The sequence below is a fragment of the Lolium perenne genome, chromosome 3 (assembly GCF_019359855.2).
Source record: "Lolium perenne isolate Kyuss_39 chromosome 3, Kyuss_2.0, whole genome shotgun sequence".
In the NCBI taxonomy this organism is placed as follows: domain Eukaryota; kingdom Viridiplantae; phylum Streptophyta; class Magnoliopsida; order Poales; family Poaceae; genus Lolium; species Lolium perenne.
The window spans coordinates 101,822,412-101,894,500 of NC_067246.2; the positions used below are offsets into that span (position 1 = coordinate 101,822,412).

The 72,089-nt window shown below is 41.8% G+C and overlaps 1 protein-coding gene and 1 pseudogene across 1 annotated transcript; both read left to right on the top strand.

The window, feature by feature from the left end:
- The first annotated feature begins 17,324 nt into the window (after positions 1–17,324).
- On the top strand, positions 17,325–21,085 carry LOC127342011 (bark storage protein A). The gene is made up of 3 exons (XM_051367951.2): positions 17,325–17,693; positions 19,682–19,749; positions 19,935–21,085. The coding sequence occupies exons 1-3, from the start codon at positions 17,459–17,461 to the stop codon at positions 20,688–20,690; spliced, it is 1,059 nt and encodes a 352-aa protein (XP_051223911.1). The 5' UTR covers positions 17,325–17,458; the 3' UTR covers positions 20,691–21,085.
- A 282-nt stretch (positions 21,086–21,367) lies between these two features.
- LOC127339509 (bark storage protein A-like) lies at positions 21,368–32,965 on the top strand (annotated as a pseudogene).
- The last annotated feature ends 39,124 nt before the right edge of the window (positions 32,966–72,089 follow it).

Here is a 72,089-nt window from a genome sequence, read left to right on the forward strand (position 1 = left end):
AGCAAGTATGTAGGAATCAATGTACACAGTTGACACAATTGTTTTCTTCTAAGATAGAAAGAAGTAGGTAAACTGACTCAACATAAAGTAAAAGAAAAGCCCTTCGCAGAGGGAAGCAGGGATTACTATTTTTGTGCTAGAGCTTTTATTTTGAAATCATAGAAACAATTTTGTCAACGGTAGTAATAATTCATATGTGTTATGCATAAGACATCCTATAAGTTGCAAGCCTCATGCATAGAATACCAATAGTGCTCGCACCTTGTCCTAATTAGCTTGGATTTACATGGATTATCATTGCATTACATATGTTTCAACCAAGTATCACAAAGGGGTACCTCTATGCCGCCTGTACAAAGGTCCAAGGAGATAGATCACATTTGATTTCTCGTTTTTGATAGATCTCAACTTAAGGACATTCATACCGGGACAACATAGAAAACCGATAATGGACTCCTCTTTAATGCATAAGCATTCAACAACAGATAATATTCTCATAAGAGATTGAGGATTAATGTCTAAACTGAAACTTCCACCATGATACATGGCTTTAGTTAGCGGCCCAATGTTCTTCTCTAACAATATGCATACTCAAACCATTTGATCATGATAAATCACCCTTACTTCAGACAAGACGAACATGCATAGCAACTCACATGATATTCAACAAAGGTGTAATAGTTGATGGCGTCCCCAGAAACATGGTTACCGCTCAACAAGCAACTTATAAGAAATAAGATACATAAGCTACATATTCTTTACCACAATAGTTTTTAAGCTATTTTCCCATGAGCTATATATTGCAAAGACAAAGAATGAAATTTTAAAGATAGCACTCAAGCAATTTACTTTGGAATGGCAGAGAAATACCACATAGTAGGTAGGTATGGTGGACACAAATGGCATAGGTTTTGGCTCAAGGATTTGGATGCACGAGAAGTGTTCCCTCTCAGTACAAGGCTTTGGGCTAGCAAGTTTGTTTGAAGCAAACACAAGTATGAACCGGTACAGCAAAACTTACATAAGAACATATTGCAAGCATTATAAGACTCTACACTGTCTTCCTTGTTGTTCAAACACTTCACCAGAAAATATCTTGACTTTAGAGAGACCAATCATGCAAACCAAATTTCAACAAGCTCTATGGTAGTTCTTCATTAATAGGTGCAAAGTACATGATGCAAGAGCTTAAACATGATCTATTGAGCAAAACAATTGCCAAGTATCAAATTATTCAAGACCATATACCAATTACCACATGAAGCATTTTCTGTTTCCAACCAAATAACAATGAAAGAGGCAGTTTCAACCTTTGCCATGAACATTAAAAGTAAAGCTAAGAACACCAGTGTTCATATGAACAAGCGGAGCGTGTCTTTCTCCCACACAAGGATTACTAGGATCCGATTTTATTCAAAAACACACAAAAATAAAAACATACAGACGCTCCAAGTAAAGCACATAAGATGTGACGGAATAAAAATATAGTTTCACTAGAGGTGACCTGATAAGTTGTTGATGAAGAAGGGGATCCCTTGGGCATCCCCAAGCTTAGATGCTTGAGTCTTCTTGAAATATGCGGGGATGAACCACGGGGGCATCCCCAAGCTTAGACTTTTCACTCTTCTTGATCATATATCATCCTCCTCTCTTGACCCTTGAAAACTTCTCCTCTCTTGACCCTTGAAAACTTCTGCCACACCAAACTTCTCATAAACTTCATTAGAGGGGTTAGTACTCAAAAAACTTTAATCCACTTTAGTCCTGTAGTGACACATTGCAAGAACTCAATAAAACATTAGCTACAGCTCTCCACGTCTAGAAAGCCTCACTTAAAGTCCACAAGAGACAATGCAAAAAACAGAGACATGATCTGTCAAAACAGAACAGCCAGTAAAGACGAATTTTTTAGAGGTACTTCCGTTGCTCAAATCAGAAAACTCAAAACTAATGAAAGTTGCGTACATATCTGAGGAACACGCATGAAAATTTTCAGAATTTTTAGGTTCTCCTACAGAGTGACCTACTCAAATTCGTGACAGCTAAAAATCTGTTTCTGCGCAGAAATCCAAATCTAGTATCAACTTTCTATTAGAGACTTTACTTGGCACAACAATGCAATAAAATAACGATAAGGAGAGGTTGCTACAGTAGTAACAACTTCTAAGACACAACAAAACAGTAGCAAAATAAAAACATGGGTTATCTCCCAAGAAGTGTTTTCTTTATAGCCATTAAGATGGGCTCAGTAAATTTAATGATGCACTCGCAAGAAATAAGAGTTGAAGAAAAGAGAGCATCAAAAAGCAAGTAAGAAACACTTTTAAGTCTAACCCACTTCCTATTAAAAGGAATCTTGTAAATAAACAAGTCATGTAAGCATAACGCAACAAGCATAGAAAGGCAACACAAGCGCAACTTCAAGATTCTCAACATAAAGAGGGGAAACTTAATATTATTAAGATGCATATACCCATGTTTCACTCTCTCATAATAACTTTCATCAGCATCATGAACAAACTCAACAATATAACTATCACATAAAGCATTCTTATTCACATGCATAAAAGTATCATTACTCTCCACATAAGCATAATCAATTTTATTAGTAATAGTGGGAGTAAAACTATCACAACCATCATTGTAATCATCATAAATTGCAGGCATGGTATAATCATAATAAGCTTTATCCTCCATAGTAGGTGGCACCAAAATACCACTATCATTATAATCATCATAAATGGGAGGCAAAGTATCATCAAAGAAAATTTTCTCCTCAAAACTTGGGGGACTAAAAATATCACAACCAGCTTCCCTAAGCTTAAATTCTTCCATAGCATTAGCAATAATAGTGTTCAAAGAGTTCATGCTAATAACATTGCTACAACTATTTTGCAAACAAAGTTCCATGGGTTTTTTAATTCTCTCTTCAAACACATCATGTCCTAATTCAATATAAATTTCATAAAGATCTCTAATTTTTTTTTGTTTTCCATTAAGCCTAACTAGTGAAAATAAAAACAAGAAATAAAAAGATATAATTGCAGAATCTAAAGGAAATAGCTTCGAGCACTCACACACCGGCAACAGTGCTAGGAAATAGCTTAGTAGTCGGAGGATGTGAATACCTTTTACCTTACCTCCCCGGCAACGACGCCAAAAAATAGCTTGATGTCTACGCACGCTTCTATTCCTATAGACAGTGTTGGAGATATGCCCAAGAGGCAATAATAAAATGGTTATTATAATATATCTTTGTGTTTATGATAATGTTTACATACCATGCTATAATTGTATTAACCGAAACATTGATACATGTGTGTTATGTGAACAACAAGGAGTCCCTAGTAAGCCTCTTGTATACCTAGCTTGTTGATTAATAGATGATCATGGTTTCGTGATCATGTACATTGGATGTTATTAATAACAAGGTTATGTAATTATATGAATGATGCAATGGATACACCCAATTAAGCGTAGCATAAGATCACATCATTAAGTTATTTGCTATAAGCTTTCGATACATAGTTACCTAGTCCTTTCGACCATGAGATCATGTAAATCACTTATACCGGAAAGGTACTTTGATTACATCAAACGCCACTGCGTAAATGAGTGGTTATAAAGGTGGGATTAAGTATCCGGAAAGTATGAGTTGAGGCATATGGATCAACAGTGGGATTTGTCCATCCCGATGACGGATTGATATACTCTGGGCCCTCTCGGTGGAATGTCGTCTAACAGCTTGCAAGCATATGAATGGTTCATAAGAGATAACATACCACGGTACGAGTAAAGAGTACTTGTCATGAGACGAGGTTGAACGAGGTATAAAGATACCGATGATCAAACCTCGGACAAGTAAAATATCGCGTGACAAAGGGAATCGGTATCGTATGTAAATGGTTCAGTCGATCACTAAAGTCATCGTTGAATATGTGGGAGCCATTATGGATCTCCAGATCCCACTATTGGTTATTGGTCGGAGAGAGATCTCAACCATGTCTACATAGTTCGCGAACCATAGGGTGACACACTTAAGGTTTGATGTCGTTTAAGTAGATATGGAATATGGAATGGAGTTCGAAGTTTTGTTCGGAGTCTCGGATGGGATCCAGGATATCACAAGGAGGTCCGGAATGGTCCGGAAAATAAGATTCATATATAGGAAGTCATTTTCTAGGTTTGAAAATGATCCGATATTTTTTCTAGAAGGTTCTAGAAGGTTCTAGAAGAGTCCGGAAGAAATCAACATGGAAGGTGGAATCCCTCTTGGCCGGCCAGCCTAAGGGAGGAGGAGTCCCAAGTGGACTCCTCCCCATGGTGGCCGGCCACCCCACCAAAGGAAAGGGGGGAGTCCCACTCCCCCTAGGTTTGGTCATATGGAAGGTTTTATGTTGGGGTCTTATTCGGAGACTTTTGACCTAATCCTTGGGGCTTCCACCTATATAAAGAGGGGAGGGGAGGGGCTGGCCGGCCACACCAAGACCACCATGGCCGCACCCCCCAAGAGCCCCCTTTCCCAGAAACCCTAGCGGTTCCCTCCTCCCTCTCTCCCCCACATAGCTTAGGCGAAGCTCTGTCGGAGATCTCCACCACCACCGCCACCACGCCGTCGTGCTGCCGAGATTCGAGGAGGATCTACTACTTCCGCTGCCCGCTGGAACGGGGAGAAGGACGTTGTCTTCATCAACACCGAACGTGTGACCGAGTACGGAGGTGCTGCCCGATTGTGGCACCGTCAAGATCTTCTACGCGCTTTTGAAAGTGGCAAGTGATCGTCTACCGCAGCAACGAGAGCCTCCTCTTGTAGGCTTTGGAAATCTTCAAGGGTTAGTATCGTTCATCCTCTCGTTGCTCCATCTTCTAGATTGCATCTTGGCTTGGATTGCGTTCTCGCGGTAGGAAATTTTTTGTTTTCTATGCTACGAATCCCATCAGTGGTATCAGAGCCGTGTCTATGCATATATGGTTGCACGAGTAGAACACAATTGTTTTTTGGGCGTTGATGCTTTGTTGTCTTTAGTTCGAGTACTTTGCATCTTTGTGGCATGGTGGGATGAAGCGGCTCGGGCTAACTTTACATGACCGCGTTCATGAGACTTGCTCCACGTTCGACATGCAACTTGTATTGCATAAGTGGCTTTGCGGGTGTCTGTCTCTCCCACCATAGTGAAGATTCAATTTACTCTTTCTATTGACAACATTAGTATCACCGTTGTGGTTCATGTTCGTAGGTAGATTGGATCTTACTCGAAAACCCTAAACCACATAAAATATGCAAACCAAATTAGAGACGTCTAACTTGTTTTTGCAGGGTTTGGTGATGTGATATGGCCATGATGTGATGATGAATATGTATGAGATGATCATTATTGTATTGTGGCAACCGGAAGGAGCCTTATGGTTGTCTTTAAATTTCATGTTGAGTAGTATTTCAAAGTAGTTGTAATAGTTGCTACATGAGGTGAACAACCATGAAGACGGCGCCATGGACCTTGACGCTACACCGACGATGATGGAGATCATGCCCGTTGATGATGAAGATCATGTCTGTGCTTTGGAGATGAAGATCGAAGGCGCAAAGACTAAAGGGCCATATCATATCACATATGAATTGCATGTGATGTTAATCCTTTATGCATCTTATTTTGCTTAGAACGCGACGGTAGCATTATAAGATGATCCCTCACATTAAAATCAAGATAATAAAGTGTTCTCCCCTCGTATGCACCGTTGATATAGTTCGTCGTTTCGAAGCATCTCGTGATGATCGGATGTGATAGACTCAACGTTCACATACAACGGGTGTAAGCCATGTTGCACACGCGGAATACTTGGGTTTGCTTGACGAGCCTAGCATGTACAGACATGGCCTCGGGACAACGGAGATCCGAAAAGTTGAACATGAGTCATATGGATGATATGATCACCATGTTGATGTTCACCATTGAAGCTACATCATCTCACATGATGATCGGTTTTGGTGTAGTGGATATGGATCGTGTACCACTTAACAACTATGAGGGATGTTGTATTAAGTGGGAGTTCATTAGTAATTAGATTAAACCATGAACTAATTATCATGAACTTAGTCTGAGTAGTATTTTGAATTAATTTTGTAGTGTTGGCATCCGTTTTTTCTACCATGTGCTAGTCTTGTAATTGAGATAGAAATATTGTTAAGTCTGACAAGAAACTTTACGGATTGGTACGTATTGTTAAAGAATCAAGAATTGATTAAGTCCTATTGCAAACTTTTAGTAAACCTCACATTGTTGATTCAAAGAGCTATGGTTTCAATTAGTACTTAAAGTTATCTTGTCTCCGTGAAACTTGAATTCAAATCTGTTTGAAAAGTAAGGAGCTGAAAATTTAGTTTTCAGAAATAATCAAGGTATGAGATATATGTGATATCTAAGACCTTATTGCAAGATGATAGAATATAATTTGGTGAGACTACATAAACTCATAAGTTTTATGGGAATGTATGAAGGTTGAAGACGCCAGGCGTCACAATCCTCCAACTATTGGGGCACTAACGATATTCGCATATCCAAGAAGTTATCGTCCTTAGTATGCAGCGTTGCTAAGACTCGTCGTTTCGAAGCATCACGTGATGATCGGGTGTGATAGATTCTACGTGTGCATACAACGGGTGCAAGCCAGATTTGCACATGCGAATACCAAGGTTAAAACTTTACGAGCCTAGCATGTACAGACATGGTCTCGGAAAGTCGTCATGATGGATAAAATTATGAGTGAAATTGTTCATCATATTACAAAGTTACTAATAGTGAAATCTGAAATACTTGTCATATGATGATCAACTTCAAAGTAAGAACCTCAAGGTTATTGATATTTGACCAACAAACCTAGAAGTTAATGATGTTAAAGTGTTTTAATGAATAATGAGGAAAGCTAAAAGAGAAACTGCAAAAGATATTTTGGCAGAAAGAAAAGAAAAGACTAGAAAGTCTAGCTCAGCTGTATATAAATGATATACATGTTATGGTTGTATTCCTAGTTGGGTCACACAATGAAATTCTTGGGTATTAGTATCATATTGGTTGGTATGAAGTGTCATACAAAAACAACGCAATACAAGAATACAATGGCCTAAGTGACTGACAAGGAATATGATAGGAATGCACGTCTGGAACAAAAATAAAGTGTTATTATGTTCGTCGTTGGCATTCTATCTAGCCCTTAGAATTTATAATAAATAACTTAATAATTGTTATTTTGCTCTGGTCAAATGAAAACAATGAGTTGTTCAAATTATGACATTACTCCATGTACGATGGATAAGTTATTATAAATCTTAATGGTGAAACACACATACATAACATTGACGCTAAAATACCATAAGGCAAATGATTTGAATTCCACTTATTTGTGGAACCGCCATTTAGGTCATGTTGGAAGGGAACGCATGAAGGAACTCCATGCAAATGGATTTTTGGAGTCATTTGATTTTTGAATCGTCTGGCGCTTGCAAAATCTTTTCTAAAAGTAATGACTGAAATACCGTTCATAGGCCAAGAGTTGAACGGGCAACTAACTTAGTGGAAAAATACATGATGATGTATGTGGTTCACCGGGCATAGTTGTGTGCGGGAGATTCTTCTACTTCATGAAAACTTTCAACAATGAATTTAGTATATATATGTGGATATATTCAATAATGAAGAAGTTTGAAACATTTGAATGGATTCAAATAAATTTCAGCATGAAGTGGAAATCATCGTAATAGAAAAGTCAAATATCTATGATTGGATCATGGTGGAAATATTTGAATTACGAGTTTTAGCGAACATCTAAGAGAGTTATGAAATTGTTCTACAACTCACGTTTCTTGGAGTATCATAGTGATGATGAAGTATCCAAGAGATGTATCCAAACCTTGTTGGGTCAATGATGAGATAAAATATTGATGCCATTATATTTTTGTGGATTATGCTTTAGTGACTACCGCTTTTACACTGAATAGAGCATCATCATGATCCGTTGAAACGACACCATACGAGTTATGGCATGGGTATGAACCTTAATAGTCCTTTCTTAAATTTTGGTATGCATAGCATATGTAAATAAGTTTACAACCAAAATCGGATAAATGTCTTTGTTGGTTATCCCAAAGAATTGATTGGGAATTCTTTCCACTATGAAGTAAAAGACAAAAGTGTTTGTTAATATTACTTGCTTATTTCCAAGAAATTGTTTTCTAGCGAAGTATTTGAGTGGGAGGACAATAGAACTTGATAAGGTTTGTGAACCTGAGCATAATGATCAGAGTAGCGGAGCATCGGAAATTGGTTCCGGAAGCGGCCACGACGATCATGGCTCCCATGACTACAAAGTGTTTTAGACATGGAGATCGAAGTACTTATTAAACCTTGTAGGTATGATTTACTTTGTGATCAAATAAATGATTTGTGGACAAAGGATTGATTTTGAACAATAATAAACCAACTACAAACAAAGAAGTTATGATGGGCCCTGACTCCATTAAAACGGCTTTACGCCATGAAATCCAAGATAGATGAATACTTTTTGAAAGTAAATGGATATATAAAATTGATGGACTTGGATGGAATATCCTTGAAGAAGCTTGACTTGTTGAAAAGTTGTTTACGACAAAGTTCAAAGAGTTGACTACGATAAGATTAGATCTTCCGTAGCAATGCTTATAGTTTATGTGGATTATTCTAGTAATCGCTACATATTTCTTTTATGAGATATACTAGTAGGATGGCAAAATACATTACTTAACAGAAGTGCGTATTGAAGGTGTATACAAGATACAACCAATTGTTTTGCTAGTCCATGGAATACTAGATAGGTATACGAACTTCAATTGGATAAAGTGAGTATCACGGAGTTGGAATCTTCACCAGATGAAATAGTCAAAGAGTTTTGATTTCATCAGAAACGATAAAGAGGCTTACATTTGCAAGAAATTAAGTGGGAGCGCTGAGACATATTTATAATACTTTATGTAGATGACATATAGTTGGTTATAAATGATGTAATTATATACTTGATTAAAAGGTTTCATTGAAAATTAACTTCAATGAAAGGATATGGACTGAAACATATTTAGTGTCAAGATCTATGAAGATAGATTGAAACACATAATAAGTTTATGTCAAAGTACATAGAATGGATATTGAAGCAGTTCAATATAAAAATATTAAGAAAATATTCTTGTCATGTGAAGGTTTAACAAGACTTGAGTGTATCTGACACTCGATGAGTAAAAACACATGAGTGATTTTAGATCACGAATAATATGTACAAAATCAGATATCATGTGCTCTAAAAAGTTACGAGCATATACCAGAATGATTCATGTGATGATCAATGAACGAAAGTAAGAATATCCTTGAGTACTTTAGAAGAACCAAGGATATATATATATATATAGTTTTATATGGAGAAATTACAAACAAATCGCTGTAAGATGTTGCACCAATATTGGTTTTGTCACATATAAAATTTCAATCTCAAATTAGGCTAAGTGTTGTTTTAAAAAGGTATCACAATGAGCTAGAAGTTGTCTATGCTAGATTTAGATGAATTCTAAATATTGTGACGGATTCTACAAATGAAGGCAGAGTATGTCATTGTTTTGACAATGACTAAGGATGTTAAGTCAAGAGGTTCTTTGAGAACTTGGTGTAGTTCCGATAGTGTCAGAACTTTGAAGCTATATTGTGTGTGAAAATATTAGTGACATATTTCAGATCGCGGAATTAAGGTTCCACCGAAAGACCAAACATATTTAATGCCGACTCATTTAGAAAATGAGTGATGCGTTGAGACGCAAATGAATTGCAAAATACATACGTTTCTGAGCATGTCAGATCCGTTGACTAAAACTTCTCCCATGAGCAAAACATGATAAAGCACCGGAAGGCCAAGGTGTTATATTTTTACATATGCAAACTAGATTATTAACTCTAGTGCAAGTGGGAGACTATTGGAGATATGCCCAAGAGGAAATAATAAAATGGTTATTATAATATATCTTTGTTTTTATGATAATGTTTACATACCATGCTATAATTATATTAACCGAAACATTGATACATGTGTGTTATGTGAACAACAAGGAGTTCCTAGTAAGCCTCTTGTATAACTAGCTTGTTGATTAATAGATGATCATGGTTTCGTGATCATGAACATTGGATGTTATTAATAACAAGGTTATGTAATTATATGAATGATGCAATGGATACACCCAATTAAGCGTAGCATAAGATCACGTCATTAAGTTATTTGCTATAAGCTTTCGATACATAGTTACCTAGTCCTTTCGACCATGAGATCATGTAAATCACTTATACCGGAAAGGTACTTTGATTACATCAAACGCCACTGCGTAAATGAGTGGTTATAAAGGTGGGATTAAGTATCCGGAAAGTATGAGTTGAGGAATATGGATCAACAGTGGGATTTGTCCATCCCGATGACGGATAGATATACTCTGGGCCCTCTTGGTGGAATGTCGTCTAATAGCTTGCAAGCATATGAATGGTTCATAAGAGACCACATACCACGGTAGGAGTAAAGAGTACTTTTCATGATACGAGGTTGAACGAGGTATAAAGATACCGATGATCAAACCTCGGACAAGTAAAATATCGCGTGACAAAGGGAATCGGTATCGTATGTAAATGGTTCAGTCGATCACTAAAGTCATCGTTGAATATGTGGGAGCCATTATGGATCTCCAGATCCCACTATTGGTTATTGGTCGGAGAGAGATCTCAACTATGTCTACATAGTTCGCGAACCGTAGGGTGACACACTTAAGGTTTGATGTCGTTTAAGTAGATATGGAATATGGAATGGAGTTCGAAGTTTTGTTCGGAGTCTCGGATGGGATCCAGGACATCACAAGGAGGTCCGGAATGGTCCAGAGAATAAGATTCATATATAGGAAGTCATTTTCTAGGTTTGAAAATGATCCGGTATTTTTCTGCAAGGTTCTAGAAGGTTCTAGAAGAGTCCGGAAGAAATCAGCATGGAAGGTGGAGTCCCTCTTGGCCGGCCAGCCTAAGGGAGGAGGAGTCCCAAGTGGACTCCTCCCCATGGTGGCCGGCCACCCCACCAAAGGAAAGGGGGGAGTCCCACTCCCCCTAGGTTTGGTCATATGGAAGGTTTTATGTTGGGGGCTTATTCGGAGACTTTTGACCTAATCCTTGGGGCTTCCACCTATATAAAGAGGGGAGGGGAGGGGCTGGCCGGCCACACCAAGACCACCATGGCCGCACCCCCCAAGAGCCCCCTCTCCCAGAAACCATAGCGGTTCCCTCCTCCCTCTCTCTCCCACATAGCTTAGGCGAAGCTCTGTCGGAGATCTCCACCACCACCGCCACCACGCCGTCGTGCTGCTGGGATTCCGAGGAGGATCTACTACTTCCGCTGCCCGCTGGAACGGGGAGAAGAATGTCGTCTTCATCAACACCGAACGTGTGACCGAGTACGGAGGTGCTGACCGATTGTGGCACCGTCAAGATCTTCTACGCGCTTTTGAAAGCGGCAAGTGATCGTCTACCGCAGCAACGAGAGCCTCCTCTTGTAGGCTTTGGAAATCTTCAAGGGTTAGTATCGTTCATCCTCTCGTTGCTCCCATCTTCTAGATTGCATCTTGGCTTGGATTGCGTTCTCGCGGTAGGAAATTTTTTGTTTTCTATGCTACGAATCCCATCAGACAGTGTTGGGCCTCTAAGAGCAGAGGTTTGTAAAACAGCAGCAAGTTTCCCTTAAGTGAATCACCCAAGGTTTATCGAACTCAGGGAGGTAGAGGTCAAAGATATCCCTCTCAAGCAACCCTGCAATTACGATACAAGAAGTCTCTTGTGTCCCCAACACACCTAATACACTTGTCAGATGTATAGGTGCACTAGTTCGGCGAAGAGATAGTGAAATACAAGTAATATGGGTGATTATAAGTAGTAATTGCAATCTGAAATAAAGATTGCAGCAAGCAAACATGTAGCAGAACTTGTTGGAAACGGGGTTTCAATGCTTAGAAACAAGGCCTAGGGATCATACTTTCACTAGTGGACAGTCTCAACATTGATCACATAATTGAATAAATAAATGCTACTTTCTACACTCTCTTGTTGGATAACAAACACCATTCATTGTTTAGGGCTATAAAAGCACACCTCAAGCCGGAGTAAACAAGCTCCACAACATCCGGAGTTCATATTTAAGTAACCTCTAGAGTGCATAATAGACCGTTGCAATTTAGACCGAGTACTAACATAGCATACACACTGTCAACAATAGCTATGAAAGGGGGAATAGATCGCATCAATACTATCATAGTAATAGTTAACTTCATAATCTACAAGAGATTACAATCATAACCTACGCCAAGTACTACATGATGCACACACTGTCAACATTACATCATGGAGGAGGAATAGACTACTTTAATAACATCACTAGAGTAGCACATAGATTAATAGTGATACAAAGCTCATGATCACATAAAGATCACACCATGGGAGACAGAGATGAACCACATAGCTACCGGTAGAGCCCTCAGCCTCGGGGGAGAACTACTCCCTCCTCATCATGGGAGACAACAACGGCGATGAAGATGGCGGTGGTGTCGATGGAGATGACTCCCGCGGCCAGGGTTGGGCCCGCGCCCCCCTATGGTGTGGGGCCCCCTTGGCCCCCCTCCGGCCCTTCTCTGGCTCTCCGGGTTCGCCTCGGCAAAATATTGACTTCCGTCTTCGTGGGGTCCAATTCCGAGAATATTTCCTGTGTAGAATTTCTGAAACCAAAAACAGCAGAAAATAGGAACTGACACTTCGGCATCTTGTTAATAGGTTAGTTCCGAAAAATGCATAAAAACGATATAAAGTGTATATAAAAGTATAAAACATATGAGTATTGTCATAAAACTAGCATGGAACATAAGAAATTATAGATACGTTTGAGACGTATCATGCCGCGCTTGGGGGATGTCGCTCCCAAGCCGCGCCCCCAAAACTTTAAAATAATATATTTTATTTTAATAGATATAAGAAATGTGTAGGTAACGCTGTAATAATATTGCTGCTAATATTCAAAGCGATGCAACACACAAAAAATTTACATATAAAAATTTCGAAAAATATAAACAAATTACATATAAAAATTTAAACTACTTCTTCTTTGATGGCCCCGCCTCATCGTCCTCGCGGTGGCGCTTTCTGCTTGTCACGTCTTCCGAAGAGGCCGTGGTGTTCGACGCATCGGAGGAACTTGTGTCCTCCTCGTCGTCGATGGTGCTCGCCGGCTTCGCCTTCGCTTTCACATCCACCTCCGCCATCGCTCGGGCCGCCACCGCCTCCTCCTCCCGGCCTCCCATTCCTCGCCGCCATCCGGCGGTGGGGAATCATCGCTGCTAGGCGTCGCAGCTTTGTCCCACCAGTCGCACCATTCCAGTGGCTTACCCTCGCTGTCGGTGTTTGATGGTAGCTAAGAGATGTCGCTCATTGTGAGAGACGAGAGCTTTCGATGAATGGCGACCGGTTGTAGATCGGGGAAAGCGTATACGTAGGGGTCTTATTGAGCGCGGATGAACGTCGGCGCAGATATCGAAGAGAACGGTGGTTGCTCTTCCCCGGAGTTCACGCTTCATTTCGACGATTCGCGCGTCAGTCGACACGGTTGCCAATGCGACGGTTCTCCTTCCCGGCAACTGCACCATCACTAGGTAGGAAGCGGTTGAGCGTCCGTTCGTGAGTTGCTGACGCGTCGGGCCCGCGTCTCCTCGCCTTGCTTTTCGTTGTGTCCGGCGTGCCCGGAGCGTCCCCTGTGTAGCTGGGACGGGCTCGGGACGCCGGACACCGTATTAGGCCGCGCCGGAGGAAAATGTCCTTTGGGGCACGCGGCTGGGAATGTTTTTTTGGTCCGATGCGCCCCAAATCCCTTTAGGAGACGCTTTGGGCGACGCAGCTAAAGATGCTCTAAGAGCATCTCCAGCCTCGTCCCCCAAAGCGTCCCCCAAAAGGCGCCGGATCAAGCGTTTGGGGAACGTGTTTTATTTGTGCCGCGTTTGGGGGACGTCGCTCCCCAGCCGCGTCCCCCAAACGCCGCCCCCAAACTTTTTAAAACATTAAAATACTCTTTTTTCTTTTCTTTTTGCATTTTTATTTCAGTAGAGAGAAGAAACATGGTTTTACACAAATTAATACATAATTTGGAACATGGTTTACACAAACAAATGCATAGTTTAAACCATGGTTGACACAAATTTAAAACATTGCAAAATAAGAAAACCTAACTAGGGATGGCATCTCAGATTTCGTGTGTTGCTGCCAAGAAAGAACACTCGCAGGCACACCCAGTCACCAAAACTGGAAAATCTAGCTGTTGACGGTATCCCTGTTGGTTCTTTCGAGGAAGAACATCTAGAAACCTCCGTGCATATTTTCTCTCCGAAGAAACAACACTATGCCTTCTGTCGTCGTCCTCCTCGGTGTTGTCTCCATGGTAGTGCTGGTGTCAGCGCGTCTCGTCGAACACCTTGATGCTCATATCGCGATCGCCAAGGTAGGAGTACTTGAGAATGAAGCCGGGTTGGAGGTGGTGGTAGCGCGCGAACTTCTCCCAGTCGGTGTGGAGGTACATCTTGCCGCGCGCGTCGAAGATCACGTCCACAATCCACCGGCAACAGCCGCAGGCAGCCTCCCGCAGATGCAGCGAGGCCGGCTTGTCACCGGCGACGAAGTCGGCGAACTTGTCCGGTATCCTCTGGATGCCGAGTGGGTCGCCCTTGAGGACGACGGCGAATTCGAACATCACTTGCCGCTCCTCCTCCTGCGGGTCTGACGATAAAGACGATGGCTCGCAGGCGACAGGGAGCGTGCAGCTCTGCCGTGGCCACGACCTCGACCACGGGCGCGACCTCCGACTCTACCAAACATGGCGTCGACTCTTGAGATGGTGGCGGCTAGAGTTGGGGAGAGAGGCGCTAGGGTTTACGTGTGAGGGACGATGGGAGGGAGGCCCTTTTTTATAGGCCAGAGGGAGGCAGGGGCGGTGGCGCTCATTAACGCCGGCACGCAGAGCTAGGCGGGACGAGACGCTTCGATGCGCCTCTGCAGGAACTACACCGTCGCTCCGCCTATGCGGGAACTGCATCGTCTCTGCACGCCAATAACTTCTGTCGCGAGTTAGGCGACGGTTAGCTTAAACTTCAATGTGCCGCTGACGCGACGGTCCCGCCACGCCTCGCATTTCGGTGTGTCCGGTGTCCCCTATGTACCGGGGATGGGCTTGGGGCGCCGGACACTGTATCGCGCCACATCGGACAAAAAGAGGCTTTGGGGGGCGTGGCTAGGAACGTTTTTTTGTCTGACGCGCTCCAAATCCTTATGGAGACGCTTCATGGGACGCGGGTGGAGATGCTCTAACTCTTACAAGTAGCGGCATCTCTCCACGCAGGATTGACCTCCACCAAGTAGTTTTGGGATCTGGAAATTCTTAGGATTATAACTTTAGCAATTTGCTCCTTTTTTGCACTATTTGCTAGTCTTGATATTTGTACGAGCCATTGGATTTGTATGAAACTTCGCGTGCTGACTGGATTCCATTTCATTGGCACTCCCCACGAGCCACGGCCCAATCTCACCAAACACGGCACACACAGTGACAGCAAGTCTTAGCTTGTGCGAGGCTCGATCACATCGAAGCTACGAAGCTGCAGCTTGACTGTTACAGCGCACACAAAGAGAGCAGAAGTACGTAACCACCAACTAAGCAATTAACACACCGTGTGGTTAAAATGTGTGTGAGCAGCTGAGCACGTAGATATATCTTACACATCCCACGCCATGCACGAGGGCACTACGATAGTACTATTAAGATCGGGAATTGCTCACTGCTCAGATGACACAAATTATAGAATACAAGTGGTTCAATTAGTAGAGCATCTTGTTACTGTGTGCTAGCGACGTTCGAGACAATCTTTACAGGATCCTAGACTCATTGTCCCCGTGACGTGCTTCTCAACATAAAGGACAAATCATTAAGCGTCTATTTAATCAAGTGTACTATGTAAATTTTTGCCCATGATTTTAGTTACTTGGACCTCTCTCTCCCATCATTTGGTGAACACGTTTCGCAAGATTTACTTTCAGCATAACGAATAAATGTTGATGATGTGATACGAAATCGGTATCGTTGGGTTTGTATTAATGATTTTGCTATCTTAGGCCATTAAGATATAGCTACTCCAAGACAAGACTAAAAAGCATGACCCCTAATCGTCGAGATGGTGCAAGTGCAAAGGGATGAGAAAATGGGTGAGAACGAGTTTCAAGTGTAAACTAACTATGTCTAAATGAAGTTAGAAATACCTAGTTCTAAGTCCTAGTTTGAGGAATAGTCATCCCCATGTGCCAAAAGTCAAACTTCCATGGTATTGATTTTGTATCAGGCCGGTAATCCATATCTAGTGTTTGTCTGATCATCGGTCAAAGTTAAAATCTGAATTTTTTGTGCCCCGTAAAGAAAACGAGGAAGAACAAGAGGGAGTACATCTTTAAAACGCTCTAAAGAAGGAACTTATAATGATTGAAGTATAGTATATTACAACTTGTAGCTATTAGCTTGGGGTTAATGACAAAGTGTATGTATCGATCTCAATCACCTCCTCTCGAAAAAAATAATTATTTTTTCCGACGTACTAGCGGCATTTCTCTCCGAAAAGTGTTTTTAGCTCGCTCCAGTGCTCTCACTATGTTAAGAAAAATTTAAAAATATTTTTACAAGTTATAAAAATCATGAAAATAATTCTGAAGACTGTCATTGATACATTCCATAATCATGCAAAATCCCAATCCGAAATTCTTTTTATTTTGAGCTAGATAAAAATGACAAAATATGATATGTTTTGAAGATTTGAAAATGAGTACTTAGATATGCAATTTTGTCATTTTTGTGTAGCTCAAAATATTAAGTATTTGAAATTTATTTTTTGCACGTTTGTGGGATACATCATTGACTATTTGCAGTTTTTTTTCCAGATTTTTTTGAAACTCAAAAATATGATTTTTGAGTTTTTTTTTAAAACGAGATCACTGGTGCCCATGTGCACCAAATCTCTGTCCCATTTCTCTCCGTGTATTCTTTTAGCACATTGCTCTTTTGTTCTTGTAAGCTAGTCTTTAACCTTCTTAGTATCCCATTGGATTTGTATGAAACCTCGCGCGCCACGTGACTGGATTTCATTCTATTAGAGTACTCCGTAGCAACTCGGCACGGCTCAATCTCACCAAACTTCAGCTCGCTATTTATACGTATGAGTGCCAGTTGATCAACGCAAGGACACACCCACACGCAAATCAAGCACAGCACACAGACAAGTCACATAGATCGTGTGAGGCTTGGTCAGAAACTACATATATAGCTGCAGCCTCTAGCTAGTTCGCCATCGACCATGGGTGGTGTTAGGCAGAAGCTCCTTGCCGGCGCCGTCGTCCTCGTCTCGGTGGCGCTAATGGCCACGGCGGCTGAGGGCTACATCTCGGGGAAGACGTGGACCGCCATCAACAGGGCGAACCGCCACGGCCCGTTCGTCGGGCTCGTCGTTCCCAACACCTTCGAGATGGTGCCCGTGCTCAACTCGCCCAGCTTCGTGGCCAGCAAGACCATCCCTAACCTCGACGTCCAAGGTACATATCGACCACTTAATCACAAGCAAATCATGATGATTTCCTTTGCTGTGATACCCCATGCATCAAATCAGCATGAGATGCATGCGGACGCAGGGTGCTCAACAGAACTTACCAAGAAAATTTGGGTATGGGGGCTTTTGACCTCAAATGTTCGCATCAAGCAGGTAAAAAAAATAGTTTACACGCAGCATATGTAGAACAAGATAGACACAGCCCAAAAACTCGCCGATGGAACAGTTCCAAAAGTTCTTGAGAAAATCACATAGCCCTGTGCTCCGGAAGTACATGTTTTCTATTTGTAATTATTTGGCGAGAAAACGGAAATATCATCATGGCATGCGCTAAAAAGATAAATTGAGTGCCAAATTTGTTGCTTTCGACTACCGATATTTATCATTTTTTATTGAGGAAACATACATAGATACATGTTGATTTCTTCATGAAAATTCACACAAACACAAACCATAGTAACCAAAATAGATAAATAAAATTTCAGAATTTTCATTTTTTTTTCCTTTTTTAAAATTTAATGTTCATTCAGAAGCATATGCTCCCAAGACCCAAAACTTTATGCCCGTATCTATAAATTTTGCTTAACGAATATGACTAGCGATACTAGAAAAATATATTGAAAAGTGTTTACTGCTTTTTTATGTTTACAACCCCCTCAAACAATTATTTGCACGAAAGAGGAAACGATCTGAACTTTTTGACCAACATTACAGGCACACATATCATTCTGTGATAGTGATATACATGTACGCTTTTTTTGTATTTTTTACAAAAAATATTCTAGACAAGATTTTAAATTACTCTTACATATCGAGTACACGTGGATCTAGCTGAACTTCTCTCCGGTGACCTTTCTTTACTGCACTCTCTGTCTACTCCCTCTATAACAATTTTAAGTTTATTACACGCTACGAGAAAACTTTAGCCATTAAATTTGATGAAAAAACTATGATATATATGTTTAAAAAATTGTATCATTGATTTATTTAAAAACATGAATCCAATAGTATAATTTTTGTAGCATTTATCTTACTCAAAGCCAGTAATGAGCTTATAAAGCAGCGATGGACAATATTACGTGCTCAAATAGTATAAGTAACATCGATAGGTGACTTGTCATGTTGTTCAGTCGTGTCTACTTACGCCGTATAGGTATTTTCTTTTGGCATATAACATGCATGGACTAGCGCCACATGATTTGTTATCTTAAGCTTGAAATGTCAACAGCTTGTTGGGTCACAGAGATTGATTTATTGACAGACGCAGCTCTCATGTGAAAAACTAATGAATCGCACCAATCTCTGCCCAAAAAACAGAGATTAGTTCTTTTCTTTGTATGTTTTATTTTCTCTTTGGTCACCTTGTACATCTTGTACCCTCTTTTCGTAGCACGTAAAAGTAGAAAACTTAATGGCAAACACATCATGTACATAAATTTACATTGAGATTTTACAAAATATTAAATATGGTAATACTATGATATTATCTTATGATACTATGCATTGTGGGGGTAGTATCACAAACTAGTATCATGTGCATGATACTAGTGTATGATACTTCCCATGTGACTAGTCTAACTGTATATAATAGACTATAAAAAGTTTTAGTCGGCGTCATTGATTTGCATAAAAATCAGTAACTTAAGGAGGGTGTCCTATAAAAAATGATGATTTTTGTCCTCTGCTGAATGTTCCAAAGAATTAATAGTGCATGCATGACCTAAACAACCACACGTGTTTGAAGAGTCTTTACACGCTACTACTCGTAACACCGGGACATTGTAACACGCTACTACGCGAGCTAGCTGCATGAACTACTAGATTCCAAATCAAATGTTGAATGGTTTGCAACCATACTGCCAAAACGCACATAACATGTAACCATGGTACTAGCAGATCAAACAAATCTTAATTTACGAGAATGGAGCAACTTTCTTAATCACGACTAACTTAATCCATGTTTTTTGTTTGAAGGACGAAGGTTCCGCTTCGGAGCCATCGGAGGCCAAAACGTTGTCATGGTCATGACAGGGCTGAGCATGGTATGTGTCTATACGTATACCGGTATACGCACGCGTCTTTGCATTGGTACTCCCTTCTGTAAAATGTAGCTAAGATATGTCTAACTTTACTAAACCTGCGATAAGTATTTAGGGTTAAAAGGAGTAAAATAAAAAAAGTAAATATATTTTACTTCATTTTGTTTAACCGTTAAAGGTTGATGCAGCTTAACGCCGGGCTGGCCACCCAGATGTTGCTCAGCCTGTTCCGGGTGAAGGGCATCGTCCACTGGGGCATCGCCGGCAACGCCAACGAGGACCTACAGATCGGCGACGTCACCATCCCCGAGTACTGGGCCCACCTCTCTCTCTGGAACTGGCAGCGGTACGGCGACGGGAAGGACAACGAGTTGCCGCTGGAATCCGCCGGCGACTACACGCGGGAGTACGGCTTCCTTAACTTCTCCGACTACACCGTTGGCCAGGGCAACCCGGCATTGTCGGCGAACGAGCTCAACAGCATCTGGTACCAGCCGGAGGAGATCTTCCCGGCGTCGGGCGTTCCCGAGGAGCGGCAGCACGCGTTCTGGGTCCGCGCCAGCAAGCGCTACTACGCGTTGGCGGCGAAGCTGGAGGGGATGGAGCTGCCGGCGTGCGTGAACGGGACGACGACGTGTCTGCCCCGCGCACCGCGGGTGGTGCGGGTCAGCAGGGGGTGCAGCGGCAACGTGTTCCTGGACAACGCCCGGTACCGCCAGTTCCTGCGCACCAAGTTCGAGTGCACGCCCATCGAGATGGAGAGCGCTGCCGTCGCGCTCGTCGCGTACCAGCAGGGTGTCCCGTTCCTCACCATCCGCTCGCTGTCGGATCTAGCTGGGGGTGGATCAGCTCTCGGGAACGAGGCCAGCACGTTCATCAGCATCGCCGCGCAGAACGCCGTGGACGTCATGCTCAAATTTGTGCCGCTGCTAAAGGAGCAATAGGACGGTGACTAGCCAGCTGCTGCAGATCCGTGCACATGCACAACGGATCATTGTTTTACACCTCTCTTTTTTCCCCTCTGTAGTACTTCCTCTGTTTAATCATTCTTTATTGTGGTTATAGTTTAAATTTGAACTAAAACCACTATGAGAATTGTGGAAACAGAGGAAGTAGATATATAGTTTTGTACCACTTGCGTGCCTTGCGTGTTCAACTTGCCCTTGCTGATTTCAGAGTTGCAAAGTTGCTAAACACACCATTTGCAGAGAAATAAATCAATAATTGGATGTGATACAGGTTAGGTGAAATTTCATATGTGCGCGTTTTGTTTTTTTCATTTATAGATGCGTAATACAATAGAATGGACTAGTATTAAAGATCAAGATTCTTCCCTCTTTTTCTTCCCTCTTCAGTACTTCCTTTGTTCCATAATCTTTGTTATGGTTTTAGTCAAAGATGAACCGAGGGAGTAGATGTGTAGTTCTGTGCCACTTGTATGTCGTGCTCGTCCAACTTTCCCTAGTTGATTTCACAGTTTCGGATTGGTGATCGCACAAGTTACAGAGAAATAAATTAATAATTGGATGTGATACTCCCTCCTGTTCATATTACTCACACTAATATAGATGTATCTAGACACATTTTTATTGTAGATACATTCATTTTAGTGGCAAATAATATGGATCGGAGGGAGTACAAGTTAAGGAAACTTTCATATGTATTTAGTCATGATGTAGCCGTTAGAGGTATATTTGGAAACGCAGACGGCGGTGCCGTCGTGGTGGTGGTGAAGCAGCCCACCCCAGGCAAGTTCTAGAGTTCTTCATCCGGGGAAGACGACGATGCCCACCTATTGAGGTCCTCGTCATGTTCTCCTTCATCGGAGGTTAGGGTGTTTCTTGCCTATCATCAATGTAAGTCAAACATTTAAAAAAAATATAAATATGATCTCGCGGAGGCATGCTTCTTTGGTTATGTCCCTTTGTCCTGACACTAATAGAAAAAGAGCCTATAGTCCTGGTTGGGAATGCGCTCTATGAAATCCGGACTAAAGGCCTCCACGTGTCGAGTGCGCGGTCGAGAACTAGATGATCTTTATTTTGTGTTTTTTATTTTCATTTTGTGTTTACCATTTAACTTTTTTTCATTTGTGTTTCAATTCTTTTTATTTCAAACAAGTTTTCATATATATATATACATATACATATTCTATGCTACTATATATTGTACACGTTGATGCATATATAATCTAATTTATCTTACAAGCATACATATATATATAATATGGTATATTATCTACCTCCGTCCCAAGGCTTAAGGCTTACATTTTTTTGAAAATGTTGAAGCAAGTAAAGTTTGATATTTTTTTTAGAATAATCTATCAATAAATATGATATTTTGTAGATAGCACATGACAATATATTTCATTATATATCTAATAATATTGATTTTGTATTTCAGATGTTAATTAATGATCTTTTATAAAAACTTAGTCAAACTTAACATAGTTTGACTTTCTGGGAAAAAAAGGTCTTAAGCCTTGGAATGGAGGTAGTATTTAATTACATGGAGATCATTAAATTACATGGAGGCATTACCGGCAATGGTATTCTCCGGTTGTAAATATGACCTCCGTAAGCGAAAATCCCGCTAATTCCTCTTGAATTGCTAGGACGCGGTCCTTTGGAAGAATCTTATCCCGCATCTTTTCGGTCTTTAAAGAAGGAGATCAATATTAATATATGAGTTGTGTGCATATATATCAAATCAAATCATCATATGTATCTCAACACATATGATGGTAATAAAATAAAATTGTGAATATTATTTACATACTTGAAGTTGTTTTAGATCTCTGCACCGCTCACTAGTCGTCATGTGAATGAACTCACAAACGTAGACTGCACATAAATTAGTCCCATGTTCCTTCCTCAAGCAATTTACGAGAATAAAATTTAATCGAATAATAATCAAGCATGACAATGGTATTGAAACTAGAATTAAAGAGATGCATGCATGGACCTAGTACTACATATCGGGATCCATCGAAAACGCAGCTCATGTTTCCGGTCATCGACAACCTCCTTGATGAACTGTTTCCAATACTACCCTGCAAATATAATGAATAAAAGAGTTATTAATTACTTGATATTATGAAATGAATGAACGAGGCTGATATAGTACGATAATGATTGAAATTACCTCTAGAGCATAAAAATGATTTTGTTGTAGTCCTGAGGGTCTTTATCTAATTATTCCATGATATCAACTTTTTCATCATCAACTTGAATGATTAGCAGGAAGATGTGCACATTTATATATGCAAGCTGATACGTCTCCAACGTATCGATAATTTCTTATATTCCATGCCACTTAATTGATGATACCTACGTGTTTTATACATACTTTATGTCATATTTATGCATTTTCCGGTACTAACCTATTAACAAGATGCCGAAGAGCCAGTTGTTGTTTTCTGCTGTTTTTGGTTTCAGAAATCCTAGTAAGGAAATATTCTCGGAATTGGACGAAATCAACGCCCAGGATCTTATTTTTCCACGAAGCTTCCAGAAGTCCGGAGAGGAAACGAAGTGGGGCGACGTGGCGCCCACACAACAGGGTGGCGAGGCCCAAGCCCTGGCCGCGCCGGCCTGGCGTGTGGGGCCCTCGTGGCGCCCCCTGGCCTACCTCCTCCGCCTACTTAAGCCTTCGTCGATAATAACTCCAGTACCGAGAGCCACGATACGAAAAACCTTCCAGAGACGCCGCCGCCGCCAATCCCATCTCGGGGGATTCAGGAGATCGCCTCCGGCACCCTGCCGGAGAGGGGAATCATCTTCCGGAGGACTCTTCACCGCCATGGTCGCCTCCGGAGTGATGAGTGAGTAGTTCACCCCTGGACTATGGGTCCATAGCAGTAGCTAGATGGTCGTCTTCTCCTAATTGTGCTTCATTGTTGGATCTTGTGAGCTGCCTAACATGATCAAGATCATCTATCTGTAATGCTACATGTTGTGTTTGTTGGGATCCGATGAAAGTGAATGTTATGTTATGTTGATTATCAATCTATTATCTATGTGTTGTTTATGATCTTGCATGCTCTCCGTTACTAGTAGAGGCTCTGGCCAAGTTTTTGCTTGTAACTCCAAGAGGGAGTATTTATGCTCGATAGTGGGTTCATGTCTCCATTAAATCTGGGGGAGTGACAGAAACCTCTAAGGTTGTGGATGTAATGTTGCCACTAGGGATAAAACATCGATGCTATGTCTAAGGATATATGTGTTGATTACATTACGCACCATACTTAATGCAATTGTCTGTTGTTTGCAACTTAGTACGGAGGGGGTTCGGATGATAACCTGAAGGTGGACTTTTTAGGCATAGATGCATGCTGGATAGCGGTCTATGTACTTTGTCGTAATGCCCAATTAAATCTCACAATACACATCATAACATGTATGTGTATGGTCATGCCTTCTTTATTTGTCAATTGCCCAACTGTAATTTGTTCACCCAACATGCTTATTCTTATGGGAGAGACACCTCTAGTGAACTGTGGACCCCGGTCCATTCTTTTAATCGAATACAATCTACTGCAATACTCGTTCTATTGTTTTCTGCAAACAATCATCATCCACACTATACATCTAATCCTTTGTTACAGCAAGCCGGTGAGATTGACAATCTCACTGTTACGTTGGGACAAAGTACTTTGGTTGTGTTGTGCAGGTTCCACGTTGGCGCCGGAATCCCTGGTGTTGCGCCGCACTACACTCCGCCGCCATCAACCTTCAACGTGCTTCTTGGCTCCTACTGGTCCGATAAACCTAGGTTTCTTACTGAGGGAAAACTTGCCGTTTTACGCATCACACCTTCCTCTTGGGGTTCCCAACGGACGCGTGATGTACGCGTATCAAGACCGTTTTCTGGCGCCGTTGCCGGGGAGATCAAGACACGCTGCAAGGGGAGTCTCCACCTCCAATCTCTTTACTTTGTTTTTGTCTTGCTTTACTTTTATTTACTACTTTGTTTGCTGCACTAAAACAAAACACACAAAAAATAGTTGCTAGTTTTACTTTATTTGCTATCTTGTTTGCTATATTAAAAACACACAAAAATTAGTTACTTGCATTTATTTTATCTAGTTTGCTTTATTTACTATTGCTAAAATGGGTACTCCTGAAAATACTAAGTTGTGTGACTTCACAACCACAAATAATAATGATTTCTTATGCACACCTATTGCTCCACCTGCTATTACAATAGAATTCATTGAAATTAAACTTGCTTTACTAAATCTTGTTATGAGAGAGCAATTTTCTGGTGTTAGTTCCGATGATGCTGCTGTCCATCTCAATAATTTTGTTGAACTATGTGAAATGCAAAAGTATAAGGATATAGATGGTGACATTATAAAATTAAAATTGTATCCTTTCTCACTAAGAGGAAGAGCTAAAGATTGGTTGCTATCTCTGCCTAAGAATAGTATTGATTCATGGACTAAATGCAAGGATGCTTTTATTGGTAGATATTATCCCCCTGCTAAAATTATATCTTTGAGAAGTAGCATAATGAATATTAAACAATTGTATAATGAGCATGTTGCCCAAGCATGGGAAAGAATGAAATCTTTGGTTAAAAATTGCCCAACCCATGGACTGACTACTTGGATACTTGGATGATCATCCAAACCTTTTATGCAGGACTGATTTTTTCTTCGCGGAACTTATTGGATTCAGCTGCTGGAGGTACCTTTATGTCCATCACTCTAGGAGACGCAACAAATCTTCTTGATGATATGATGATTAATTACTCTGAATGGCACACGGAAAGAGCTCCACAAGGTAAGAAGGTAAATTCTGTTGAAGAAACCTCTTCCTTGAGTGATAAGATTGATGCTATTATGTCTATGCTTGTGAGTGGTAGGACTAATGTTGATCCTAATAATGTTCCGTTAGCTTCATTGGTTGCTCGAGAAGAACATGTTGATGTAAACTTCATTAAAAATAATAATTTCAACAACAATGCTTATCGGAACAATTCTAGTAACAACTATAGGCCATATCCTTATAATAATGGTAATTCTTATGGTAATTCTTATGGGAATTCTTACAACAATAATAGGAACACACCCCCTGGACTTGAAGCTATGCTTAAAGAATTTATTAGTACACAAACTGCTTTTAACAAATTTGTTGAAGAAAAGCTTGGGAAAATTGATATACTTGTTTCTAAAGTCGATAGTCTTGCTGCTGATGTTGATCTTTTGAAATCGAAAGTTATGCCTAATGAAAATAATAATAATAAAATTGTTACTACAGCAAACTCCATCCAAGTTAGAATTAATGAGAATATAAGATTGATGGCCGAATTGCGCGCTAGGTGGGAAAGAGAAGAAAATGCTAAAGAAGATAATATAGCTAAAGTTTGGACTATTACCACCTCTAGTAATGCTAATGCTCCACATGTTGCTGCACCTCCTACTATCAATGGTAAAATAATTGGTGTTGGCAATGTTTCCACTTCTAATGCAAAGCCTGAGAAACTGCCGGAAACTGCTGAAACTGCCTGTGATAAAACTGATGAAATTTTTTCCAACATTGGGGACAATGATCCCATTGCTTTAGATTATAATGGTTTGGATTTTGATGATTGCCACATCTCTGAAGTTATAAAGTTCTTACAAAAACTTGCTAAGAGTCCTAATGCTAGTGCTATAAATTTGGCTTTCACAAAACATATTACAAATGCTCTCATAAAAGCTAGAGAAGAGAAATTAAATCGTGAAGCTTCTATTCCTAGGAAGCTAGAGGATGGTTGGGAGCCCATCATTAAGATGAAGGTCAATGACTTTGATTGTAATTCTTTATGTGATCTTGGTGCAAGTATTTCCGTTATGCCTAGAAAAATCTATAATATGCTTGACTTGCCACCATTGAAAAATTGTTATTTGGATCTTGCTGATAATTCTACAAAGAAACCTTTGGGGAGAGTTGATAATGTTCGCATTACCGTTAACAATAACCTTGTCCCCGTTGATTTTGTTGTCTTGGATATTGAATGCAATGCATCTTGTCCCATTATATTGGGAAGACCTTTTCTTCGAACTGTTGGTGCTATCATTGATATGAAGGAAGGTAATATTAAATATCAATTTCTTCTCAAGAAAGGTATGGAACACTTTCCTAGAAAGAGAATGAAGTTACCTTTTGATTCTATCATTAGAACAAATTATGATGTTGATGCTTCGTCTCTTGATAATACTTGATATACACTTTCTGCGCCTAGCTGAAAGGCGTTAAAGAAAAGCGCTTATGGGAGACAACCCATGATTTTACTACTGCACTTTTATTTTATATTTGAGTCTTGTAAGTTGTTACTACTATAGCAACCTCTCCTTATCTTAGTTTTGTTGCATTGTTGTGCCAAGTAAAGTCTTTGATAGTAAGGTTCATACTAGATTTGGATTACTGCGCAGAAACAGATTTCTTTGCTGTCATGAATCTGGGCCTAATTCTCTGTAGGTAACTCAGACAATTCTGCCAATTTACGTGAGTGATCCTCAGATATGTACGCAACTTTCATTCAATTTGAGCATTTTCATTTGAGCAAGTCTGGTGCCTCTTAGAAATTCATCTTTACGAACTGTTCTGTTTTGACAGATTCTGCCTTTTATTTCGCATTGCCTGTTTTGCTATGCTTGATGGATTTTTCTATTCCATTAACTTTCAGTAGCTTTGTGCAATGTCTAGAAGTGTTAAGAATGATTATGTCACCTCTGAACATGTGAATTTTTGATTATGCACTAACCCTCTAATGAGTTGTTTTGAGTTTGGTGTGGAGGAAGTTTTCATGGATCAAGAGAGGAGGATGATACAATATGATCAAAGAGAGTGAAAGCTCTAAGCTTGGGGATGCCCCAGTGGTTCACCCCTGCATATTTCAAGAAGACTCAAGCGTCTAAGCTTGGGGATGCCCAAGGCATCCCCTTCTTCATCGACAACATTATCAGGTTCCTCTAGTGAAACTATATTTTTATTCCATCACATCTTATGCACTTTGCTTGGAGCGTCGGTTTGTTTTTGTTTTTGTTTTGTTTGAATAAAGTTGGATCCTCGCATTCATTGTGTGGGAGAGAGACACGCTCCGCTGTTGCATATGGACAAATATGTCCTTAGGCTTTACTCATAATATTCAGGGGCGAAGGTTGAATCTGCTTCGTTAAATTGTTATATGGTTGGAAACGGGAAATGCTACATGTGGTAATTGGTAAAATGTCTTGGATAATGTGATACTTGGAAATTTTTGTGCTCATGTTTAAGCTCTTGCATCATATACTTTGCACCTTTTAGTGAAGAAATACATAGAGCTTGCTAAAATTTGGTTTGCATAATTGGTCTCTCTAAGGTCTAGATAATTTCTAGTAAGGGTCGAACAACAAGGAAGACGGTGTAGAGTCTTATAATGCTTACAATATGTCTTTTATGTGAGTTTTGCTGCACCGGTTCATACTTGTGTTTGTTTCAAATAACCTTGCTAGCCTAAACCTTGTATCGAGAGGGAATACTTCTCATGCATCCAAAATCCTTGAGCCAACCACTATGCCATTTGTGTCCACCATACCTACCTACTACATGGTATTTCTCCGCCATTCCAAAGTAAATTGCTTGAGTGCTACCTTTAAAATTTCCATTCTTCATCTTTGCAATATATAGCTCATGGAACAAATAGCCTAAAAACTATTGTGGTATTGAATATGTACTTATGCACTTTATCTCTTATTAAGTTGCTTGTTGTGCGATAACCATGTTCCTGGGGACGCCATCAACACTTTGTTGAATATCATGTGAGTTGCTATGCATGTCCGTCTTGTCTGAAGTAAGGGCGATTTACTATGAGTTGAATGGTTAGAGCATGCATACTGTTAGAGAAGAATATTGGGCCGCTAACTAAAGCCATGATTCATGGTGGAAGTTTCAGTTTTGGACAAATATCCTCAATCTCATACGAGAATATTAATTGTTGCTAAATGCTTATGCATTAAAGAGGAGTCCATTATCTGTTGTCTATGTTGTCCCGGTATGGATGTCTAAGTTGAGAATAATCAAAAGCGAGAAATCCAATGTGAGCTTTCTCCTTAGACCTTTGTACAGGCGGCATAGAGGTACCCCTTTGTGACACTTGGTTAAAACATATGTATTGCGATGATAATCCAGGTAATCCGAGCTAATTAGGACAAGGTGCGGGCACTATTAGTATACTATGCATGAGGCTTGCAACTTGTAGGATATAATTTACATAACACATATGCTTTATTACTACCATTGACAAAATTGTTTCTTGTTTTCAAAACCAAAGCTCTAGCACAAATATAGCAATCAATGCTTCCCTCTGCGAAGGGCCTTTCTTCTACTTTTATGTTGAGTCAGTTCACCTATTTCTCTCCACCTCAAGAAGCAAACACTTGTGTGAACTGCGCATTGATTCCTACATACTTGCATATTGCACTTGTTATATTACTTTACATTGACAATATCCATGAGATATACATGTTATAAGTTGAACTTCAATACCTTTACTTTGAATTTATTGCTTTATGAGTTAACTCTTATGCAAGACTTATCGATGCTTGTCTTGAAAGTACTATTCATGAAAAGTCTTTGCTATATGATTCAATTGTTTACTCATTACATTTACATTGTTTCGAATCGCTGCATTCATTACATGTGCTTACAATAGTATTGATCAAGATTATGATGGCATGTCACTTCAGAAATTATCTTTGTTACCGTTTACCTACTCGGGACGAGTAGGAACTAAGCTTGCGGATCCTGATACGTCTCCAACGTATCGATAATTTCTTATGTTCCATGCCACTTAATTGATGATACCTACATGTTTTATACATACTTTATGTCATATTTATGCATTTTCCGGCACTAACCTATTAACAAGATGCCGAAGAGCCAGTTGCTGTTTTCTGCTGTTTTTCATTTCGGAAATCCTAGTAAGGAAATATTCTCGGAATTGGACGAAATCAACGCCCAGGATCTTATTTTTCCACGAAGCTTCCAGAAGTCCGGAGAGGAAACGAAGTGGGGCGACGAGGTGCCCACACAACAGGGCGGCGCGGCCCAAGCCCTGGCCGCGCCGGCCTGGTGTGTGGGGCCCTCGTGGCGCCCCCTGGCCTACCTCCTCCGCCTACTTAAGCCTTCGTCGATAATAACTCCAGTATCGAGAGCCACGATACGAAAAACCTTCCAGAGACGCCGCCGCCAATCCCATCTCGGGGGATTCAGGGGATCGCCTCCGGCACCCTGCCGGAGAGGGGAATCATCTCCCGGAGGACTCTTCACCGCCATGGTCGCCTCCGGAGTGATGAGTGAGTAGTTAACCCCTGGACTATGGGTCCATAGCAGTAGTTAGATGGTTGTCTTCTCCTAATTGCGCTTCATTGTTGGATCTTGTGAGCTGCCTAACATGATCAAGATCATCTATCTGTAATACTACATGTTGTGTTTGTTGGGATCCGATGAATAGTGAATGCTATGTTATGTTGATTATCAATCTATTATCTATATGTTGTTTATGATCTTGCATGCTCTCCGTTACTAGTAGAGGCTCTGGCCAAGTTTTTGCTTGTAACTCCAAGAGGGAGTATTTATGCTCGATAGTGGGTTCATGTCTCCATTAAATCTGGGGGAGTGACAGAAACCTCTAAGGTTGTGGATGTGCTGTTGCCACTAGGGATAAAACATCGATGCTATGTCTAAGGATATATGTGTTGATTACATTACGCACCATACTTAATGCAATTGTCTGTTGTTTGCAACTTAATACTGGAGGGGGTTCGGATGATAACCTGAAGGTGGACTTTTTAGGCATAGATGCATGCTGGATAGCGGTCTATGTACTTTGTCATAATGCCCAATTAAATCTCACAATACTCATCATAACATGTATGTGCATGGTCATGCCTTCTTTATTTGTCAATTGCCCAACTGTAATTTATTCACCCAACATGCTTATTCTTATGGGAGAGACACCTCTAGTGAACTGTGGACCCCGGTCCATTCTTTTAATCGAATACAATCTACTGCAATACTCGTTCTACTGTTTTTACGCAAACAATCATCATCCACACTATACATCTAATCCTTTGTTCTGACAAGCCGGTGAGATTGACAACCTCAGCATTACGTTGGGACAAAGTACTTTGGTTGTGTTGTGCAGGTTCCACGTTGGCCCCGGAATCCCTGGTGTTGCACCGCACTACACTCCGCCGCCATCAACCTTCAACGTGCTTCTTGGCTCCTACTGGTTCGATAAACCTTGGTTTCTTACAGAGGGAAAACTTGTCGTTGTACGCATCACACCTTCCTCTTGGGGTTCCCAACGGACGCGTGCTGTACGCGTATCACAAGCATGCATAACTCATCATTTACACTTAACATCGAGTAGGCAAAATAGAATGTGTACAAAAAAGTAACACTCACTTGAAATTGTAAGAAAATAGTATTTTCGTTCTGGAATTTTGTTTAGTTAAACATCTTAGCAAGTTAGCCTAAGTGTCCTTGACGTGGTCTCGTACCGTAACAAAATTAACGGTATATGGATCAATGAACCCAATGTCATAGATTCTCCATCTTCTGCATTTGAGAATCTTCATTCTGCATAATAGTGTACAAAAGAATATAGTGAGGATAATTACAAGCAATGAACAAGCTGAGCTAGAGACTTAATTACAGAAATTAATCACTTTCAACAAATAGAAACTGATGATAGATTTGTCGAGGACGTCTTGATTGTGTAAATGATAAAATTCTTCAAGCATAATACATATCTAGTCTTCGCGGAAGTACACTAGTAGGAAACTAGCTATAGGTGGGAGGCCTTTCTGTGGCGCACCTGTTTCCCATGCGCTACAGAAATTTTTCTGTGGCGCACCCCTTTCACATGCGCCACAAAAATATGGTGGGCCCCACCCACGATCAGGCCCAATCATTGGTTTCACTATTTCTGTGGCGCATGGATCGACGTGCGCCACAGAATTACACCTTTCTATGGCGCGCATTGCTTGGTGCGCCACAAAAACAAGATATTTAGTGGTGCATTGAGGCTGGTGCGCCAGAGAAATTGGATATTTAGCGGCACATTTTCCCTAGTGTGCCACAGAAATTGCGACCCAGATCTACATAGTGCCAACCCCTCACCTACAACACTACCCATTTCATTCTTCTTCCTCCTCCATCCAGCTTGTCTTCCCCTTCTCTTCCATCCCATTTTGGCCATACTTTTTACCTTTTTGGTACTTATTGCACTTACTTTGGTTGATACATAATTGTTGGTGAGGGGAAACCTCTCCATACTCTCTCCTCTCCCACATCTCTTTTTGTCCAACACCACATTCTCATCGATCGTGGTCTCGTCTCGGTATCGAATCTACTAGCTGAGTAGTTGGAGGGGACATGCATATGCATGTCTTGTGTGGTCGTCGGTGTGTATGGATGCTTGTTGCAGGTGAATCGCTTGTCCCGCGCAGGCAGTGTGTGTGCGGGATGGCAAGACGATCTTTATACATAAAGCTTGTGTGGTGCCATGAATATTTGCATGTAAAGTTGTTGCTTGTGCCGGCGTGGTGCATGCATGTTTGCCGGGAAGAAAGGCATTGTCCATTGGGGCATCATCAGCAACGCGAACGAGGACCTCGCGATCGGCAACGTCACCATCCCTAATCTTTGGACCCACCTCTCTCTCTAGAACTGGCAGCGGTACAGTGACAAGAATGAGAACGAGTTTCCGCTGGAGTCCGTTGGCGACTACACGTGGGAGTACGCCTTCCTTAACTTATCCGACTACACCGTTGGCCAGGACAACCCGACCTTGTCGAAGAACGAGCTCAATAGCATCTGGTACCAGTCGGAGGATATCTTCCCGGCGTCGGGCGTTCCCGAGGAGCAGCAGCACGCGTTCTGGGTCCGCGCCAGCAAGCGCTACTACGCGCTGGCGGCGAAGCTGGAGGGATGGAGCTGCCGGTGTGCGTGAACGGGCGACGATGTGCCTGCCTCGCGCACCGCGGGTGGTCCGGGTCAGCAGGGGGTGCAGCGGTAACGTGTTCCTGGACAACGCCCGGTACCGCCAGTTCGTGCGCACAAGGTTCTAGTGCACGCCCATCGAGATGGAGAGCGCCGCCGTCGCGCTTGTGGCGTACCTGCAAGGAGTCCCGTTCCTCACCATCCACTCGCTGTCGGTTGATACGTTGCAAACGTATCTATAATTTTTGATGCTCGATACTTGTTTTACACTAATTTTTATATGTTTTGTTTACACTTTGTTGTACTTTTATACATTTTATGCCACAGTGTTAGTTCCCTATTTTCTGTTGTTTTGTATTTCGGAAAAGTTGTACAGAAAATATTCTCGGAACTGGACGAAACAAAAGCTGAAGTTTCTATTTTACTGTAGCGAAGATGGAGTCCATAGGAGAGACGAAGGGGCGCCACGAAGCGGCCACACCTTCCCTTGGCGCGGCCAGGACCTGGGCCACGCCATGGGGTGGTGTGGGCCCCCCAGGCACCCACCGGCCTCACCCTTCCGCCTATTTATTCACGATCTCGGGAAAAATCTAAACACCCGAGCCTCCATCCATAAAAAGTTCTGCCGCGGCTGCCATCGCCGACCTTAGCTCGGGAGGGTTCTGAAGCTCTTCCCGTCATCCTGCCGAAGTGATGCGTGAGTAGTTCATCTCTGGACTACGGGTCCATAGCAGTAGCTAGATGGTTGCCTTCTCCAAATTATGCTTCATGTTTAGATCTTGTGAGTTACCTATCATGATAAAGATCATCTTTATGTAGTGTTACATGTTGTGTTTGTTGGGATCCAATGAATATTGAATACTATGGTTGAGATCGATTATATATTTGTTATATGTTATTTGAGATCTTGCATGCTCTCCGTTGGTAGTAGATGTTTTGCCCAAATACATACTTGTAACTCCAAGAGGGGGTATTTATACTCGATAGTGGGTTCATGCCTCTAGTAATCTGGAAGAGTGACAATAACTTCTAAGATTGTAGATATGTTGTTGCTACTAGGGAGAAAACAACAATGTTTTGTCTAAGAATAATTCTATTGTTTACTTTACACACATTGCTTAATGCGATAATCTGTTGCTTGCAACTTAATACTAGAACGGGTTCGAATGATAACCGGAAGGTGGATTATTAGTCATAGACGTAGTTGGATTACAGTCTATCTCAAAGATTTATTGTTAAATTCAAACTCGAGAAAATGTGACAAACTTTACGAATTCATAAAAAATTCTTTTCAAATTAGAAAAATAAAAATAATATATCAAATTTTTCAGAAAAATAATCGCTATCACCAAAATATAACATGAAATTTTTATTAGAAATAAAAATTCAATTATTTAATAAGTCTTAATTCTGTATTTTATTTATCCAAAATTTAAAGAACATTCAATAATTAGTAAATTTCTAAAATAAATAATAACCATTTATAAAAGGGATTTCTATTTTCGTGCCCCCGGTTCCTTAGTTGTGCTCAGTTTTCCCCAGCTCCTTACTTTTTCCTCAGTTTTCCCCAAGACCTTGTCTGCAACAATCACAGGTGTTGTAACGGCCGGTTGCCCGACGGTTGACCGTTATCTTCTGACTAGTGGGGCCACGTACAGCCCGCAAAGACACGTCAGACCATCCATCTTTGTTTGACCGTAAGCATCGCTGTATCCCTGACCAAAACACGCACGAGTGGGGCTTCGGTATATCGAATGACAAGTGGGCCATGGCGCTGATACAAGGGGCAATACACGGGTAGGAATAGATTTTTAAACGGAGCTCTACATCGATGGCACGGAGGAGGTGGCCTGCGGGGTGCCGAGATGAGATTGACGTCCACAAAGAACTGCATGAGGCGAGACCAGACGCATTAGATAGATATGAACTAGACGCATTTAACCATGCAAAGAAGAGAAGAAATGGGCGACGACATCGACGACTACCTCAAAACTTTGACTGACCGTGTCTGACATGAACGTGAGCAATGTAGAGAAAACTAGTGTCTCTCTTTTCTGGCGTGTACAGATGGGTGCTAGATGAGTGTGGTGGCGAAGGGAAAGACCTCGCGGTGGTCTGTGGCGTCCAGCATAGCGGGGCGGCGTGGCCGTGCCCACAGCGGCGTGCATGCATATTCGGCATTGGCATCAACATGTACGTTCGGCATTGGCCTCGGCGGTATCTCTGGTGTGTCAGTGATCGAATGAGGGGACGGGATTGAGGGTGCATCCCAACGCTGACCTAGCAGTGGCGGCGAGCATAGCCGTTCTGACCATGCCGATATCGGCATCGACATCGTTTGGAGGCTGTGGTGCTTGATACGTCTCAAACGTATCTATAATTTCTTATGTTCCATGCTATTTTTATGACAATACTCACATGTTTTACATACACTTTATATCATTTTGATGCATTTTCCGGCACTAACCTATTAACAAGATGCCGAAGCGCCAGTTCCTGTTTTCTGCTGTTTTTGGTTTCAGAAATCCTACACAGGAAATATTCTCGGAATTGGACGAAACAAAAGCCCACGGTCTTATTTTCAACGGAGCCTTCCAGAAGGCCAAAGAGGAGACGAAGAGGGGCGACGAGGCGGCCACACCCTAGGGGGACGCGGCCCCGCCCCTAGCCGCGCCGCCCTATGGGGTGGGCCCGTCGAGCGTCCCCCGACTCTGCCCCTTCGCCTATATATTCTCTCCGTCGCGAAACCCTAGAACCGAGAGCCACGATACGACAAAAGTTCCAGAGACGCCGCCGCCGCCGCCAATCCCATCTCCCGGGATTCAGGAGATCGCCTCCGGCACCCTGCCGGAGAGGGGAATCATCACCGGAGGGCTCTACATCACCATGCCCGCCTCCGGACTGATGCGTGAGTAGTTCATCCTTGGACTATGGGTCCATAGCAGTAGCTAGATGGTTGTCTTCTCCTCTTGTGCTATCATGTTTAGATCTTGTGAGCTGCCTATCATGATCAAAATCATCTATTTGTAATGCTACATGTCGTGTTTGTTGGGATCCGATGAATATGGAATACTATGTCAAGTTGATTATTGATCTATCATATATGTGTTGTTTATGATCTTGCATGCTCTCCGTTGCTAGTAGAGGCTCTGGCCAAGTTGATACTTGTAACTCCAAGAGGGGGTATTTATGCTCGATAGTGGGTTCATGCCTCCATTGAATGCAGGATAGTGACGAGAAAGTTCTAAGGTTATGGATGTCTTGTTGCCACTATGGATAACACATCAATGCTTAGTCTAAGGATATTTGTATAGTTTACATTACGCACAGTACTTAATGCAATTGTCTATTGTTTGCAACTTAATACTGTAAGGGGTGCGGATGCTAACCCGAAGGTGGACTTTTTAGGCATAGATGCATGCTGGATAGCGGTCTATGTTCTTTGTCGTAATGCCCTAAGTAAAACTGTAATTTGTTCACCCAACATGCTATTTATCTTATTGGAGAGACACCACTAGTGAACTGTGGACACCGGTCCATTCTTTTACATCTGAAATACAATCTACTGCAATCATTGTTCTCTGTTGTTCTTTGCAAACAAACATCATTCTCACACCATACGTTTAATCCTTTGTTTACAGCAAGCCGGTGAGATTGACAACCTCACTGTTAAGTTGGGGTAAAGTATTTTGATTGTGTTGTGCAGGTTCCACGTTGGCGCCGGAATCCCTGGTGTTGCGCCGCACTACACTCTTTCATCGACAACCTTCACGTGGCCTTCATCTCCTACTGGTTCGATAACCTTGGTTTCTTACTGAGGGAAAAACTTGCTGCTGTGCGCATCACACCTTCCTCTTGGGGTTCCCAACGGACGTGTGCATCACACGCCATCAAGACCTTTTTCTGGCGCCGTTGCCGGGGAGATCAAGACACGCTGCAAGTGGAGTCTCTCACATCCAATCTCTTTACTTTGTTTATTGTCTTGCTTTACTTTATTTTATTTTTTATCTTGTTTGCTTTCTTTATATCAAAAACACAAAAAATTAGTTACTTGTTTTACTTTACTTAATTCGGTTTTGCTTAGTTTATTTTTATTGCTAAAATGAGTAATCCTGAAGTTGAAGTTCATTCATTTAAGCAACAAGGGGGAGAAAGTTTTAAAGATGTTTGGTATAAAATTAGTGATGCTCATCATAGGTGCACTAAGAAACACTCCTTTGTTATCCTCCTTAGGAACTTTTATGTTGGTATCTCTAGCTGGAATAGGTATGTTCTTGATACTCTTGCGGGAGGTAATTTCCTAGGCACTCTGCTTTAGAAGCTAGTTGCATTATTGAGAGTCTAGTTGGAATACCACCTGTTAATGAAGCTAAAATTGAAATATCTCTTGAAGATGTCATGAAAAAGTTGGAGGCCACAGAGAAAAATCTTCCAAGTGTTGAGACTAAATTGGGAATATTACTTGATAACACTGATAAATTTGATAAATCTCTAGGAGGAATTAATGAAAGAATTGCTGTCTTAGAAACTTGTGCTATCCATGATAATCAAACCCATAGGATTGGTGAACTTGAAGAAGCTATGGGAACTTTGGGTTCAACTTTTTCTTCTCTTAAGTTTAAGGAGAAAGCTTATGTGGGCAAGGAGCAAAAGTTCATGTATGTATCTAAGGTGCCTAAGCCAAAGAACTATTATAAGCCTAAAATTGATAAAGCCCTTAGTACCACTATGGGAAATTTAGATAATAGAGCATCTAAGATACCTATTGTGACAAGTTGTGTTTTTAAGGAAAAACATGATGTTGATGCTTCTTCTCTTGATGTTACTTGATTTACACTTTCTGCGCCTAGCTGAAAGGCGTTAAAGAAAAGCGCTTATGGGAGACAACCCATTATTTTACTTCTACAATTTTTCTTTTATATTTGAGTCAAGGTGCTTGTTACTACTGTAGCAATACCTTTGTATCTTTACTTTATTACATTGTTGTGCCAAGTAAAGTCTTTGATAGTAAGATTGATACTAGATTTGGATTTCTGTGTAGAAACAGATTTCTAGATGTCACGAATTTGAGTAGGTCTCTCTGTAGGAAACTTAGAAAAATCTAGGAAAATTCATGAGTGATCCTCAGATATGTACGCAACTTTCATTCAATTTGAGCTTCTTCATCTGAGCATGTTAAGTGCCTCTAAAACATTCGTCTTTACGGATTGTTCTGTTTTGATAGATTATGCCTTATATTTCACATTGCCTCTTTTACTGTGTTGAGTGGATTTCTTTGATCCATTAACTTTCAGTAGCTTTGGGTAATGTCCAGAAGTGTTGGGAATGATTGTGTCCTCTCTGAACATGTGAATTTTTGATTATGCACTAACCCTCTAATGAGATTGTTTTGAGTTTGCTGTGGAGGAAGTTTTCAAGGATCAAGAGAGGAGGATGATATAATACGATCAAGAAGAGTGAAAAGTCTAAGCTTGGGGATGCCCCCGTGGTTCATCCCTGCATATTTCAAGAAGACTCAAGCATCTAAGCTTGGGGATGCCCAAGGCATCCCCTTCTTCATCAACAACTTATCAGGTCACCTCTAGTGAAACTATATTTTTATTCTGTCACATCTTATGTGCTTTATTTGGAGCGTCTGTATGTTTTTATTTTTGTTTGTGTTTGAAAAAAATCGGATCCTAGCATTCCTTGTGTGAGAGAGAGACACGCTCCGCTTGTTCATATGAACACTGGTGTTCTTAGCCTTACTTTTAATGTTCATGGCGAAGGTTGAAAAACGCTTCGTTTATTGCTATTTGGTTGGAAACAGAAAATGCTTCATGTGGTAATTGGTATATTATCTTGAATAATTTGATACTTGACAATTGTTTCGAGCTCTCAAATAGATCATGTTTAAGCTCTTGCATCATGTAGTTTGAACCTATTAGTGGAGAATTCTTGTAGAGCTTGTTGAAATTTGGTTTGCATGATTGGTCTCTCTAAAGTCTAGATATTTTCTGGTAAAAGTGTTTGAACAACAAGGAAGACAGTGTAGAGTCTTATAATGCTTGCAATATGTTCTTTTGTAAGTTTTGCTGTACCGGTTCATACTTGTGTTTGCTTCAAACAACCTTGCTAGCCAAAGCCTTGTACTGAGAGGGAATGCTTCTCGTGCATCCAAAACCTTGAGCCAAAACCTATGCCATTTGTGTCCACCATAACTACCTACTATGTGGTATTTCTCTGCCATTCCAAAGTAAATTGCTTGCGTGCTACCTTTAAAAATTTCATTCCTTGTATTTGCAACATATAGCTCATGGGAAAGTAGCTTAAAAACTATTGTGGTAAAGAATATGTAAACTTATGTATCTTATTTCTTATAAGTTGCTTGTTGAGCGGTAACCATGTTTACAGGGACGCCACCATTGTTACACTTTTGTTGAATATCATGTGAGTTGCTATGCATGTTCGTCTTGTCTGAAGTAAGGGTGATTTGTCATGATTAAATGGTTTGAGTATGCATATTGTTAGAGAAGAACATTGGGCCGCCAACCAAAGCCATGTATCATGGTGGAAGTTTCAGCTTGGACATTAATCCTCAATCTCTTATGAGAATATTATCTGTTGTTGAATGCTTAAGCATTAAAGAGGAGTCCATTATCTGTTTTCTATGTTGTCCCGGTATGGATGTCCTCAAGTTGAGATTTATCAAAAACGAGAAATCAAATGCGATCTATCTCCTTGGACCTTTGTACAGGTGGCATAGAGGTATTCCTTTGTGACACTTGGTTGAAACATATGTAATGCAATGATAATCCATGGAAATCCGAGCTAATTAGGACAAGGTGCGAGCACTATTGGTATTCGATGCTTGAGGCTTGCAACTTATAGGATGTTTTATGCATAACACATAGGAAATATTACTACCATTGACAAAATTGTTTCCATGTTTTCAAAATAAAAGCTCTAGCACATGAGTAATCCCTGCTTCCCTCTGCGAAGGGCCTTTCTTTTACTTTATGTTGATTCTGTTCACCTACTTCTTTCAATCTTAGAAGCAAACACTTGTGTCAACTGTGTGCATTGATTCCTACATACTTGCTTATTTGCACTCATCATATTACTTTGTGTTGACAATTATCCATGAGATATACATGTTGAAGTTGAAAGCAACTGCTGAAACTTATATCTTCCTTTGTGTTGCTTCAAAACGTTCTATTAATAATTTATTGCTTTATGAGTTAACTCTTATGCAAGACTTATTGATGCTTGTCTTGAAAGTACTATTCATAAAAATTCTTTGCTATAGTTGTTTAGTCATTATCTTTACCATTGCTTTGAATCACTTCATTCATATCATATGCTTTATAATAGTATTGATCAAGATTATGATAGTAGCATGTCACTTCAGAAATTATCCTTGTTATCGTTTACCTACTCGAGGGCGAGTAGGAACTAAGCTTGGGGATGCTTGATACGTCTCAAACGTATCTATAATTTCTTATGTTCCATGCTAGATTTATGAAAATACTCACATGTTTTATATACACTTTATATCATTTTGATGCATTTTCCGATACTAACCTATTAACAAGATGCCGAAGCGCCAATTCCTGTTTTCTGCTGTTTTTGGTTTCAGAAATCCTACACAGGAAATATTCTCGGAATTGGACGAAACAAAATCCCACGGTCTTATTTTCCACGGATCCTTCCAGAAGTCCGAAGAGGAGACGAAGAGGGGCGACAAGGTGGCCCCACCCCTGGCCGCGCCGCCCTATGGGGTGGGCCCCTCGAGCGTCTCCCGACTCTGCCCCTTCGCCTATATATTCTCTCCGTCGCGAAAACCCTAGTACCGAGAGCCACGATACGAGAAAAGTTCCAGAGACGCCGCCGCCGCTAATCCCATCTCGGGGGATTGAGGAGATCAGCTCCGGCACCCTGCCGGAGAGGGGAATCATCACCGGAGGGCTCTACATCACCATGCCCGCCTCCGGACTGATGCGTGAGTAGTTCATCCTTGGACTATGGATCCATAGCAGTAGCTAGATGGTTGTCTTCTCCTCTTGTGCTATCATGTTTAGATCTTGTGAGCTGCCTATCATGATCAAGATCATCTATTTGTACTGCTACATGTTGTGTTTGTTGGGATCCGATGAATATGGAATACTATGTCAAGTTTATTATTGATCTATCATATATGTGTTTTTTATGATCTTGCATGCTCTCCGTTGCTAGTAGAGGCTCTGGCCAACTTGATACTTGTAACTCCAAGAGGGGGTATTTATGCTCGATAGTGGGTTCATGCCTCCATTGAATGCAGGACGATGTGAGAAAGTTCTAAGGTTATGGATGTGTTGTTGCCACTAGGGATAAAACATCAATGCTTTGTCTAAGGATATTTGTATTGTTTACATTACGCACGATATTTAATGCAATTGTCTGTTGTTTGCAACTTAATCTTTGGAAGGGGTGCGGATGCTAACCCGAAGGTGGACTTTTAGGCATAGATGCATCTTTGGATAGCGGTCTATGTTCTTTGTCGTAATACCCTAAGTAAAACTCATAGTTGTCATCATGATATGTATGTGCATTGTTATACCCTCTCTATTTGTCAATTTCCCAACTGTAATTTATTCACCCAACATGCTATTTATCTTATTGGAGAGACACCACTAGTGAACTGTGGACCCCGGTCCATTCTTTTACATCTGAAATACAATCTACTGCAATCATTGTTCTCTGTTGTTCTTTGCAAACAAACATCATTCTCCACACCATACGTTTAATCCTTTGTTTACAGCAAGCCGGTGAGATTGACAACCTCACTGTTAAGTTGGGGTAAAGTATTTTGATTGTGTTGTGCAGGTTCCACGTTGCCGCCGGAATCCACGGTGTTGCGCCGCACTACACTCCTTCACCAACAACCTTCACGTGGCCTTCATCTCCTACTAGTTCGATAACCTTGGTTTCTTCTTGAGGAAAAACTTGCTGTTGTGCGCATCACACCTTCCTCTTGGGGTTCCCAATGGACGTGTGCATCACACGCCATCAGTGCTCGAATCAAGGTGGGATTTGTTTCTTGTACGCCAAAAGTGATTTGAAACAAGTTTCGTGTAACGAAAGTTTGTAACTAAGCCCAAAATTATACTAGCACCATGGTGAGGTTCTTTTTGATAGAGCTATACGGTTGGGCAAACTTTTTTGACACTTTTTAGATAGGGTTCCTTGTTGTTACACGTATGGCATCATGTATGGCAAATTTGGGGTCATTTGGAGATGTTCGAAAAAATCACTTTGCTTAAACGCATGTCGTTTCGTCTCACTGAAACCAGCTTTTCTAACAAGGTGATTTATTCTACCTTCTCTAAATGAACTCAAATTTCATACAGCTGATCTTCTATACATAGATAGATAGATTGTTTCATTTTTACATTTTCCGAACTTTTTATTTCCCTTTATAATACCCAATTGATTTTCAGGTCAAAACCTCAAAAAATAGCATCATGTATGGCATCATTTTCACCCTAAATTTCAAATTTTGTGAAACTTTCCCTTTTAGATATTCCTTGTTGTTATAGATATGGCATAATGTATGCCAAATTTGGTTAGGTCTCACCGAAACCAGCTTTTGTAAAAAGTTAGGTTTTTTCGACCTTCTCAAAAGGGATTTTTTTCTACCTTCTCTAAATGATCTCAAAAATCATACAGACGATCTTCTATACAAAGATAGGAAGATTGTTTCGTTTTTACATTTTTTTGAACTTTTATTTCCCTTTATAATACCCATTTGTTTTCAGGTCAAAACCTCGAAAGTTAACATAAGTAGATGGTGAACCCTTCCAAACTTCAAATACAGAGATAGATAGATTGGTTCGTTTATCATTTTTACCGCGAATAGTAATGGCTACAAGAAATTGGTGATGGTTTATCATTTTTTGCGTGAAAAGTAATGGATACAACAAATCGGTGATGGTTTATCATTTTTTTCGTGAAAATTAATGGCTACAACAAATCGGTGATGGTTTATCATTTTTTGCGTGAAAATTAATGGCTACAACAAATCGGTGATGGTTTATCATTTTTTGCGTGAAAAGTAATGCCTAAAAGAGTTTAAATTTTTAGCGCGTGAAAATGAATACAGAAAACCGCCCTTTAGCATACTTAGAGAGTGGAAGGTAACCGCCGACAGAGAGAGAGGGGTTATCCTGCGTGTTAGATCATACGATCAACGGTCGACGGGCACGATTCGCGTGACATGGGCTAGACCAATCAGGGGAATATTGCACGTGTGAGAGAATTTGTGGAGGGAGAGGGCAAAACTGAGTAGTATCAAGAAACCAAGGGAACCTATGTAATAAACAGACTAAGGGATTCAAATATGAGATTTAAAAAATGGAAAATGCGTGTTTTGTACAATGAAACCCATCTTGGCCTATCTCAAACTATTTGCAATACAAATATACATGAGTGTGAGAATTGTGGCCTCATTTAGACAAAGTATGTTTTGGGGAAAGCTGTTTTGGGAAGGGCTTATTGTGGAAAACCATGCACCTTCATAGCTACTAGGTGATCTGAGAAGGCCTATGAGAAGTGGCAATTTGTGGTAAAACTTGATTTATCTATGACTTATCTATGTTTTGAGAACTGACAATTTGTGGTAAAGACTCCATGAGTATGTGCCACTATTTTTCGGAATTTTTTGCACATTAAATGACTCATTTAACTAGTTAATCCTGTTGGAGATATGCCCAAGAGGCAATAATAAAAGTGGTTATTATATATATTTATGTTTATGATAAATGTTTATATACCATGCTATAATTGTATTAACCGAAACATTGATACATGTGTGATATGTAAACAACAAAGAGTCCCTAGTATGCCTCTTAACTAGCTTGTTGATTAATGGATGATTAGTTTCATAATCATGAACATTGGATTTTATTAATAACAAGGTTATATCATTATATGAACTAGCACAGTGGCCCTCGCAAATGCGAGGGCACCATCTTTAGTTCTTTAAAATCGCTAAATGTTTATTTTTATTTTGTTCATACAATATTTTTATTGTCATACAATTCATAGTGATGGCATTTTAAAGGAAAAACATAAAAAATAATTTGGTTTGCAACAATTAGAGTTTACCAAGAACACGATGCAATTAATTAGACCATCTGGTGAAATTGCTAATGAGTATGGTTGTGTGCATCACTTGAGTGACTGGCCCCATTTAAAAAACAAATTGCTCAAGAAGTAGTTATTTTGTTAGTATTGGGTGTCACTGATTGCATATTGTGAGAATGAGCTATGATCCACGCTTCTAGAAAATAGCATCTCCTTTCAATCAAAATTAATTGTCGCAGATAACGATAAAGATTGTACCAGAAAGAAATATGATCCATGCTTCCAAAAAATAACTACTCCTTTTGATCAAAATTAATTGTCGCAGGTAACCTTAAATATTGTACCAGAAAGAAATACATGATCCATGCTTCCAGAAAAAGAACTACTTTAAATCAAAATAAACGTCGAATATAAATATATAATGATAAAGATTGTACCATCGACTAAGAAATCTGCAAAATGTTAAAATGTGGAGTGGAGAACAAATCAACATTCTGAAACGTTTAATTTATAACCGATAAAGAAAATCATGTGAGCATAAAAGTTAGCTTGCAGTGTACGTCGAGGCTGGGTTTAGGAATGCCGTCACTTAGCCACCAGATTACCTCACTGCAACCAAAGTACGCAATATAATTGAAATAGTGTCCATGTACTGAGAAATCAGGCAAGTGTGAAGACGTGGTGAAGTGCAGGAAAAAAATCAACCTAGAAATAGTATGAGCATAAAAGTTAACTGGCGCTGTATGTTGAGGCTGGGCCCCATTGGTAGCAATGTATTCTTACTGTATTTTCGAAATAACATGTTTTTTAAAGAACTATAAGTGGTTTTAAATAATTTGAGGTGTTAGTTTTCAAATAATAATGTGATTAACAAACTTTATGGTATTGCCAAAACTGCAGTATTTTTCAGTATTAAAGAAGAGGCCTCTATCTCCTTTTTTTAATACAAAGAAATAGAAAAGATGACGGTGCAGTCATTTCACAAACTGTAGAATGCGATAACTGCAGTACTTTTTGCAGTATTAAAGAAAGAGGTTACGTATCTTCTTTTTCCTATACACAGAAACTGAAAAAAAATGGTTCATTCATTTCACAAACTGTAGTATTCACTGGCCCGTGGTATCAAAATACTATGATTTTAAAAAAAAAGTATTTTATGCCAAACATGTGTCCCTATTCCGAGCCGTATTAGGTCATTAGGAAATTATTTCCTGTTGTACGGGTTAGAGATGAAAGTATTTTTAAAAGAAATGTTCTTTTAGGGGAAGTGGTAAGGTTTATTTACATCATAGTAAAGATAGTCAATTTGATTCAACTCCGGCGCAAATTAAAAGTTTATTTAGCAATATCAACATATAATGTCAAATCACTTTCCACTTTTTCCTATCAGAATTTGTAGCATGTCTTTTTTCTTATTAACCTGTACGAACAGTACACGCTTATGTGCATGTTCTTAGTGCACAACTTATGCATCCATGCACATATTACGTGAATTAATCAGCCATGCGTGCCGATTTTTTTTTCTATAGAAGCCATGCGTGTCCATCTAATCAAAGTATATTCTGATAATTTCTTCATCCGTATATATCTTAGATACATTTGAATTTAGATAAGCTTGTAATATTGTTTAGGATGGATGGGGTACAATTTTTTAATTCTTGCCAACAAAATATTTTTTATACACGATGATGATCAGCTAATTGATGTCATGTCAATACGGTAAGTAAACACCTCATGAGAGAAAAGAACGTACCCGAGCTGTATATCACGGCCAATCCCGACGTGGCGGCCTCTCTCCTTTCGCCGCATTGACTCCGCGCGCTAGCAGCAAACACAAATCTGCTAAGCAAATAAATAAGAAATTAATGATGTACATGTTTTAGTCTATTCATTAATTAATTGAAGCTAATCGGCGGCACCGAGCTATTATCTCTGGTCAAGAACAGCAGCAAACTTTCATCCTAAAACTGCACACGATCTATTTCTTGTATAGTGAAATACACATAGCCATGATAGATCTGAAGCTGGCAAGAAAAGATGTATATAATATAACAATATACAAACCTAGCTATGGGCTGTCTGAAACACATCCGCCAGTCTTCGATCCCAGCTAGCTCTGGCTTGTGTAGAAATCTTTGATCGATCTTGGACTTGGAGTCTTTACTGCTGGGTTGGTGCATGCATGAGGCAGTAGAAATTAATACCAGAATCGCTGATGGATGGGAATCTTTATGTTCAAAAAAAAAGAATCGCTGATGGATGGGCACCTAGACGAGAATACGAGGATATGATGGCGGCGGCGAACGCATGCATGAGGCGTGCGGGAGGCGTAGCTTCAGTTTTTATTGTGACCTAATTAGCTGGATATACTCGAAGGGATGCGAGGAAAAATATGTAGGGCATTGGTGGGTAATTATCTTTAACTTTCATGGCAGTAGGTTAATTCTAAGATCCAGCGGTCATCAACAGCTAATTAGTTAAATTAATGGCTAGATGTTTCTGATTTTTGTTGGATTTTCTAGCTTATTCTCTAATTTCTGGTTAGCCCTTAATGTACTTTTAATATATAATAGATGATGTAATGGACACACCCAATTAAGCGTAGCATAAGATCACGTCATTAAATTATTTGCTATAAGCTTTCGATACATAGTTACCTAGTCCTTATGACCATGAGATCATGTAAATCACTTATACCGGAAAGGTACTTTGATTACATCAAACGCCACTGCGTAAATGGGTGGTTATAAAGGTGGGATTAAGTATCCGGAAAGTATGAGTTGAGGCATATGGATCAACAGTGGGATTTGTCCATCCCGATGACGGATAGATATACTCTGGGCCCTCTCGGTAGAATGTCGTCTAATGTCTTGCAAGCATATGAATAAGTTCATAAGAGACCACATACCACGGTACGAGTAAAGAGTACTTGTCAGGAGACGAGGTTGAACAAGGTATAGAGTGATACCGATGATCAAACCTCGGACAAGTAAAATATCGCGTGACAAAGGGAATTGGTATCGTATGTGAATGGTTCATTCGATCACTGAAGTCATCGTTGAATATGTGGGAGCCATTATGGATCTCCAGATCCCGCTATTGGTTATTGGTCGGAGAGAGTACTCAACCATGTCCACATAGTTCGCGAACCGTAGGGTGACACACTTAAGGTTTGATGTTGAAATGGTAGAACTTGAATATAGAATGGAGTTCGAAGTTTTTGTTCGAAGTCCCGGATGGGATCCCGGACATCACGAGGAGTTCCGAAATGGTCCGGAGAATAAGATTCATATATAGGAAGTCATTTTATAAGTTTTAAAATAATCCGGTGATTTTGCGGAAGGTTCTAGAAGGTTCTAGAAAAGTCCGGAAGGAATCACTAAGGAAGGAGGAGTCCCGGAGGGACTCCACCTCCCCATGGCCGGCCAACCCTAGAGGGGGGAGTCCAAGGTGGACTCCACCAAGGGGGCCGGCCACCCCCACATGGAAGGGGGGAATCCCACCTCAAGTGGGAGTCCCACCTTGGGTAGGTTTCCCTACTACATGGAAGGTTCTTGTGTTGGGGTCTTATTCGAAGACTTGTAGTCCAACACTTGGGGATCCACCTATATAATGAGGGGCATAGGGGAGGGGGCCGGCCACCCCAAGACCACAAGGTGGCCGCACCCCTTAGTGGCCGCCCCCCCCTCTCCCAAACCCTAGCCACCCCCTCTCTCCTCCACCACTCCTGCACGCTTAGCGAAGCTCCGCCGGAGTTCTCCACCACCACCGCCACCACGCCATCGTGCTGCCGGATTCAAGGAGAAGCTACTACTTCCGCTGCCCGCTGGAACGGGGAGGAGGACGTCATCTTCATCAACACCGAACGTGTGACCGAGTACGGAGGTGCTGCCCGATCGTGGCACCGTGATCAAGATCTTCTACGCGCTTTTGCAAGCGGCAAGTGATCATCTACCGCAGCAACAAGAGCCTCATCTTGTAGGCTTTGGAAATCTTCAAGGGTGAGTCCCGATCATCCCTCGTTGCTACCGTCTTCTAGATTGCATCTTGGCTTGGATTGCGTTCTCGCGGTAGGAAATTTTTGTTTTCAATGCAACGAATCCCTACAGTGGTATCAGAGCCGTGTCTATGCATAGATGGTTGCACGAGTAGAACACAATGGTTTTGTGGGCGTTGATGCTCTTGTTGTCTTTAGTTTGAGTACTTTGCATCTTTGTGGCATAGTGGGATGAAGCGGCTCGGACTAACTTTACATGACCGCGTTCATGAGATTTGTTCCTCGTTCGACATGCAACTTGTATTGCATAAGAGGCTTTGCGGGTGTCTGTCTCTCCTACTATAGTGAAGATTCAATTTACTCTTCTATTGACAACATTAGTATCACCGGTGTGGTTCATGTTCGTAGGTAGATTAGATCTCTCTCGAAAACCCTAAACCACGTAAATTATGTAAACCAAATTAGAGACGTCTAACTTGTTTTTGCAGGGTTTGGTGATGTGATATGGTCATAATGTGATGATGAATATGTATGAGATGATCATTATTGTATTGTGGCAACGGCAGGAGCCTTATGGTTGTCTTTAAATTTCATGTTGAGTAGTATTTCAAAGTAGTTGTAATAGTTGCTAGATGAGGTGAACAACCATGAAGACGGCGCCATTGACCTTGACGCCTACGCCGACGATGATGGAGATCATGCCCGAAGATGATGGAGATCATGTCCGTGCTTTGGAGATGAAGATCAAAGGCGCAAAGACAAAAGGGCCATATCATATCACATATGAACTGCATGTGATGTTAATCCTTTTATGCATCTTATTTTGCTTAGATCGCGACGGTAGCATTATAAGATGACCCCTCTCACTAAAATATCAAGATAATAAAGTGTTCATCCTTAGTAGCACCGTTGCCAAGACTTGTTGTTTCGAAGCATCTTGTGATGATCGGGTGTGATAGAATCAACAAGTGCATACAACGAGTGCAAGCGATTTGCACATGCGGATACTAAGGTGGCCTTGACGAGCCTAGCATGTACGGACATGGTCTCGGAACACGTGATACCGAAAGGTAGAGCATGAATCATATGATTGATATGATGAACACTTTGAGTGTTCGCCATTGAAATTACACCTTGTCTCGTGATGATCGGACTTAGGTGTGGTGGATTTGGTTCGTGTGATCACTAAGACGATGCGAGGGATATTGTTTTGAGTGGGAGTTCACCTAGATTTTTAATTATGTTGAATTAAAATTTGAACTCAATTTGTCATAAACTTAGTCTAAACTTTTGCAAATATATGTTGTAGAGATGGCGTCCCCAATCAGTTTTAACCAGTTCCTAGAGAAAGAAAAGCTTAAGAGCAACGGTAGCAACTTCACCGACTGGTTCCGTCATGTGAGGATCTTCCTCGTGGCGGAAATCTGCAATATGTGCTTGATGCACCGCTAGGTGACCCTCTAGAAACTGAAACCGATGAAGTAAAGAATGTTTACGCGACTCAGAAAGCTCGGTACTCTCAAGTTCAGTGTGCCATCCTGTGCAGTCTGGAAACCGATCTTCAAAAACGTTTTGAGCACCACGATCCTCATGAGTTGGTCAATGAGCTGAAAGATATATTTGAGACTCATGAAGCAGTGGAATGCTATGAAGCATCGAAACACTTTTTTGTATGATGGAAGAAGGCAGCTCCGTTAGTGAGCACATGCTTGTTATGACCGGGCATGCGAAGAAACTCAATGACTTGGGAATAGTGATTCCTAATAGACTGGGGATTAATCGTGTCCTTCAATCACTGCCACCAAGTAACAAGAACTTTGTGATGAACTACAATATGCAGAACATGAACAAAGAGTTACCTGAACTCTTTGGCATGCTAAAGCTGCTTGAGATTGAGATCAAGAAAGAGCACCAAGTGTTGATGGTCAACAAGACCACCGGTTTCAAGAAACAGGGGCAAGTCTAAGGGAAAATTCAAGAAGGGTGGCAAGAAAGCTGCCACGCCTCCTATGAAACCTAAGAACGGCCCTAAGCACGATCTTGAGTGATATTCTTTGCAAGGAGAAGGGACCTTTGGAAGCGTAATTGCTCCAAGTATCTGGCTGATCGGAAGAGCGGCCTTGTCAAGAAGAAGAAAGAAGGTATATCGATATACATGTTATAGATGTTTATCTCAACGGTTCTCGTTCTAGTACCTGGGTATTTGATACTGGTTCGGTTGCTCATATTTGTAACTCGAAACAGGAACTAAGGAATAAATGAAGACTACTAAAAGATGAAGTGACGATGCGCGTTGGAAACGGATCCAAAGTCGATGTGATCGCTGTCGGCACACTTCCTCTACATCTACCTTCGGGATTAGTTTTAAGCCTAAATAATTGTTATTTTGTACCCGCGTTGAGCATGAACATTCTATCTGGATCTTGTTTAATGCAAGACGGTTATTCATTCAAGTCTGAGAATAATGGTTGATCTATTTTTATGAATAATATCTTTTATGGTCGAGCACCTGAAAAGAATGGCTTATTTCTGTTAGATCTTGATAGTAGTGATACACATATACACAACATTGATGCTAAGCGAATTAAATTGAATGATAATTCTACTTATATGTGTACCTTGTCGTCTTGGTCATATTGGAGTGAAACGCATGAAGAAACTCCATACCGATGGATTACTTGAATCACTTGACTTTGAGTCACTTGATAGATGCGAAGCATGTCTAATGGGAAAAATGACTAAGACTCCATTTTCTGGTATGATGGAGCGAGCTACTGACTTATTGGAAATCATACATACCAATGTGTGCGGACCAATGAGTGTAGCATCATGTGATGGTTATCGTTATGTTCTAACCTTCACAGATGATCTGAGTAGATATGGGTATATCTATTTCATGAAACATAAATCCGAAACTTTCGAGAAGTTTAAGGAATTCCAAAGTGAAGTAGAAAATCAACGTAACAAGAAGATTAAATTTCTACGATCTGATCGCGGAGATGAATATCTGAGTTATGAGTTTGGCATGCATTTAAAGAAATGCGGAATACTTTCACAATTGACACCGCCGGGAACACCACAACGAAACGGTGTGTCGAGCGTCGTAAATGTCGAACTCTCTTAGATATGGTTCGTTCTATGATGTCTCTTCTTGATTTGCCGTTATCATTTTGGAGTTATGCATTAGAGACATCCGCATTCATTTTAAATAGAGCATCATCAAAATCCATATAAACGACACCGTATGAATTATGGTTTAATAAGAAACCTAAGCTGTCGTTCCTTAAAGTTTGGGGTTGCGAAGCCTATGTAAAGAAGTTACAACCGGACAAGCTAGAACCCAAAGCGAAGAAATGCGTCTTCATAGGATACCCTAAGGAAACTATAGGGTACACTTTCTATCACAGATCCGAAGGCAAAATCTTTGTTGCTAAGAACGGAACCTTTCTTGAGAAAGAATTTCTCACTAAAGAAGTATTTGGAAGAAAAGTAGAACTCGATGAGATTGATAAATCTTTACTCGTTGATCGAGTAGCGCGATGCAGGAAGCTGTTCTGTACCGCCTACACCGGTAACAGAGGAAGCTAATGATAATGATCATGAAACTTCGAACGAGGAAACTACTGAACCTAGCAAATCGACAAGGGAACGTGCCACTCCTGATTGGTATGATCCTTGTCTAAATGTCATGATTGTGGACAACAATGATGAGGACCCTGCGACGTATGAAGAAGTGATGATGAGCCCAGATTCCAACAAATGGCAAGAAGGCATGAAATCCGAAATGGGATCCATGTATGATAACAAAGTATGGACTTTGGTAGACTTACCTGATAGCCGCAAGGCTGTCGAGAATAAATGGATCTTCAAGAGAAAAATAGATCTTGATGGTAATATTCTGTCTATAAAGCTCGACTTGTCGCAAAGGGTTTCAGACAAATTTAAGGAGTTGACTACAATGAGACTTTCTCACTAGCGAAGCTAAAATCTGTGAGGATTTTGTTAGCAATAGCTGCATTTTTCGATTATGAGATTTGGCGAGATGGATATCAAAACAGCGTTCCTTAATGGAGACATTGAGGAAGAGTTGTATATGGTACAACCCAAAGGTTTTGTCGATCCTAAAAATCTTGACAAAATATGCAAACTTCAGCGTTCAATCTATGGAGTGAAGCAAGCATCAAGAAGTTGGAACCGACGCTTTGATAAGGTGATCAAAGACTTCGGGTTTATACGGTGTCATGGAGAGGCTGTATTTACAAGAAAGTGAGTGGGAGCTCTGTAGCATTCCTGATATTATATGTAGATGACATATTATTGATTGGGAATGATATAGAACTATTAAGCAGTGTAAAAGGTTATTTGAATAATAGTTTTTCAATGAAAGACCTTGGTGAAGCATCGTATATATTAGGCATCAAGATTTATAGAGATAGATCAAGACGCCTAATAGGGCTATCACAGTACATACACGGACAAGATTCTAAAGAAGTTTAGAATGGACTAAAGTAAGAAAGGGTTTTTACCTATGTTACAGGGCAAGGTCTTGAGTAAGACTCAAGGACCGGCTACGGCAGAAGAAAGAGAAAGGATGAGTCGGATCCCCTATGCCTCGTGAGTAGGCTCTATTATGTATGCCATGCTATGTACTAGACCGGATATAGCACATGCTATTAGTTTGACTAGCAGATATCAAAGTGATCCGGGAATGGAACCTTTGGACGGTGGTCAAGAATATCTGAAGTACTTGAAAAGAACTAAGGATATGTTTCTTTGTTATGGAGGTGACCAAGAGCTCGTTGTAGGCGGTTACACCGATGCAAGTTGGAACAACGATCATGATGACTCTAAGTCACGATCTGGGTACGTGTTTATATTGAATGGTGCTGCGATGGCTGGGCAAGCTCGAAGCGGTGCACGGTGGCGAAGTCTTCAACAGAATCGAGTACATAAGCGGCTTCGGAGGCTTCATCAGAAGCGGTATGGATGAAGAGGTTCATTGTAGAGCTCGGTGTGGTTCCTAGTGCATTGGACCCACTAGTCATCTACTATGACAACATGGGTGCCATCGCCAATGCACAAGAACCAAGGTCACACAAGAGGCTGAAGCATATCAAGCTGCGTTACCACTCGATTCGCGAGTACATCGAAGATGGAGAAATAAAGATTTGCAAAGTACACAGATCTGAATGTAGCAGATCCGTTGACTAAAGCTCTCCCTAGGGCAAAGCATGACCAACACCAGAATGCCATGGGTGGTAGGTATATTACAATGTAGGGATTTCTATTTTCGTGCCCCTGCTTCGTTAGTTGTACTCAGTTTTCCCCAGCCTCTTAACTTTTCCTCGGTTTTCTCCTCCCTCTAGTTTGAAACCCCTCGGACGGGGGGTTGCCGTCAGGTCGAAGCCTTACCGTTACCGTTCGACGGGTGGGGCTGCACGGATCGAGGTGGGGCTGCACGGAGGGCAGTTCCTCTCGACCGTCTCGTGCGACGGGTAGCCATCCATTTGTCGGCGACGCGTGGGCCGTTTTATTTCCTGATTATATATACGGTGCTGCCAATGACAAATGGGGCCGCTCTATAGGGCTGCCGCAGCCAATGACCAGTGGGGTCGTCTATTTTTCAAGAAAATACATATATAACCGCTCTGTGTGGCTGCCGCAGCCAATGACCAGTGGGGTCGTCTATTTTTCAGGAAAAGACATATATTACCGCTCTGTGGGGCTGCCGCAGCCAATGACCAGTGGGGTCTTCTATTTATTTAGAGAAAATTATATATTCCCGCTATGTGGGGCCTCCGCAGACCAATGACCGCTGGGGTCGTCTATTTATTTAGAGAATATCATATAGAGCCGCACTTTGTGGGGCCGCCTCGGCCAATGGCGGGTGACTATTTTCGCAGCTTAATCTAAAGTGAATCTTATGCTAAACATGGTGCTTCCCGACGGTGACCTAGCAGTGGCGGCGAGCATAGCCGTTCTGACCATGCCGATATCGGCATCGTTTGGAGGCTGTGGTGCTCGAATCATGGTGGAAATTGCGATATAATTTTTTAAATGCATAATATATAGCTAGATCTCTAAATCGATGCATATGAAGCTACATATATATTCTTGGTCATAATTCCCTTATCTAAAGGGGATGGATGCATGGCTTCACGTCGTCGTTGCTTTCATCGTCAGTATCTTCGTCGTCCGAGTAGTAGTACATGTAATATTAATAGAGTCCATTTATTGCCTAATTCTTTCATGGAAAAATTTAGGTGGAATTTTCATGCAAGATGTCTATGGCTATCATAGTGTCTGGTATTATGCCTTTGGCAGAGATCAGGATGCAAGTGCAACCTGCGAGTGGTAATTTTTGTTTTATTTGCAAAATAGCAAATTTTCACCATATGTGTTGGCACCATGGTTATTAGTTATTAGCTCCACCACTGATATTATGCAATAGTAACATAGTCTGGAAACGAAACGGAGGGCGAAATACATGTAGCCCCCATAATTAATCACATGCATCGTATATGTGGGAACGTGATACGTCTCCGACGTATCGATAATTTCTTATGTTCCATGCCACATTATTGATGATATCTACATGTTTTATGCACACTTTATGTCATACTCGTGCATTTTCTGGAACTAACCTATTAACAAGATGCCGAAGTGCCAGTTGCTGTTTTTGGTTTCAGAAATCCTAGTAACGAAATATTCTTGGAATTGGATGAAATCAACGCCCAGGGTCCTATTTTGCCACGAAGCTTCCAGAAGTCCGAAGAGGAGACGAAGTGGGGCCACGAGGTGCCCACACCCTAGGGCGGCGCGGCCCCCCCTTGGCCGCGCGGCCCTGTGATGTGGGGCCCTCGTGCCGCCTCCTGACCTGCCCTTCCGCCTACTTAAAGCCTCCGTTGCGAAACCCCCAGTACCGAGAGCCACGATACGGAAAACCTTTTAGAGACGCCGCCGCCGCCGATCCCATCTCGGGGGATCCAGGAGATCGCCTCCGGCACCATGCCGGAGAGGGGAATCATCTCCCGGAGGACTCTACGCCGCCATGGTCGCCTCCGGAGTGATGTGTGAGTAGTCTACCCCTGGACTATGGGTCCATAGCAGTAGCTAGATGGTTGTCTTCTCCCCATTGTGCTTCATTGTCGGATCTTGTGAGCTGCCTAACATGATCAAGATCATCTATCTGTAATTCTATATGTTGCGTTTGTTGGGATCCGATGAATAGAGAATACTTGTTATGTTGATTATCAAAGTTATGTCTATGTGTTGTTTATGATCTTGCATGCTCTCCGTTACTAGTAGATGCTCTGGCCAAGTAGATGCTTGTAACTCCAAGAGGGAGTATTTATGCTCGATAGTGGGTTCATGCCTCCATTGATATACGGGACGGTGTGAGAAAGTTCTAAGGTTGTGGATGTGCTTTGTTGCCACTAGGGATAAAACATTAGTGCTATGTTCAAGGATGTAGTTACTAGTTACATTACGCGCAATACTTAATGCAATTGTCTGTTGTTAGCAACTTAATCGGAGGGGGTTCGGATGATAACTTTGAAGGTGGACTTTTTAGGCATAGATGCATGCTTTGGATGGCGGTCTATGTACTTTGTCGTAATGCCCAATTAAATCTCACTATACTCATCATAATATGTATGTGCATGGTCATGCCCTCTTTATTTGTCAATTGCCCAACTGTAATTTGTTCACCCAACATCTTGTTTATCTTATGGGAGAGACACCTCTAGTGAGCTGTGGACCCGGTCCAATTCTCTATCTTGAAATACAATCTCTTGCAATCTTTGTTCTCTTGTTTTCTGCAAACAATCATCTTCCACACAATACGGTTAATCCTTTGTTACAGCAAGCCGGTGAGATTGACAACCTCACTTGTTTCGTTGGGGCAAAGTACTTTGGTTGTGTTGTGCGGGTTCCACGTTGGCGTAGGAATCCCTGGTGTTGCGCCGCACTACATCCCGCCGCCATCAACCTTCAACGTGCTTCTTGGCTCCTCCTGGTTCGATAAACCTTGGTTTCTTTACGAGGAAAACTTGCTGCTGTGCGCATCATACCTTCCTCTTGGGGTTCCCAACGAACACATGAGTTACACGCCATCGAACGCGGACGTACCTTCTTGACCAAAGGATCTTCATAGGCGACGATGAAGAACTCCTCTATGATCAATGGCGGTGTTGACGGTGGTGGTGGCAATGATGATAATCCACGTGGAAGCCATGGCAATGGATCAAGTGTATGTGAACGAAGAAGAGAGAGGCAGAACCTATTGACACAAGGGATGGCCGTTGTGGGTGTTTATAAGGGAGAGATGACCGTTGTAGGGGTTTACACAATAAATTAAGGAGGAGGTGACCGTTGTGGCCTTGTGGGGATTTACACAATAAATTAAGGCTAGTCATAGTGCATAGTATCATATTGTTGTATCATGCATATGGTATTTGCCTATGATACTATCACTATAGTGGGTGGTATTATAGGGTAATATCATAATCTTCTAAATTTATTGTTTTGTAGAATCTCAATACAAAATGTGTGTACAAGATCTATTTAGATACTAGCACTATGGCCAGCCTAAGGAGGACATGATCGTTGTGGGGGTAGTCATCTAGGTTTTGTGTTTAGTCAAACTTCCCTTTAAACTTTGACCACATATATAGGAAAAAGTAGTAGCATTTATGACACTAATTTAGTATCCCGAGATCCCTTCAAATGGTAATTCATGATAGTTTATCATTTTGCCGTAATGGCTACAAGAAATGGGTGATTGTTCATCATTTTACCGTGAAAAGTAATGCCTAAAAGAAATGGTAATTCATGATAGTTTATCATTTTACCGTAATGGCTACAAGAAATCGGTGATTGTTCATCATTTTTTGTGTGGAAAGTAATGGCTACAAGAAATGGGTGATGGTGTATCATTTTTTGCGTGGAAAGTAATGGCTACAATAAATTGGTGATGGTGTATCATTTTTTGCATGAAAAGTAATGGCTACAACAAATGGGTGATGGTGTATCATTTTTTGCGTGAAAAGTACAAATCGGTGATGGTTTATCATTTTTTGCGTGAAAAATAATACCTAAAAGATTTTATAATTTATCTCGTGAAAAATAATGCAGAAAACCAAACTTTAGCGTCTTGGGTAACCGCCCTTTAGCATACATAGAGGGTGGAAGCTAACCGCCGACAGAGAGAGAGAGAGGATGGTGGCCCCGACTAGAGAGAGATAGGGGTTATCCTGCCCGTTAAATCATACGATCAACGGTCGGCGGGCACGATCCGCGTGACATGGGCTAGACCAATTAGGACAATGTTGGGCGTCTGTGAGAATTTGTGAAGGGAGAGGGCAAAACTGAGTAGTATCAAGAAACCAAGGGCAAGTGAGTAGTAAACAGACTAAGGAATTCAAATATGAGATTTAAAAAATGAAAAATGCGTGTTTTGTACAATGAAACCCATCTTGGCCTACCTCAAACTATTTGCAATACAAATATACATGAGTGTGAAAATTATGGCCTCATTCAGACAAAGTATGTTTTGGGGAAAGCTGTTTTGGGTAGGGCTTATTGTGGAAAACCATGCACCTTCATAGCTACTAGGTGATTTGAGAAGTGGCAATTTGTGGTAAAACTTGATTTATCTACGATTTATCTATGATTTGAGAAGTGGCAACTTGTGGTAAAGACTCCATGAGTAAGTGCCACTCTTTTTCGTAATTTTTTGCACATTAAATAACTCATTTAACTGGTTAATCCCATTTGTTGACTCTCTGTTGACCAGCCACTTGAGGGTAAAACTGAGTATATTGCACTAGCCAGTATTAGCACCCAAGGGGAAAACTGAGCACACAAAAAATGCTAGTATATGACTCGAGGGTATACCTAAGTATATCTAAATTTCCAAGGTTAGACTCGAGGACGTGTTGCGGTGCAGAAGTGGAAGACGTGCCATTGTTGACGCGTGTCGCGGTGCAAACGTGCACTAGTGGACGCGGGTCGCATTTAGGACGCGTAAGCCCCTCTCTCCCTCCCTCTGCACACAGTACGTCTCATTCTCGCTCACGCACGAAACCACGCCTCTCACGTCCCATCAACTTCTCCAAATCGAAGGAAAAACCCCAACCGCCGTACGAGCCCTGCCGGCGATGGAGAAGAAGAATGCGCCGGCGGCCATCACCCCCGAGCCCGTCGCCCCCGAGCCCGTCGCCTCCGAGCCCGTCGCATTCGAGCCCGTCGCCGCTGAGCCCGTCGCATCTGAGCCCGTCGCATCCGAGCCCGTCGCCGCCGATCCCGTCGCCTCCGAGCCCGTCGCCGCCCGAGCCCGTCGCCTCCAAGCCCGTCGCCGCCGAGCCCGTCGCCTCAGGGCGGCGCATCCAACGCGGCGCCTCCGTGAGCTGGGCCTCTCTCGTGGGTGACGGACCACTTCACAAGATCGGCGAATGCTTGCGGCGAATGAGGAGTACGTGGACGCCTACTCTGCTATGAGGCAAGTTCTGCAGAAATTGGCGCTCGGGTTTACACAGGCCGACGTGCATCTGCACGAATGGATCATGGTAGACCACGCCCTTCCACGCGCCGCTGAGTTCACCTTCCTCCAACTCGGCACATCCCGCTACGTCACCATAGATCTATCGGAAGTTCGTGCAAGGTTCAAATTCCTCCAAATTCCTCCATATCTATAGGGTTAATATATTCTTATTTTCAATCTTAGTGTTGAATGTTATCTTCATCAATATATTTTAGATACTACTTCGTCGGCTTTTGCCGTGGTGTCATCGTGCTTGCCCGAGAAGAACCCGCCGCACAAGATACAGCTTGAACCCACTCACAAAGGCATCGAACACTATGTTTGAGGCGCAGATGCCATCTGTTTTTGTGAATTCAGTCGCTGTGATCAAATCCCGACTATGGTCTTAGTTTGCTCACATTACCCGAACGAAATTAGTTGGGTCGATAAGAGCACTCCAACTAAGGATATATATGAAGATTGGGGAGATGGTAGTTTTTCGATGGAGAACCATAGTTTGCGTTGCATTACCGTTCAATGGTGAGCTTGTATGCAATAATTTGTGGATAATTTTGAGTCGGAAGAATAGTGTGCACCAATGTACGGTTGCAGCGCGCGAGCACTATCAAGATGGAGACACTAATTTCATTTCCACAACTTGGAAATGACAAGTTCTATCTTGTGAAGTCGGATGGTGATCTGCTTGCTTGTGTTGTTGGACAACATGCTTTTGGAGGACCAACCATTGGTGTCTTGTGTGGACACTCAGAGCCGCTCTCTCCATCCGGTCGGTAACATTGGCAGTCATGCCTTCTTCGTGCATTATATCCGGTGTATCTCCATCGACACCACAGTGCACCGACACTTCTACCTGGCTGCATCTACTACGCCGATTTGGGTTATATCAGAGTACATTCATGATACAAAGGCACGGGATGAGTGGCCACGATATGTGAATAGAATGGGAAACTACGATCTGAGAAATGAACACGAGGCCATACCGTCTGGAGGATGTATTGGCGCATCTTTATGACGGAAGGAGTTCAATGAATATTTCCTTGGGATAATGCACGGATGGGACGACAAAGAAATATATGAGCAATGAGGAATCTTCTAGCTGGCCATACATTGCGTGCGTCTTGTTTTTTTTTCATCTTAGTTTGTCGTGAACATTAACAATGTTATTGGCTGCTTTTGGCTGCTGTATGCAGTTTATGTATTATACGTTTTACGATTATCTTCTTTGTGAATTTATCATATACTAGCTTCTAGATTTGCTGCCATATTGGGCAAAAAACGAGGGTCAAAAGGCAGAAATAGAGAAGCTTCTCTAGATTTGATACTAATTTGGTGAAAATGACAGAGAGAGAATGAGGGGAAAAGGTGCTCTTAAAAGGGAAAAAGCCAAGTTGGGCGAGAGAGACAAAGCTGAGCTCTGCTCATGTGCAACCAAACGCTATCTCGTCTGTCCCACGCGGTCCCTTTCTACCAGCTCCACGCGACGAGGGCCCACACGACGCGGCCCCACACATCAGCACGGCACGGAACGGTCAACAACGGGAATCTGCCGTCGAGCTGCTTACTGCGGGTTTCAAACAAGGACTTGGGGAAAAGTGAGGAAAAACTAAGGGGCTGGGAAAACTGAGGCACAACTAAGGAACCGAGGGCATGAAAATAGAAATCCCTACAATGTAATCTAGATTATTGACTCTAGTGCAAGTGGGAGACTATTGGAGATATGCCCAAGAGGCAATAATAAAAGTGGTTATTATATATCTTTATGTTTATGATAAATGTTTATATACCATGCTATAATTGTATTAGCAGAAACATTGATACATGTGTGATATGTAAACAACAAAGAGTCCCTAGTATGCCTCTTAACTAGCTTGTTGATTAATGGATGATTATTTTCATAATCATGAATATTGGATGTTATTAATAACAAGGTTGTATCATTATATGAATGATGTAATGGACACACCCAATTAAGCGTAGCATAAGATCACGTCATTAAGTTATTTGCTATAAGCTTTCGATACATAGTTACCTAGTCCTTATGACCATGAGATCATGTAAATCACTTATACCGGAAAGGTACTTTGATTACATCAAACGCAAGCTGCGTAAATGGGTGGTTATAAAGGTGGGATTAAGTATCCGGAAAGTATGAGTTGAGGCATATGGATCAACGGTGGGATTTGTCCATCCCGATGTGAGATAGATATACTCACGGGCCCTCTTGGTGGAATGTCGTCTAATGTCTTGCAAGCATATGAATAAGTTCATAAGAGACCACATACCATGGTACGAGTAAAGAGTACTTGTCAGGAGACGAGGTTGAACAAGGTATAGAGTGATACCGATGATCAAACCTCGGACAAGTAAAATATCGCGTGACAAAGGGAATTGGTATCGTATGTGAATGGTTCATTCGATCACCGAAGTCATCGTTGAATATGTGGGAGCCATTATGGATCTCCAGATCCCGCTATTGGTTATTGGTTGGAGAGAGTACTCAACCATGTCCACATAGTTCACGAACCGTAGGGTGACACACTTAAGGTTTGATGTTGAAATGGTAGAACTTGAATATGGAATGGAGTTCGAAGTTTTTGTTCGAAGTCCCAGATGGGATCCCGGACATCAAGAGGAGTTAGGAATGGTGGGAGAATAAGATTCATATATAGGAAGTCATTTTATAAGTTTTAAAATGATCCGGTGATTTTGCAGAAGGTTCTAGAAGGTTCTAGAAAAGTCTGGAAGGAATCACTAAGGAAGGAGGAGTCCCGGAGGGACTCCACCTCCCCATGGCCGGCCAACCCTAGAGGGGGGAGTCCAAGGTGGACTCCACCAAGGGGGCCGGCCACCCCCCACATGGAAGGGGGGAATCCCACCTCAAGTGGGAGTCCCACCTTGGGTAGGTTTCCCTACTACATGGAAGGTTCTTGTGTTGGAGTCTTATTCGAAGACTTGTAGTCCAACACTTGGGGATCCACCTATATAATGAGGGGCATAGGGGAGGGGGCCGGCCACCCCAAGACCACAAGGTGGCCGCACCCCTTAGTGGCCGGTGCCCCCCTCTCCCAAACCCTAGCCACCCCCTCTCTCCTCCACCACTCCCGCACGCTTAGCGAAGCTCTGCCGGAGTTCTCCACCACCACCGCCACCACGCCGTCGTGCTGCCGGATTCAAGGAGAAGCTACTACTTCCGCTGCCCGCTGGAGCAGGGGAGGAGGACGTCGTCTTCATCAACACCGAACATGTGACCGAGTACGGAGGTGCTGCCCGATCGTGGCACCGTGATCAAGATCTTCTACGCGCTTTTGCAAGCGGCAAGTGATCGTCTACCGCAGCAACAAGAGCCTCATCTTGTAGGCTTTGGAAATCTTCAAGGGTGAGTCCCGATCATCCCCTCGTTGCTACCGTCTTCTAGATTGCATCTTGGCGGATTGCGTTCTCGCGGTAGGAATTTTTTGTTTTCTATGCAACGAATCCATACAAATCCACGATGTCTATGCACACTCCTTTTCCTGTAGATAGTGTTGGGCCTCCAAGAGCAGAGGTTTGTAGAACAGCAGCAAGTTTCCCTTAAGTGGATCACCCAAGATTTATCGAACTCAGGGAGGAAGAGGTCAAAGATATCCCTCTCAAGCAACCCTGCAACCACAATACAAGAAGTCTCTTGTGTCCCCAACACACCCAATACACTTGTCAGATGTATAGGTGCACTAGTTCGGCCAAGAGATAGTGAAATACATGTGGTATGAATGTATATGAGCAGTAATGTAGGCGCCGGAAAATAGTTGATGTCTACAAGCGGCGTGCGATTGATGGTGGTAATATTGCAGGAAGTAGAGATGCAGTAGAACAGTAAACAAGCGATGATTGCAGTATTTGGAAACAAGGCCTAGGGATCATACTTTCACTAGTGGACACTCTCAACATTGATCACATAATAAAACCACTCTACACTCTCTTGTTGGATGATGAACACCATTAATTGTGTAGGGCTACAAGAGCACCTCAATGCCGGAGTTAACAAGCTCCACAACATTCGATATTCATATTTAAGTAACCTTAGAGTGCATGATAGATCAACGCAATTATACCAAGTACTAACATAGCATGCACCTTTGTCACCATCACACTATGAAAGGAGGAATAGATCACATCAATACCATCATAGTAATAGTTAACTTCATAATCTACAAGAGATCACAATCATAAACTCCGCCATGGACTACATGATGCCCACCCGCTCACCATGACCTCATGGAGGAGGCATAGAGTACTTTGATAAAATCACTAGAGTAGCACATAGAATAATAATGATACAAAGCTCATTTGAATCTCAATCATGTAAGGCGGCTCATGAGATCATTGTATTGAAGTACATGGGAGAAGATTAACCACATAGCTACCGGTACATCCCTTAGCCTCGATGGAGAACTACTCCCTCCTCATGGGAGACAGCAGCGGTAATGAAGATGGCGGTGGTGTTGATGGAGATGCCTTAGGGGGCACTTCCCCGTCCCGGTGGCGTGCAGAACGAGAGACTCATGTCCCCCAGATCTTGGCTTCGCGATGGCGGTGGCTCTGGAAGGTTTCTCGTATCGTGGATTATTCATATCGAAGATTTAGGTCAGGGGGCTTCTTATAGGCGAAGAGGCGGAGTCGGAAGGCTGATGGGGGCGCCACACAATAGGGGGGCGCGCCCCCCTTGCCGCGCCGGCCACATGTGTGGTGGGCATGTGGCTCTCCTACGGTCCCTCTCCGGTGTTCGGAAGCTTCGTGGAATTATAAGATGCGGGCGTTGATTTCGTCCAATTCCGAGAATATTTCCTTACTAGGATTTACGAAACCAAAAACAGCGAAAACGAGGCGGCACTTCGGCATCTCGTCAATAGGTTAGTTTCGGAAAACGCATAAAATCATCCTACAGTGAGAACAAACCATGTATGCAGTGTCATAAACCACGCAGGGAACATCAGAAATTATAGATCCGTTGGAGACGTATCAGCATCCCCCCGCTTAGTTCCTACTCGTCCTCGAGTAGGTAAACGATACAAGTTTTTCTTTCTGAAGTGACATGCTACCAACATAATCTTGATCATACTATTGTAAAGCATATGAGATGAATGAAGTGATTTAAAGCAATGATAAACACAAAGATTAAACAAGCTGAATCATATAGCAAAGACTTTTCATGAATAGTACTTTCAAGACAAGCATCAATAAGTCTTGCATAAGAGTTAACTCATAAAGCGAGTAAATTCATAGTAAAGGCATTGAAGCAACACAAAGGAAGATTAAGTTTCAGCGGTTGCTTTCAACTTGTAACATGTATATCTCATGGATAGTTGTCATCATAAAGTAATATAATAAGTGCAATAGGTAAACATGTAAGGATCAATGCAGTTAACACAAGTGTTTGCTTTTAAGATGGAAGGAAATAGGTAAAGCTGACTCAACATAAAAGTAGAAGAAAGGCCCTTCGCGAGAGGGAAGCATGGATTGCTATATTTATGCTAGAGATTTTATTTTGAAAACATAAAGAGAGCATAAAAGTAAAGTTTTGAGAGGTGTTTGTTGTTGTCAACGAATGGTAGTGGGCTCTCTAACCCCCTTGCAGACAGAGACTTTCAAAGACCGGCTCCCATGAAAGATTTTTATTTTTGGGTGGCACTCCTTCCAACCTTGCTTTGACAAACCATGGCTAACCGAATCCTCGGGTGCACGCCAACAATCTCATACCATGAAGGAGAGCCTTTTATTTTAGTTTTATTTAGATGACACTCCTCCCCACCTTTGCTTTCTCAAGCCATGGCTAGCAGAATCCTCGGGTGCCGTCCAACAATCACATACCATGGAGGAGTGTCTATTTGTAAATTTATGAAAGTTAATTAATTGAGTGGGAACCCCATTGCCAGCTCTTTTTGCAAAATTATTGGATAAGCGGATGAAGCCACTAGTCCGTTGGTGAAAGTTGCCCAACAAGATTGAAAGATAAACACCACATACTTCCTCATGAGCTATAAAACATTGACACAAATAAGAGGTAATAACTTTTGAAGGGTTTAAAGGTAGCACTCAAGCAATTTACTTTGGAATGGCAGAGAAATACCATGTAGTAGGTAGGTATGGTGGACACAAATGGCATAGTTTTTGGCTCAAGGATTTGGATGCACGAGAAGTATTCCCTCTCAGTACAAGGCTTAGGCTAGCAAGGTTGTTTGAAGCAAACACAAGTATGAACCGGTACAGCAAAACTTACATAAGAACATACTGCAAGCATTATAAGACTCTACATTGTCTTCCTTGTTGTTCAAACCCTTACTAGAAAATATCTAGACCTTAGAGAGACCAATCATGCAAACCAAATTTTAGCAAGCTCTATGTATTTCTTCACTAATAGGTGCAAAGTATATGATGCAAGAGCTTAATCATGAGCACAACAATTGCCAAGTATCACATTATCCAAGACATCATACCAATTACCACATGTAGCATTTTCTGTTTCCAACCATATAACAATTAACGAAGGGGTTTCAACGTTCGCCATGAACACTAAAAGTAAAGCCAAGAACACATGTGTTCATATGAACCAGCGGAGCGTGTATCTCTCCCACACAAGCATGAATTTATTCAGAGAATGGAAATAACAAAAAAGAAAATAAAAGCACACAGACGCTCCAAGTAAAGCACATAAGATGTGACCGAATAAAAATATAGTTTCAAGGGAGGAACCTGATAATTTGTTGATGAAGAAGGGGATGCCTAGGCATCCCCAAGCTTAGATGCTTGAGTCTTCTTGAAATATGCAGGGATGAACCACGGGGGCATCCCCAAGCTTAGACCTTTCACTCTCCTTGATCATATTGTATTATCCTCTTCTCTTGACCCTTGAAAACTTCCTCCACACCAAACTCAAGACAAACTCATTAGAGGGTTAGTGCATAATCAAAAATTCACATGTTCAGAGGTGACACAATCATTCTTAACACTTCTGGACATTGCTCAAAGCTACTGGAAGTTAATGGAACAAAGAAATCCATCCAACACAGCAAAAGAGGCAATGCGAAATAAAAGGCAGAATCTGTCAAAACAGAACAGTCCGTAAAGACGAATTTTTTAGAGGCACCAGACTTGCTCAGATAAAAATGCTCAAATTTAAAGAAAGTTGCGTACATATCTGAGGATCACTCACGTAAATTGGCAGATTTTTCTGAGTTACCTACAGAGAACACTGCCCAAATTCGTGACAGACAGAAATCTGTTTCTACGCAGTAATCCAAATCTAGTATCAACCTTGCTATCAAAGACTTTACTTGGCACAACAATGCAATAAAGTAAAGATAAGAAGAGGTTGCTACAGTAGTAACAACTTCCAAGACTCAAATATAAACAAAATTGCTGTAGTAAAATAAAAACATGGGTTATCTCCCAAGAAGTGCTTTCTTTATAACCATTAAGATGGGCTCAGCAAATTTAATGATGCACTCGCAAAAATGAGAGTTGAATCAAAAGAGAGCATCAAGAAGCAAATTCAAAACACATTTAAGTCTAACCAACTTCCTATGAAAAGGAATCTTGTAAATAAACAAGTCATGTAAGCATAATGCAACAAGCATAGGAAAACTAGACAAGCTCAACTTCAAGATTTTTAGCATATAGAGAGGTGTTTTAGTAACATGAAAACGTCTACAACCATATTTTCCTCTCTCATAAAGATTTTCAGTAGCATCATGAACAAACTCAACAATATAACTATCAAATGAAACATTCTTATCATAAGCCTCATGCATAAAATTATTACTACTCCCAACATAAGCATAGTCATTCTTATTAATTGTAGTGGGAGCAAATTCAACAAAGTAGCTATCATCAAATATAGGAGGCATATTGTAATTATAATCAAATTTATCCTCCATAGTAGGCGGCACCAAAAGACTACTATCATTATAATCATCATAAATAGGAGGCAAAGTATCATCAAAGAAAATTTTCTCCTCAATGCTTGGGGGACTAAAAATATCATGCTCATCAAAGCCAGCTTCCCCAAGCTTAGAATTTTCCATAGCATTAGCAACAATGGTGTTCAAAGCATTCATACTAATAACATTGCCATTAGCATGCAAATAAGGTTCCATAGGTTTTTCAATTTTTGCAACACACCATTTATGTTTTAACTCAGGAAATAGATTAAAAATTTCATAGTTGCTTTCCATTATGCCAAACTAGTGATAAACAAGAAACAAAAAGATGCAATTGCAGGATCTAAAGGAAATAGCTTCGAGCACTTACAACGGCGCCGAGGAAGATAGCTTAGTTGCCGAGATCCGAAGTGTGAGTACCTTTTACCTTTCCTCCCGACAACGGCGCCGAGAAAATAGCTTGATGTCTACGCACACTCCTTTTCTGTAGACGGTGTTGGGCCTCCAAGAACAGAGGTTTGTAGAACAACGGCAAGTTTTCCTTAAGTGGATCACCCAAGGTTTATCGAACTCGGGGAGGAAGAGTTCAAAGATATCCCTCTCAAGCAACCACTGCAACCACAATACAAGAAGTCTCTTGTGTCCCCAACACACCCAATACACTTGTCAGATGTATAGGTGCACTAGTTCGGCCAAGAGATAGTGAAATACAGGTGGTATGAATGTATATGAGCAGTAGTAACGGCGCCAGAAAATAGTTGATGTCTACAAGCTGGCGTGCATTTGATGGTGGTAATATTGCAGGAAGTATAGATGCGATAGAAACGATAAACAAGCGATGATTGCGGTATTTGGAAACAAGGCATAGGGATCATACTTTCACTAGTGGACACTCTCAACATTGATCACATAATAAAACCACTCTACACTCTCTTGTTGGATGATGAACACCATTAATTGTGTAGGGCTACAAGAGCACCTCAATGCGGAGTTAACAAGCTCCACAACATTCGATATTCATATTTAAGTAACCTTAGAGTGCACGATAGATCAACGCAATTATACCAAGTACTAACATAGCATGCACCTTTGTCACCATCACACTATGAAAGGAGGAATAGATCACATCAATACCATCATAGTAATAGTTAACTTCATAATCTACAAGAGATCACAATCATAAACTACGCCAAGTACTACATGATGCACACACTTGTCACCATTACATCATGGAGGAGGAATAGAGTACTTTAATAACATCACTAGAGTAGCACATAGATTAATAGTGATACAAAGCTCATTTGAATCTCAATCATGTAAGGCAGCTCATGAGATCATTGTATTGAAGTACATGGGAGAGAGATTAACCACATAGCTACCGGTACAGACCCTTAGCCTCGATGGAGAACTACTCCCTCCTCATGGGAGACAGCAGCGGTGATGAAGATGGCGGTGGTGTCGATGGAGATGCCTTCGGGGGCACTTCCTCGTCCCGGCGGCGTGCGCGAACAGAGACTCTGTCCCCCGGATCTTGGCTTCGCGATGGCTGCGGCTCTGGACGGTTTCTCATACTGTGACTTATTCATATCGAAGAGTTAGGTCCGGGGGCGTCGTATCGGCGACGGGGCGGGGTCGGAAGGGTGTCGGGCGCGCCACACCATCTGGGGGCGCCCCACCTTGGGGCGCGCCGGCCACATGTGTGGTGGGCTGTGGCTCTCCTCTCGGTCCCACTCCGGTGTTGGAAGCTTCGTGGAATTATAAGATACTTGGCGTTGATTTCGTCCAATTCGAGAATATTTCCTTACTAGGATTTACGAAACCAAAAGCAGTGAAAACGAGGCGGCACTTCGGCATCTCGTCAATAGGTTAGTTCGGGAAAACGCATAAAATCATCATAAAGTGTGAACAAAACATGTAGGCATTGTCATAAAACAAGCATGGAACATCAGAAATTATAGATACGTTGGAGACGTATCAATCCCATTTGTTGACTGTATGTTGATCAGCTACTTGAGCGTAAAAGCGAGGCATATTGCACTAGCCGGTATTAGCACTCAAGGGGAAAACTGAGCACACAAAAAATGCTAGTATAATACTCGAGGTTATACCTGAGTATATCTAAATTTTCAGGGTTAGACTCGAGGACGCGTGTTGCGGTGCAGAAATGGAAGACGTGCAATTGTTGAAGCGTAGACGCGGGTCGCGGTGCAGAAGTCGAAGACGTGCAATCGTGGACGCGTGTCGCATTGCAGAAGTCCAAGACGTGCAGACATGCAATGGTGGACGTGTAGGACGCGGGTCGCATTAACCACCCCTCGCCTTTATAGACGCCTCCTCCCACTATCTCTGTCACTCTCACTTGCCCACGCAACGCCGCCTCTCTCACGTCCCATCATCTTCTCCAAAGCAAAAAAACCCTCTCCCTCTCCCTCTCCTCTGTCGGTGAGATGGACAAGGAGAATGCCAATCCCATCGTCCACGGCGCCGTCGGCTCCAAGCACGACGCCTCCCTCTTCGACGATGTCCCCTCAACGGATGTCGCCGTCTCCTCCGCCGGTGCATCGGAGGCTGCTGCCGCCGGTCGCGGTCGGATCCCAGGGATATGACCCCTACGAGTATGTGCCGTACATCCCGCCCCCGAACCCCTACGACACCTCCATGGAGGACGCATGGAACGAGGTAACTACATTTTGCTTCCTTTTTTGTTCCCCATTCCTTTTTGAACGCTATTTTTGCTGGTGTAGATGGATCTGTGGATGGATGAGTATTGGGCTAATATTTGCGCCGATTTTATTCCATTTTGCTTTGATCCCTCCTTGATTTTGTTTAAGATTTGGGGTTCGTTCGTTCGGTTAATTTGTGCAAGTAATAATGGGATCTCAATCAGTTAATTTATGCAAGTAATCATAGGATCTCGATCAGTTATTTTATGCACGAATCAAAAGATATCAACCGTTTAATTTTGCAAATAATCTGGAATGTGTTCAAGTTCAGATACGGAATACATTTCTTTGCCTATGATGAATCGGTGGGCTGATTTTTTACGGGAAGGGTTCGGCGAACCATTTACGTAATACAAATCTGTTGTGCATGAGTTTTGGTTCGTGACTACATCCTGTAGACATATAATCGTGTCCACTCTAGCTGAGGCTGCCTCTGTTTTCCTAACTTTGTTATCATTCACGTTAGTCATCGGTTCATCTCATTCACTTATAGTTCCCGTTTGATATGGATCGGTTATGCAGCAGCGACGTCGGCATCGACAACGAGCACCATGACATCAAGACTCGAGTCTTTGCGGAGGGCTGCGGGTCGGCGATACGTCTCCTACTTCGTCAAGGGTGTCTACGGGTGCCCCTTACGCACTAGGAGGCTCGGCGGCACCGACTTCAGCGCCTCCTCACACATGCGAGAACATCGGCAACACCAACCCCAAGTTCGGCGCGTCGGTGAACCCCCACTCCTTGCGCCAAGCACATGGCGCTCGGCATGCACCTCCGCGACATCCGGCGGGTGGAGATCTCCGCCGGGCGCATGCCTCCGCTCAAGCCCAAGGCTCCCAAGGGGAGCAACAAGTGGAGCGAGGAGCGGATGGGGTAGGCGGAGTCTGGACGTGTCTTTCTGCTTTGCCTCCTCCATTTTGTTGTTGGGATCCCTTTGTTGTTAGCTAGGGATCCCTTGTTGTTATGTTGTTAGTATGATGGTGATGTGAAGAACCTCGAACCTGTTACTATGTTTGGCTGATGTATGCAGCTTATTATCTAGGGAGGGGTCCCTATTATCTATCCCTATTCTACTATATGACCGTGTGAATTTATCGTACATTCCCTATAGATTTGATTCTAGATTTAACTACATACATATGGACCAGATGGAGTACTAGATTGGGCTCCCTACTAGATTTGCTGCAATATTGGGCAAACAACGAGGGCCAAAAGGCACAAATAATAATTGAAGAAAGACATAAATGCAAGCTTCTCTAGATTTGATACTAATTAGGTGAAAAAAAGGCAGAGAGAAGGAGGCAGAGAAGGTACTCTTAAAAGGGAAAATGCCAATTTGGGCCGAGAGAGACAAAACCCAGCTCCTGCTTTCGTGCAATCAAACGCTATCTCGTCATGTCCCACGCGGTCCCTTTCTACCAACCCCACGCGACGCGGACCCACATGACGTGGCCCCACACGTCAGCACGGAACGGTCAACTAAACGGGAATCCTGCCGTCTAAGCTGCTTCTGCGCGTTTCAAACAAGGACTTGGGGAAAACTGAGGAAAAACTAAGGAGCTGGGGAAGCAGGCACAACTAAGGACCCGAGGGCACGAAAATAGAAATCCCTTTATAAAATATAGAAACGACTGCTTGGTTGCAAATGGAATCCTCTGTCTCATAGAACCAGAACCAAAAATAATTTTTATAAATAAATTAATTGCACTAAATTCATAAACTCTAGTGTTGGGATATTACATAAATGTTTTCTTCTGAGTTTTCAGAACACAGTTACATAAAAGGTTTAATACATTATTATACATCACCAACATCCCCATCTAGTGTAGAGGTATAATTTTTTTTCTTCGCTTATGTCCGTTGCTTATGATCGCGCCGTAACCATGGAGCATCTTCATTATTTGAGGATCCTTGGGCCAGTGTTTACTGTGAATGGCAGAATTTCGTCAAACTTATTATAATCTTCTGACAGGTCTATTTTATCCTCGACTCCCACAATGTTTTTTTCCTGAAAGAACTATGTGGCGCTTTAACTCATCGTATGATATATTTGTTAGCTTTATTTTTTTTTGGTTTGGTAGACATGTCCTTCACGTAGACCCGAGCCATATCATTGTCTATGAAAAATGGTTCATCTCTGTACCCAAGATTATTGAGATCCACTGTTGCCATTCTGTAATGCTAGTCTACCTTTACCCCGCCTCCTGTCAACTTGTCCAATGTGCACGAAATAAAGGGGCCGACGAGGCGGCTCCTCGGCAATGCACACCATGAGGGGATTAGGGTTAGTGGAAGCTTTGCATGTTAGTACTAGACATCGAATACCGAGACAAGAGGGAGGCGAGATTTACCCGAGTTCGGAGCCCTCGTAGAGTAATGCCCTTACGCCCTGCCTGTCTGATTTTTATTATGAGTGAAATAGATTACAATGGGACAACCGAAGGACAGCGTGGTGGTGTTCTCGCCGAGAGGCAACATGGCTAGGGTTTGGTGTATGCATGAAAGGTTGAGAGAGAGATCCGACAACCCTCTCCTGGCATTTATATTGGAGGTCGAGGTCAGAGAGTCTGCCGGATTTGGTTACAATACATATATATTCCACCTAATCTTCCCATACTTGAATGTTTCCTTGCCTGTAATTCAAGAAATAGTCTCCTTCCATCTATTCACCACGCAAGACGTCTTGGATCTCATTGGGTTGCGGCGCTCCGGATGGGCCCCTATTGGGTCGGACAAGGTAGGGGAATGTCGAGTACAGAAGGGTAATGCCCACATCAAGGACCTTAAAAGAAGGTCCATATTCAAGTTTCCATATCTCATCTATGTAACCATAATATGTGTACTTTTGCACATTGTTGTTTGTTGCATCAATATGGACACCCTTTGTTTTGGTTGATGCTCTTTTTATCTTGGGTGATCTGTAAAATATATTCACATTCATCTCGTACCATTGGAAAGTTAATATAGTCGAAGATGGAGATCTAGCCAACAAGTACAACTGATCTCCAACAGTGGTGTTATTCATGAGATGTGTTTTAAACTAACCGCCGAAAGTCAGCACGTGTGCATGTGTAATCCAGTAGT

Coding starts and splice junctions, on each gene's coding strand:
- LOC127342011 (XM_051367951.2), top strand. CDS start 17,459: ATGGGTGGTGTTAGGCAGAAGCTCCTTGCCGGCGCCGTCGTCCTCGTC. Junction 17,694..19,681: donor CCCTAACCTCGACGTCCAAG/GTACATATCGAC, acceptor TTTTGTTTGAAG/GACGAAGGTTCCGCTTCGGA. Junction 19,750..19,934: donor TCATGACAGGGCTGAGCATG/GTATGTGTCTAT, acceptor AGGTTGATGCAG/CTTAACGCCGGGCTGGCCAC.